Source organism: Pinus tabuliformis, chromosome 6 (assembly GCF_031772625.1).
Source record: "Pinus tabuliformis cultivar Carrire ecotype Pingquan chromosome 6, CPIR1, whole genome shotgun sequence".
Lineage (NCBI taxonomy): Eukaryota > Viridiplantae > Streptophyta > Pinopsida > Pinales > Pinaceae > Pinus > Pinus tabuliformis.
Window position 1 is genome coordinate 834,511,870 of NC_142292.1, and position 72,089 is coordinate 834,583,958.

The 72,089-nt window shown below is 37.2% G+C and overlaps 1 pseudogene; it reads right to left on the reverse strand.

Moving 5' to 3' along the window:
* Positions 1-25,513: 25,513 nt before the first annotated feature.
* LOC149261452 (ras-related protein Rab7 pseudogene) lies at positions 25,514-25,981 on the reverse strand (annotated as a pseudogene).
* Positions 25,982-72,089: the final 46,108 nt, after the last annotated feature.

A 72,089-nucleotide genomic window follows, 5' to 3' on the forward strand; every position in this document is an offset into this window, starting at 1 on the left:
TTAGCACCAACCCTGCCTACATCAGCTTCAACAACTGCCAGTATTTATATGTCATTCCACATTTTTGGAGGTAAAACTTGAGGTAAAATTGCATAGTTTTCTAATTTATTATAAATTTAGGAGAATCTAATGAAAATCCATTTTGAGCATTATTTACCATCCTTCATTTCTACCACTTCCCATTTTTCAGCAGCATATCATTTCCGAGTATGGGGGAGTGTTCCTTCATTTTTTTCTTATCACCACGCCATTTATATTCTTTATCATCCATTGCTATTCTTATTCACTCTCAACACCTCCCTTATTCCATGTTGTTTTACACCAAGCATAGAATTCAACAGCTGGTAGCAACCACCTCTATTTGTTTTCTAGCATCGCATGAGGACATGCTAATTTTTCAGAGAGGGGGAGGAATTGCTATGCATGATGGATATTTTCTACTTTCTTCCTTATTTAAGGCATACAATTTCATTTTTTGATTTCCACATATTTTTAAAACTATGAACCCAATTCTTGTAATTTTTGGAAAACACATACCTATCATTAATACAAACCCACACAATTTCAAGAAATAGTGGTTCATAAAATTTCGGAAATCATGCACTCTCACCTACAGCCATTTTGTTTATATCTCATGATCCATGCATCAAAACAATCTGATTTTTGGATCATAAAGGCATTCATATATTATAAATTTACTTGCCAAATTTCAACAAAAGCTGGTTTGTAGTTTTTGAGAAAATGGTTCATGAAGTTTGCTGTTACATATATCATATTTTGTTGCAACTTCAAATATACATATAATTGAATGTCAATGTAAAAATTGTTATGCCTTCATCAAGATTACTAAAATTGAATATTCATTAATTAAGGAAGCATTCATTTATTCTCAAATTTTTATTGCTTGGTTAACACATGGTTTTTGTCTTTGGGTTGCATGAGGACATGCAATATATTCAGTTTTCGTTGCATGAGGACATGCAACATATTGAGTGTGGGGGTGTGTAGAGTCGTTAATATGCCATTATTATTGTCACTTGTGAACGTTTATTCTACCCATTTCTACCATTCTTCATCATGTCATTTATTATAATTTATCATTTAAATCCATTTTATTAATTATTTATGCTCTCATGAATAAATATTATTTATTCTCCTTTATTTCTAATAATTTGATTATTATGCATTATTTTACCAATGATATTGCTAATAAGTTGGTTATAACATTATTCACCATTTTTAGCCTCCAAGGTAACTTCCAGATTGAAGATTTGATTTTTAAATCTGCCAACTCAAAAATTCGCTGGTTTAAGGAGTGACAGTTTTGCGGTTGAGATTCTGAGCAAATGAAGACGAATTTGGAAAATCCGGAACATGGGTTTTGTCCAGAACGGGCCGAATTGTCTTCGTGAAGAACAGATTGCCCAAATTCGGCTTGTACTAAGAGAAACGCAGGGTTCTTTGAGCACAGTTTTCTCTGATTTGCAGTTGCGGCCGTCCTCCAAATCTCAGCTGCAAAGCCAAATTCGCCTTGTTCTTGTTGATCAAATGGTTAGAGGCAAACCAATTTTGTAATAGGAATTATGTTTTACTTATCCTTATTGTAACTTCTCTCTGATCTCTCTCTATTTAAATGGAAACAGAGATCAGAGATGAAGAGGATTGGAGGGAGACGTGATGATGGATTTGGGGAATGAGAATTGATGGACAACGATGGTGGATTATTCATGCTGTAATTCTTAAGCTTCTGCTGTTGTAATAATTCCACATTTGGCTGATTAATAAATGATTTGGGAGTGCTGTTCATTTTTATCATTCTGAAGTAACCCCGTAGCGTCCGCTGGCGGCTAAGGGCCCAGCCTCCGGTGGAGTACGCTGCTGCTGCTGCTGTATATTATCTTTTTGGTTTATGCGTGGTTTGTATTATCAGCTTGAATTGGTAATCTGGTGTGATTTATTATCTTATATTGCAGTTCTGTTATATTTCATATATCGCTCTTTGCAACAAGAAAGTCGTAATGTGCATTCTGATCTTATAACGTATTGCTATCTCTTTAAAGTCGTTAATGTAACATTAATGTTCTCTACAGAATGATTTAATTGCGGAGTAATCAAGCTGCAACCTTCTTAAGCTGGTATTATTGTATTTGTCCATGGTTTATACTTCATACGATTGCTGTTCAATTGACATTGTGGTTCAATTATGAATTGCAATCGTTACCCTTTCTAACTAGGATTAATACTTGCGTATCAGACTCAGATTACCATTTCTTAATATCGCTGTACACTGTGTGCATTATTTATTTTAGTACCGTAGGCTGTTCCATATTTCATTTCCAATTAGTTTCCATTCTATTTCCTTTTGTTGTCTGATTTATTTGATTTGGCTTGGTTGTTGTTTGCTTTCATTAAAACAGAGTTTGCTGTTCAGATTCCTTTAATTCTAGTTTGCTGATTCCATTCACGGCCGTCCCATTTTAGACTTGCTGTTCCATTTATTTTCTGTTGTCCATTTACTTGTACTTATTGCTTTGGTGTGAGAGAAGGTCTAAAGCTGTAGTGAGTCAGCAAGTCGCTGCTTAGCTCCCAGATCTTTGGTCCATGCTCTAATTTCCATTCCATTTACTTGCATTTACTGTTTTAGTGTGGGAGGAGGATCAAGGCTATCGTGAGACACAACAGACGCTATTATGCTCCCAGATCCATGATCCATACTCTAATTCCTTTTCCTTCATCAATTTCTAGAGGAATGAGTTATTGCTACTGTATCCTTGATTGGTGGTTATTTGAATGAATGATTTAGTTTCTTGCTGTTCAAATTAGATTTTGTTTCCAGCTCTCATTTACTTTTGCATTTTAAGCACTATACTGCAAAACATTACTCTTAAGTAAATAGCCGCCTCAGACAGAGTACACTCTTGAAATAAAAAGTCGTCCCTGGGTTGATAATTAATGTGAGGTAATTAGGAGTTCACAAGACACCTTTTTATCGCTCCACAAAGGAAACTAGGGTTTTTGCAGCAACAAGGCCGAAATTCTCAAGGAGAAAGGAAAGGGTCGAAGTTGAAAGAATATTGGCCAATTTTATCTCTCATAAGGAATAGAAGAAGAAGCAGGCTAAGAGAAGGAAGGAAGAAGCTCTAAGAAACCCTAATTTAATCACACGTGCAAAGCTGCAACTAGTGTTGGGGGGCAAAAATTTTAGGCTTGCAGTGAGGACTTAAAATCTTTAGTTGGGGGTCGAAGTTGTGCTACTGGAAGAGATTTGACTTGGTTTGACTTGAATAGAAGAAGCACATCATCAAGAAGGTCCGAATTGGTCTTAGAAGGGTATTGGTCTTGGCCTAAAGGTCTTGGAATTTGTCTTTTAAAGAATCTATAAGAAGAGCAAAGGTTTGTGGGTTTTCTTCTCAAGAGGAGAGGTTTTGGCCCTGGCTTGCAACTTACATCTTATGTCCTTGTGTACTATTTTTATTCATGTTTTAGTAGTTGTTTGATGATAATAACAACATAATAATAAAAAGAAAAGGTTAATAATCAAGAAAAATTAAAAGTACATCACAAGCAATTATCAAGTATAAGAGAAATCACCTCTTTTGTAGCCCTATTGATTTCTCAATAACAATAAGATTTGGTATTGCATGTAGCTTTTGGATTTTTCCCATGAACGATTCCACCATATTACTTTCTTTAAAAGGATGAGAAAGAGAGCAAAAGGGGGCATACTTTTTCATTCAATCTACTACCATAATGACACTCTTTCCTTCATATTTGGATAAACCTATAATAAAATCCATTGGAAGTTTTTCCCAATGCTGGCTTGGTATGACTAAAGCCTGAAGGAGCCCTAGGGTCTTAATAGTCTCTCCTTTATTTTGTTGGCGTACCACACGTTCTGCCACAAATTTTTTCACATCTTCTTTAATACTTTCCCAAAAAAAAAATCTTTCTTTATCCTATGGTATTTATTCAAGAACCCTGAATTTCATCCTATGGGAGAAGTGTGTAATTTCAATAGGACCTTCTCTTTGAGTTGATAATTATTACACAAGTATAAGTAATCTTGATAGCATAACAAGTCATTTTCTATCTAAATTTTTATATTACATCAAGGTCCTCCTATAGTTGTTGAATGATCTTCCATATCTTCTCATCATGTTGCGATTAAATCCTTCCTTCTTTCTCCTAATCATATTGTGGAATGAAAATAGAAAATAGAAAACCATTTGTGTCTTCCTCTTTCCTTGAGAATGCATCTGCCACAATATTATATTTTCCCTTTTTGTAGGTATTTTCATAGTTATAACCCAACATCTTTGTGACCCATTTTTGTTTCTCTTCTGAAGATTGAATTTTCTCCAAGAAGCACTTCAAAATATCATGATCTATTTTTACTTTGAAGTGTCTTACTGTTAAGTATGGATGCCATTTCTTAACTGCATGTAGCATGGCTAACATTTTCTTTTCATAGATGGGTTTGAGTAAGTTCTTTCCCTTAATTTCACTACTTTCAATGGAAAGGGGCCTTTCTTATTGCATCAAAACTAACCAATGCCATGGTATGAGGCATCACATTCCATAATGGATATTTTTATGAAGTTAGGTATCGCCAAGATGGGAGTTGTACACATAGCTTCTTTAAGTTCTTCAAATGCTTTGGTTGGTTCTCTAGTCTAAGAAAATGCTTCCTTATTCAACAATTTTGTTAGAGGTGTTGCTATTTGACCATAATTCTTGGAAAATTTGCGGTAATATCTTGTCAAGCCTAAGAATCGTCTAAGTTTCTTCAAGGTATTGGGGATTGGCCATTACCTCATAGCTTTGATTTTATTAGGATCCACCTTGACACAATCATATGATACAACATGACCCAAATATTCTAATTTTTGAATCCCAAAGACACACTTGGAAGGATTTTCATATATGTGTTGCTCTTCCAATAGTGTCAAGACCACGCCAACATGTTGTATGTGATCTTCCAAAGATTTGTTATAAATTAGTATGTCATAAAAAATTATTAGCACAAATTTTCTAAGGGTGGGTTTGAAAATATAATTCATCAAATTTTGAAATGTTGAAGGTGCATTTGTAAGTCTAAATGGCATAACCAAAAACTCATAATGACGTTCATGTGTTCTAAAGGTTGTTTTGGGAATGTCTTCTTGCCTCATTCTAATTTGATGATATCCAAAATGAAGATCCAACTTAGTAAAGAAAATTGTTCTGTGTAATTCATCTAATAATTCATCAATGACATGAATAGGAAATTTATCTTTGATTGTCATTTTATTGAGTTGTCTGTAGCCTAGACACATAATCCACAAACCATAATTTTTTATAACCATCACCACTCGTGAAGAGAAATCTCTCTAGATAAAATGAATGATGCCATCCTCTAACATTTCTTGAACCATACACTCAATCTCACTCTTTTGTGCATGGGGATATCTGTAAGGCCTAACATTAGGTGGTACACTTCCAGGATGCAAATGAATAACATGTACATGATCTCAGACATGTGGAAGACCCTTGGGCATTTCTCCAAATTCCTTAGAATGATTGTTGAAATTTTTTTGAAGAGCCACTCGAGTAGAGGATATAGATTTTTGAACATCTAATGAAAAGATTTGTGCAACTACATCTTTTTGTCCCTTTTTTAGCAATTTTGTCATGTTATTAAAGCTTATCACTTTACTAGGTTTCCCTTAGATACCTCTAAGATCAATTTCTTTTCCTTCTAAGAGAAATGTTATGAAAATATCTTGGAAATTAAGGGACATCGTTCCTAATGATTGTAACCATTGGACCCCTAATATAATATCAACGAAACCCATTTGGATTTCAATCATGGGAATAACCAATAAATACTCCCCCATATCCAGGTTGATATTATTTCACTTCCTTGAACAATTTATGGTACCTCCATCTACAATTATCACTTGAAATTATGATGTTGGATATACAAACCAATTAAGAATTTTTTCCAATTTGTAATTGATCAAGTTATGGGTATGTTGTAGCTGCTACAACCCCCTCCAAATTTTTTCCTACATTCAAATTTTCGAGCCTCCTATTAATTAAATGAACTATTATTTTGAGTTATTAAAGTCATCCATGGTATTACTTTTCTAAATGTTCAAGTGTTCTTCTATAAATCCTAATTGTCGTTTTCCATGAATTCACGAGTCTAAATGTCGTTCCCTTCACATAAGCACTTTTCAAGGTAAGAATTACACACTTCTTAGTGATAGTGAAGCACAGTTTCTACTAACAATAATTGTGCACTTCCTTCCAACAATGAGTGCACACTTTGTGGGAACAAGCTAACACATGCCTTGATGATTGCGCAGTCTCTAACCATAGTGATTGCACAATAACTAACCATAATGATTGTGCAATCTCTAGCAATAGTCAGTGCAAAATGCCTAATGACACCTAATGTCCAATTCTTGTGGGAAGTGAATGTGCACTTTCCTAAATTATCTCTGTCACAAGTGGCAACTGAACTTATCCTCGACTCCTAGTTTCCTGTCATGTGTGAGTGCACTCATAAACCCTACCCATAATTGCATGTTCTCTCTTTATATAAGGAGCCCAACCTAGAGCTCATTCTCATATTCAACATTTTATTTGAGCTCGACACATTCTTGGAGCACAAGGAGCTTTATTGGTTACAAGTGCGCCAATTTATGGGTAAGTTTCTCAACTGCCACTTTTGTTTGCTTTAACTTTCACATGTGTCACTTTTTCTTTTGCATTTGCCATTTTTGCCTGCTTTTTCCATGGAAAGTGTCATTTTTTCTTATTTTAGCTCTTGCATGTGTTGTTTCTCTTTTGCATAGGTCATTTCTAGTGTCTCTTCATGTTCCATGACCTTTCATATTCCAGTTATGATTTCTTTTGTATATATGAATGCATGCATGGTTCTTTTCCTTATTTTTGTCTAACACTTGGTCATTTTCAAGATGATATTTGCCTCCATCTCCTCAATTGTGCATTTCTCTCTTCCAAGAAGAAATCCCTCATATATTACTCACTGTTGATCTGACATGTGCACACCAAGGGGACTTCGCTCTCATTAACTAGGCATTGTGCATTCCTAGTCATCACCGTTGGCCTCCTTACTCACCGTAGTTTGCCACTGTGCCCAACCTGGCCCTCTATTGTACACCTCACACTTCTAGTCAGTAGCATGCAACCCTTTATCATCTATTGATATGACCCGCACAATAGGAGAATACCTCCCTTCCTCAACTGTGCATTGCACAGTTCCATGGCTTAAGGCTCAAGCCTTTGCCTATTTATAATATGATATGTGCAATACCCAAGCCTCTCTTCCTTTACATTGCACATAGTGCACTTCTATTGACCAGTAGAGCCACCTTGCGTCAACCTTGCACTCATGTGATCAGAAATTTCACAACCCTTCCTCATAATGACTGTCTTTTGCATTAGTAGAATAAGAGATTTTGGGAACTGATTTTGTTTTCCATGAGTGAATTTACACTTGAAAATGCTTCCAATCCAGAACTTATTAGTCTCTCATCTTCCACTAACATGATTCCTCCAGTCACAAGACAAGCACCAACTAAGAAGGCTATTGAAAGCTGTATCGAAGGTGTCATGGAAAGTTCTAAACCAAGAGTACCTATTATGTCAGATACCAAATGTTTCATTGACAAGTCCACCACTATCACATGGAAAATGATAAACAAGGCTTCATTGAGAAATATTTCTCGGAAGATTTGAAAGATAGAGAAGTTTACATTAACATCAAGAGATATAGTATCCACAAAGTTGCTTGCAGATACTTGGTACTACCATGTATAGAAGCAATAGTATGGGTACTATAGGGTCTAGACTCCAAGAACATGATCCTCAATAGTGCAAGTGGGCAGGAACTTGTGACATTTCAACCACATGATATTCACACATACTACAGGTTGTCGAGACCTAAAGAGTATCTAAATTCAAATTTCTATGCAGTTTGGTCTCATTTAAATACAAAGGATGTGATTAAGACATGGTGGCAGGAAACAACTAAATTACGCCAAAAGCCAGAGGGAATCTATAGGACGAAGTCACTAAGCAAAGTCTACCAATACCTCATGACTATGTGTTGTAGACTGTATGGATGGGAAACCACCAATTTTTACGAAGAAGGATGGATTTACATGATCTAACTGGTTGTTACAGAAGGAAAGATCTTTAACTAGTCAAACATTTTAGCCCAACAACTATAGATAAATCCATCAAAGGTGAAAAAGATTACACAAAGCAGGAAACCTCGATTCTATATGTATGCATAACTGTTTGATGGAATATGTGCTAGAAATTAATTTCTAGGTCTGGAGTGGAAATTGACTCAACAACATCTCTCTGTCAACATGTATTGCAATCTACTTTTAGAAGTCATAAAATGGGAGTGTACGACAAATTGGCTGAGAACTTATTTGTCATTCTTTACCAAAATATCTTTGAAGTTGAGGCACCCTACATGAGTGACCAAGGAAAAGAAGTTGTTATCAAAGTTATATATTGGTTTTTCTTCTTCTCATGGCATAGATCCCAAAAGTTTCCAAACCTTTTTCTGAAGTATGTGACTGACAAAGTGGTCATGTAGGAGTTTGGTTGCCAAATTTTCTCAGGATTGTTGCAATAGTTGCAAAAGAAGAAGTCACCTTGGAAAATCTTCTCTCTGAAATTGGGGTCTTATGAGCTAAAGAGTCTGAAGGTAGTAGAAGCAGAGCTTACAGAACTTAATCACCTCAGATTTGGAGAAATGATCTTTCATCAATATGACCCTAGGGGAGTGTGCAAGCAACACTATGCAAAGTTGCATTTCGCCTAGCCATATGTTTCAAATTCTTGGGAAGATGAGGAGAAGATTAAGAATTGGTATAACACTTCCTGAGCATATAGACCAGGTGATGTGCAGGTGATGAAGCGGGCCCTTCTCATACAACTCATGTATTATATATTGATCTAGAAGGGACTCAACAAGAAGTTGTCGCTCAAGTTGATGTTTGATGAAATAGAAGATAAGGTATGATCCTAAATAGGAAATGAGAAATAAACTAAAACCATTTCTAATACCAAGGGTGCAATTGAAGCTGAAATGAAAATAAAGGAATGGCAAGAAGCAAGGAGGAAGAAGAGAATAAACAAGAAGAAGATCACAAGCAGCAGGAGGAATGCAAACAAAAGGAAGACTAGGAAAGGAAGAAGTGGGAAGATATGTCGAAGAAGAAGGAAGAATCGAAGAAAATATGAGAAGAGGAAGCAAAAAAGAAGTAACAAGAAGAAGTATTGAGAAAGAAAAGGGAAGAAGAAGAATGACATAAGTTACTAGAAAAGGAAGAAAACAAAAGGAAACAGGAGGAAGAGTTTGCAAGAAAGTTAGAGGAAGATCTACAGGCACAATATGAAAAAGAGTAATATGAGGGGATGACTAGGTGATGTACATCAATTCGACTGCAAAAAAACCAAGCATCCAGCCCACACCTCCTCTAATTAATGGTCATCTCCTATTCAACGAAATGGGAATACATCATCCACTTGATGATAGTGTCATGGATATTTCTAACTTTACCTTTGATGAGTTAAAGAATAATATTGTAAAGGAAAGAAGAAGGTACTTTCCCAATGAACCTGATCATCCTATTTCCATTAACATAGAGAAGGATATTTTGATAGACACCAGAAAGAATCTTAAGGAAATAACTTCATCCAGTATATCCTTTACAAAAATAATAGAAAATAATATAGATTTATTAATGAAAAGGAATAAACTATTAGAGAAAGAGTTGGTTACTGCAAAGTGACAAATTAATCTTATCACAGTTGAGAACCAAAGAATGTCTTTCACTAGTGCTAGTAGAGAGGGATTGAAGGAAAAAATACTTGAAGAACTCGAGCCACTGGAAGACACCATGAAGAAAATGTATGAGGAGATGATCAATCTACATGTGGAAGTGGTTCTCTTGCATTAAATGTGGAAAGGATCGCAAGAGATGGCGAGGGTACCTAAGACAACTTATGCAACCATAAATGCGATCTAGGAGTGGGGCAACAAGTAATTGAATGTACTTGCAGCGTTGATTAGGAAAGGAAGGCATGATGTTAAAATGGATAGGGTAGAAATTAGAATGTTTATACAAGTATATGAGCAGCTCAATACTTTTATAACCAACGCCATATCAACATATTCATGATTGTACCATGGATTGGATGCCTTGGTGAGAATGTACAAGATACCTTTTGTCAGTGCATTCACGGAAGTGAAAAGTAAGGATGCAATAAGGAAGGAGATAGAGGATTTATTGAGAAATATCATATAGGAGACCACATAATATGAGTTTGAAGTGACAAATGTGTTTTTATGCAATATGTAGATGAGACAACTAAGATACATATGAAGTTAATTATGTTATGGAACAACATACAAACATGCTCCAAGACTATATATCTAGATGCGTTGGAGGGTAAAATCAGATATAATCCAGATTTGTCACTAAAGGTTGAGCATATAGTAGAAGGGTATAAATCTTGGTACCAACATCTTACTATGAAGCTACATGTAATAGTCGTCGAGTTACAATTTCCTTAATTTTAAACATGATGTATTATTTTGTATCATGGCTATAGCCACAATTTTGTTATATGTAATTTTTTTATTTTGAAAGTAATAAGAAAATGTAAAATGTGTTAAGTGGAATTCCAAGAGTCACATTAGGAATGTGAAGAGTCATTGGGTAACCCAAAGGTCTAAGAGGAGCTCAAAATGCATATGGAATCTCAAGAGTCATGAGGGAGATCAAGAGTCATAAGGGGATGTGAAAGGTCACCTCACTTGTCATAAATACACCCTCATAACTCAAGCAAAGGGTTTGGACTTTTAGATTATTGACCTTGGCTTATCTAGCTTAGCATAGGAGAGAATATAATTCTTTGGAGGAGAAAGTGGTAGCTTCACATTCCACTATTGGGGCTAATGTTGCATAATTGTAATTTTGTACTTGTAACTATCACTTAATATCTTGAAGCTCTTAGATTTGACGTACTTTCATGTATGTATCATGGATGTTCTAAGAATATTCTTTTAATGTTTTCGGGTATATGTTTGTATTCATACATACTAAATAAAATGAAATATTTCATTAGATTTGGTATATATCTTGTTGAATGTGTGTTGTTATTTTCCTTTATGATCATTGTTACCTTGTGAACTATTTTTCAGGTTAATAACAATTCTCTCTATGCATGTGTGCATCTTTATTAGGATAATACTATTACTTTTATTCTAAGGGCTCACTCTCTCTTTTCTTATTCGTGAAAGAACTTTGTATGCATTGCAATTAGTGTTCCACAGATCTAACTCACTTGATTATCTCAAATTTATGTGCATACTCTCTTGTGTTGTCAATTGAAACCATGGCTAATCTTTAAGATCAACATGTTACATAATGGTGGTCGGGCCAAATTCCCAGATGGGGCTCCTACTTCAAACGATGTGAGGTCTAGTGGGGACTTAATATCAGGGACAACCCCTATATGTTGGTAGTTTCCAACACTGTCAATAAGGTAATACGTAAATCAATCAATGTTGTTACCCTTTGCCTTTTGATATATGCTTCTATCTTGAGGGTTCATGGAGTACTGATGTCGGTCAATGCATGACAAGAGATTGTTGGAATAGTCTCTTCTAGCTCTAGATCTTATGAAGTTTCCACTTCTTAATCTTCTTCATCTGCACAGTATACGTAGAATAATTTCTTCTCACTACATTTATTACCATTACTATACTTTCTGCCACAGTTGAAACATAATCCCTTTGATCGTTTTCATCCATTTGCTAAGGAGTCTACCTTGTCGGTTTATGAAAGGGAGAAAGATTTTCTCTATAGTTATTAGTGACCATTTTTTTAGTGGCCATATTTTTACTTTCAACTTTCCTTTCCCGACTAAAATCATGCTCTATAGATTTAGGTTCAATGAGACGCACCTCATGTTGGATTCTTTCATTTAAAGTTCCAATAAATAGGTCTAACAATTTATTCTATGAAATATTCTTTACTCTAGGACTCAAATTTTGGAATTGTTAAATACACTTTGTAATTGTACCATTTTGTCAAAGATGTACCAATTGACTAAATAATATTTTGTTCTTAATATCCCCATAGTGTGCTATCAATTCCTCTATAAAAATGGACCAAGATATAATAGAATTCTTTTTTCTTTCACAAAACCATTAATACTATACATGTTGGTCTTATTCTAAAAACATGGATGTAATATTTTCCTTTTGTAAGGACGCCAATTGGTGTAGATAAAAGTATTGCTGCATCTGAAATATCCATGTTACAGGATCATTACCATCAAGTTTCCTCATACCAATATTCATAATGTAGTAGTTCCTCGATGCTTACTTGAAGCCCTGATGATGTGGATCTTGGATTGAAAATTCATGATTATGGTTTTGTGATTCAAAATTTGAGCTCTCTAATTGTTATAGCAGACTCCTTATGAGGTTGATTCTCATCAACATGCTTCTCCTTACGTTCATGATTTCCTTGGATCTCCACATACCTTTTAGGAAGCATCTCCAAGAGAATATTTTCCATGGAAATCATGAAGTTTTGTATTTCTTCCTTATTTTCATTCATATTCCTTTCTATTCCTTCCTTATTTTCATTCATCTTCTTTTCCATTTCTCTTTTAATATTTTCTTGAGAACATGAGAAATCCACATTTTTTAGCTTACTACCATCCATTTCATTAATTTTCTTCTCTAATTGAGATAACTTAAATTCTAAGTTTTCAATTTCTTCATGAGTCCAAGATGGGCCTTCAGTAGATTTACTTAGTGTAGTAGATTTCATTGTAGGAATGTTGGAAAATAATAATAGCCCACCTCTCTATTACAACAAAAAAAGGGGATATTCTAATGAACAATTAGGTGTTAAGAATTGTCATTGACGTCAATCTATTTCTAACCCTAACCCTAATATATAAGTCCTCAAACCCTAACTCTTCATGAAACCCTAAACCTAATCCATAAATCCTTAAACCTAACTATTCATGAAACCCTAGTTATATAAAAATTCTTAAATCCCTATTTCTTAATTTATTCATATATAAATTATTCCTCATTCCTCATTAAAATTATTCGTCATTAAAATTATATTATTATTATTATCTTTCTTACGTTTTTTACATACTTTTCACTAATCCTACTGTCAGCTACTCCCATTAATGTTAGCTCCTTCGCTCAATGATGTCTCCACTCATATGTACATATAAAAAAGAGATTCAACACATGTAATTATACAACGAAAAACATGACATATATTCCAGAAAGAGACCGAAAGGGTTCACAACTCATGAACCTAGGCAGATAGAAGTTTGAAGAAAATCTGAAGATAAAAAGGACACCAATGAGGAAAAGATTCGTTGACTTGTTGAATTTGGCTTAGTCTTGTTAGGGTCCTATAATTTTTTATAGGATAATTTGATTATATCTGATCATTTTTTTGTTTTTTTGACAAGATCTGTTAATTTTATATTTCCAAAAAGAAAGGGAGGGGCTAGCTCCTATTACATTCAAGAGTGTCTAGAGTCAAGCCATAAGAGGAGATTGGGAACGTAGTCCTTGAGGCTTGTAGGCTTGATTCCCAAAATTCTAAAAGAGCTTAAAACTTTTCTGGCATATTGCCTTACAAACTGAAATAGTAACAAGATAAACTTACATGACATATTACTTAGAGACTTTTAGAGAACTTAATAGCTGATTAGTATTGATTTACAGAGTGTTCTTGTTGAGACCTCTGCTTGTTGCCCTGATATGTTGAGTTTTCTCCCTCCTGGCTTAGAGTGGTGTTTTTGAGGAATGTAACAGCCTCCTCCAGATGTACACATTTGTTTTTGAGGGCAATAATTTCAGCTTTTTGGTTCTCAAACTGCCTCTTTTGATAGCTGATCTCCATCTTCATCTCAGATCTAAGGTCTTGGATTGTTTCTTTAAGTTTGCTAATCATGAATTTATTTGCTTTGCAAGTGGTGCAACTATCATTCTGGGCAGCTTTCTCCACTGGGTTGAACTCCATTTATGTAGTATGGTTCTCTGTGATATTGTATTGCTTCCTGAAGTTCCTGTTTGTGCTTAGCCTTAATCGATTTTCACTTCCCTTGAACAAATGACTCCACTTCTGCTTTTTGTTGTCTGGATGATTTATTTTCCTTCTTTGAGTTGTTGACAGGGACTGTATTAAGACACCAATGCAGAGCTTGATTGAACTGCAATCTTGTTGAAGAATTGAGATGAGGACAACGTATTCGAAAAATCTCTCACCCTCAATATACTTACAGCATAGAGGATGTGTATTCAGTAGTTTAGTTAGGGAAATGTCAGTAGTATGAACGCATAAGGAAGAGGACTCTTTGCACTGGTAATTTGAAAGAGACTCGATGAGGGAAATGTCTAGGATTATTATATGGGTTATGCAACCAGAGGACCGATGATGAAGGTGTGAAACAAAGGCTACAAGATTATCATTGACAGGGTTGCGTATGGGTAAGGATAAGGAGGGCTCGTAATTTAAAGAAGGAAGGCGAGTGAGATTATGATCATAAAAAATATGGTTTGTGCATATCTGCAAGGGAATATGTGGCTTAACCTTCTTGAACTTCAGGCTAAGACTGAGCCTTGATTTTCTCAGGATTTTTTGATAGAAGTCAGAATACCTCCATGCTATTTTAGTTGTTGGTATCTCTGTGCAGTGATTTGCTATGGTCCTTCGAATCTGCCTCTTGTTGATCTTTTGATTTGTTTGGAGAAATGTGTATTTTTTCATGATCATTGATTGGACAGTAACTATGGGATCGAATTATGATAAACCTCCTCATTTTCTCTTATTTCTCCTTCCATTCTGGTAACTGCCATGTTAGCATAATGATCAGCTGTGCTGTTGTTCTCTTGCAAGATGTGTTTGAATGTGACATTGCCTAAACTTACCAGATTGTTCCTGATTCGTTTGAGAATCCTGTTCATGGCTACATTTGATGGATTTCTGTTGCTAACCATTGCTTCAATTATGATTGCAGAATCCCCCAAGATTATTGAGTCTTTGATCGCTTTTTTTTTAAAGTATCATAGAACCAAATAAAAAACTGTAAGCCTTTTCCCTATTATTTGAAGTTTACCCCAAATCCCATTCATAGGAGATAAACATTTTCCCCTAGGGATCGTTTATGTTTCCTCCAGCACCTGCTTTTCCCAGATTATTTTTAGAGGCCCCGTCGAAGAACATGCAAAATCTATTTTGATCTCCTTTCCAAGTTGTAAACTCTTCGTCATTTAATTTGATTTTCCAATTCTGTGCTGGAGGTATTGTTTAGTCAATTTAACGTCTTAAATTTCTCTACATAAATTATCAATCCGGGTATCGTAAACTGATGAAGTGTGGTGCACTATATGTGCTTAGTTAACCTTTCTCTTACTTCGTTGTTTTATAGTTTATGTTCAACTCTTCCTAAAACTCTGCTTCAAACACATGTGCTGTGTAAAGCACGATTAAGAAGTAGTCAGAAATAAGTCCAAAAAGTAGTCAAGCTCTAAGGTGACAAGTAAGAAAAACCACTTTAAAGACCAGTTATAATGTTCAACTCTTCCTAAAACTCTGCTTCAAACACGTGCTGTGTAAAGCACGATTAGGAAGTAGTTAGAAATAAGTCTAGAAAGTAATCAAACTTTTAAACTTGCAAAGAAAGAGCTTGAAAGAAATAACTTGAAATGAAACTAAAAGCAAAGAACTTGAAATGACTTGAAAGTAAATGACCACTTCCAATGGCACTAGACACCATTCATGCTGCTGCAAATAAAAGAAAAGAAAGTCACTTTTAAAACCAAAGATAAAGATTATCTCTCTCTAACTCGATGCTTCTAAGCACATGTACTGTGTAAAGCACGGATAGAAAGTAGCTTAAGTTGAATTAGAAAAGTGAGAAAAATCTGCTTTAAAGACTAATGATAATATTTTGCTCTTTCTAATTCTCTACTTCAGCCATATGTACTATGCAAAGTATGATTAGAAAGTAGTGAAAGATTAGTCTAAGAAGCACTTAAAACCAAAAATCTACTTTAAAGACTAGTAATAATATTTTGCTCTTTCTAACTCTCTACTTCAGCCATATGTACTATGCAAAGTATGGTTAGAAAGTAGTGAAAGAACAGTCTGAAAAGCACTCAAAGCCAGCTGCAAGTTAGTGATATTTTGATCTTAAAATATAACAATTTATGATGAAGATCATTTATGTGTTAGCAGCTCTTTGAGAAATAAAATTAAAAATCAGCTATAAAAACAAAGGCAGCAGCTTGAACCTGTCAACTTCAAATACCATTAGTTTGTAAAGCAAATACATAAACATAAAAACAAATCCCGGGAGAAAATAAAATGCAATAATTCAAACTGTACAAGGCAGGGGCCCCCTTCTACCTATGAAATCAAAGCATACTTAAAATTGCATGAATGAAAATCTAATCTACCTTACATTCTACAAAGCAATATTTACAAAATGAAATCTAATCTACTTACATCCTAATATGCTCCATGACATCTACTTCACATCTCCTTCCATGTTGAGAACATCAAAGCTTTATTCAATTTCTTCAAAAGTGCAAAGTACAACAAAGCTCTCCAAAGAGAGACTAAAAAGAGACTAAAAAGACTAAAAAAAGACTAACTAATGAAGGAGAGAGATCTCCTATTTATACAAAAAGATGAGAGCCATCTCATTAATGATAATCCATGAATCTCTCCCTCTACCTCTAGAGTCCTAATCAAAATAGGAACTGATAAGACACATGTCTTTTCGAGTTACAATACAATTAGGAGATGTGACACATATCCTCATGATCCCATGATTCTTTCCAACCAAATTCGAATTTGGCCTTAGAGTGCCACATAAGGGTCTTCTAGAAGTCTCCTTTCAACCTACACATGTCAACAAACTCAACCCATTTGTTAGGTATAAGCATATGCACATTATTTTCTAATGTTTAACCACAAATTCACCTAAAAGGCTTAGAAATAATAAATATTGGAAAAACATAAAGGTAACCCAATGATAATGAAAGTGGGATGAATGTGGTGACATAGTAGTGAAATGGAGGTGAAATGGAGGTGATATAATGGACATAATAGCGAAAGTGTAATGCAAATGAATGACATTTTCAAGACTCAACAGGTATATCCCTGAGATTTTTATTTCCATTGTTTCTTATTGTTTCCTTGTTGATTCAGTCCCTTTCTTCTTGTTGTAAAAGACTATTGTCGATTACTGTTGTTCCCTTCATATTTAAAAATTTAGAGGTAAGTCCCCATGTTTTTGACAATATCTTCCCAATTTTTGGTGCCTGATATTTGAAGATGCTTTTGTTCCTTGAGAGCCATATTTTCCAACAAAAAACAGCTAGGAGGTAGTCCCAAAACCTTTTAATGGTTGCCTTGTTCTTTGTTGAGTAGGGATATGTTTTTTTCCATTCTATGAAGAATTCCATGAAAATTCTAGAGAAATTTAGATCAAATTCCAAAGGACTGGTTAGTTGCTTCCAACATTCTTTGGTGACAGTGCAGTCTAGAAAGAGGTGTTGTAGATTCTTCTTCCTTTAAACACATCAGACACCTTGACTGGCCAGAGAATCCTTTTCTTTTGAGATTTTTAGTAGTGAGTATTTTCACTTTTAGCAGGGTCAATGTGAAAATTTTGATTTTTGGGAGGCTTTTAATTTTCCATATAGACTTCCAAGGAGCCCAGTCTTGTTGATTTTGTTGTTGTTGTAGAGCTGTATATCCGGTCTTAACTGTATAGCTTCCTCCACTCGGGTCCCATACTATTGTGTCATCCTCCTCCATGCTCGTTGGTGCTGCTCCTTTGAGGTGGTGCAGAAGGCTATCCCATTGACTTTTTAGATTTGGAGGGATACCTGGAATATACCAGTCTTGCCAATTTCGATTTTCGCAACGAGAAATGGAGTGAAGAGATGTAATTCCTTTGTCCTTCATCCAATTTTGTATGTCTTCATGGCCTGAAAGAAGGTTTAAAGGCTCATTCCCCATTATTCTATCATCCCATACCTTGATATTTTTTCCATTACCTTGCATTTTTGAGATATATTTTCTGATTGTTAGTATCATTTTCTTCACAAGCTTCCAGACTTGCGTGCACGGTCTTATTGGAACATTTTCAGACAACATATTTGTTCTTGGATGGTTCATATATTTTGAGGCTAGAGTTTTTTTCCACCATCTATCCTTGTTAGTTATCATTCTCCAAATGATTTTAATCCCTAGAGCAGCATTCATCAAGCTGGGCAACCTTATAGATAAGCCTCCTTTATCATAAGGCAAAGTTACTTGCTCCCATTTTACCAAACTGAATTTTTTATTCTCTTGTTTCCCTCCTTGCCAGAGGAAACCTCTTATGATTAGTTCCATTTGCTTGTGTGCACTAGCTGGAGCCAAAATTGTAGCATATTGATATATTGGGAGCATCGTGAGCATAGCTTTAATTAGAATTACCTTGTCTGCCATGTTCAGCTACATCATTCCCCATTTTTGAATTCTCTCTTTCATTTTTTTAATTTGTTTACTCCACAATTTGGCCTTCAGATTTTATTTTGATATGGGTAGTCCAAGGTAGAAGAAATGGTTCCAGCTTTCTTGTATAGGGATCTCAAGAATCTGTGAGATTCTTTGCATGGTTCGAGAAGAGGTATTCCAACCATAAATTCTACACTTAGCATTGTTTAAAAGACCCCCAGAGACCTTCAAAAAATTATCCATGACTTTTTTAAATCTTTGAGAAATTATGCCTGAGGCACCTCCCAACAAGAGAGTACCATCAACAAACAAGGAGTAATTGATGCTTTTAATTCCTTTCGAGATTTGTAGGCCAGTTAAGATTCTTTCTCACCTTTTTTTTCCAGTGCTCTACTTAGAGTATCAACTATTATTATATACAGAAACAAAGAGAGAGGGCATTGATGAGCCTCATCATTGGGTAACTATATGGACCTTAATTCACCTCCTAGCTTAGTCAAATCAACTCTTCTCACAATTTATTACATGTTTTGACTATATTTTGTTTAATGAGATGGTTTAAAGTGAGATATTATGCTTGGTGGACTAATGTGCATTGAGTGTAGGTTTATGAGAGAAAATCAAGGAATTTTGGCAAGACTAAGGTCTGAAACTCGAATGGGACAAGGAAGAGAGATTGTAGGAGGTAAATCCTCCTCATTTACTCCTCCCTCATTCGAATATTTCTCCTTCAATCACACTAGCTCGGAGTAAAAGCAGCCAAGTCATGAAGATCAAAAGGCAATTGAGCAAGTGATAGTCAAAGAGTTAGTTCATCTCGAGTTTGGGAGCTAAGCCTCCCTAGATTTAAGGAATTCGTTGGGGACTTCAATTGTATAAATAAAGAGGCCTAGAGCCTCATTAGGATTCGAATTTTTGTTGTAAAAACACTAGTTATTTTCGAGCTCGAGACTTGTGGAAGGCATTGCTATGTAATTTTCTGTTTTGATAATGAGAATGAGATTTTTCTTGATCCAGTACTGAGTTAACTCAGAGGGATGAAGCTCTTGGGTTAGGGCCTAACCCTAGTAGCAAAGGCTCCTCTTCTTGTATCTGTATGCTTAGATTAGTTTCATAGATTCATGGTTAAATTGTCCTTAGAAGTATTTCATTGCAAGTAGTGTAGATGTGATTAGTTTGTTTATTAGTTTGCTTCCATTTGTGCTTTACTTTAACAGTAGGTTAGAAGGGATAAAAGGAGCATCAAAAAGCTGTTAGTAGGTGTCTTGGCCTCACCTCTTGCTTCAGGGATCATGATTTGAGGAAAGGACTCCTATGCAACCCCAAAAAGACAGATTTGTACTTTCTCATAGAATTTAGAGTTTACTGTACTTAAACTAGCGTTTGATCAGTTTGCAAGTGTAGGACTTAATTACCATTTCTTCCATTTTCAGTCTTACAGTAGATATCATCAATGATTCCATTTTATTCTACAATTTTCCTCGTGCATGAATTAGACAACGAGCTCATTAAACTCTGTTTTTCTAGCTTATTGGAATTTGTCTTGTTTACATGATTTTTAGGAAAATATCATTGTTTGATGCAGTGTAGATGTTTCACCAGTAGAGAGAGATATCATATCAATCAACCTCCTTCCAACTTCATTCATCCATGATCATTCCTCACTTCCACTAAGACCCTCACAAATTTCATCATTCTTCAAGGAAATTTCACCAAGAATGTTGAGAAAATCGAACCATCTCCCAACCTTGGTTTTGAGTTCTGAGTGATCCTAGGCATTTTCTCACTCCATTCCATCCACCAAGCACCTTCCCTAAGCCTTCCATCACCTTCAACACCCATCATTTTTCTCTCGAATGTATCCTGTAGAAATATAGGGAATCCTGTAGGTTTTTAGGACATCTTGTAGGCTTTCCTGTAGTGGCCTGTTTTGAGGCCAAATTGATGGAAAACCTCTAGGAATCCACATAAGGTCACCTAAAGGTCTCCCAAATCTTCCAACCATCCACCAACATCCCTAAGACATCTGCCACATCACCAAAATAAATTAGATTTCACACTTGTTTTTCCATAAAAAGAATAAAAAGAAAACATAGATTTATTTCAATCCTTTACATGCACAGTAGTGATGTTTAATTTTTTGAATTTACATGCTTAAGATAGTTGAATTTCATCCATGTTAATCTAGCATTATTTCTGAAACATAGTCTCTTAGTAGTTAGGTATGAAATGGTGTGTTTTAGCATTGGATTTCAGTCCTTTTCCTTACTGCAGTAGACAAGCTTTCTCTTAGAGTAGATTTATCTTTCTTTCATTAGTAGTCAAGATTCTTCTGAATCCATAGAAGTCTAGCTTGAAAAACCTAGTGCTCTCTCGCCAGCTGAACAATGACAAAAGGCAGAACCATCACTTTTACTTGTGTATACAACACTGTCACCTCCAAGTTTGTACGAACCTTGGGTTGATAAAGTAAAGTTGGTAGCCTCAGGAGTTGCAACATTCTTGTTGCAATACTGGTGCTCATCACTTTCTGGCGCTGTTGTCGGGGAGATGTTTGAGTAATATGTGATTACTGCTTTCTTTCTTCCATTTCTTGTTTCTTATATTCTGCTAGTAGTTTCATTTTTTCAAAAGTAATTTAGTTTGCTTCCTTTTCCATTCTGCAAGTAAGATTTCAATCAAGCATTTAATTTTTCATCCATTCAATAGTTTGCATTCAGTCTGCAATTACTTTCAAAGTTTGAGAAAACACAAAACACAACAAAAACATTGTTTTCATGCCTCGTAGGAATATGGATAACTTAGGCAAATATTTTCAAAATACCTCCACTGCTTCAAACATCCAACCTTCCCTCTTCTTCAATCGCTGTGAACTGGAGGAACCCTTAGGTGAGCAACCATAAATATTTGAAGAACCTATAGGGGAAGAAGAAGAAGAAGAGCCTGATCGATGACCAAAAGCAGAAGGGGAAGACAGTCGCTGTGGAGCTAGGGTTTTAAGGCGTCTGTAGGTGTTAAAATCCATGGAAGGGTGCAAAGGAGGGAGCTCCACTCCCTCCTATAGGTAGGCAGTGGATAGTCGAGGTAAGAAACCAATAGAGAGTGTTAGAGGTCCTTCAGGTGAAGGGATAAGGAACATGGAAGAGGAGCAAGAATTAAACAAGCCAAGGGAGAATAACAACAATAAAGAAAATGAGTAAGAAGACAAGGAACAGGGTGCGAAAAAAAAGCACAAAAGGGGCCATGTAAACCCAAAGCTGAGGTCACACCCAGAGTAGTCTTAAATGATCTTGCTCTGTAGGCGCATAGGGACCACATGCGGAAATATGCTATCATTTGTAACTTCATGGGATTATGGCCCATTGAAAAGGCTTTACAGACATGGATTAAATACAACTGGAAACCAAAAGGAAGCATTGACCTACATCTTGGTTCAAAGGGTTTCCTCACTGTGGTCTTTACAAATATTGAGGATAAAGAAAGGGTGTTTGAAGGAGGGCCCTACTTCTATGCAGTAGCAGGCCTCTACATGCGACCATGGATGATGAATTTTGTCCCGGAGCGAGAAACTTTCACTTCGGTCTGTGTCTGGGTAAGACTCTGCTCTCTACCTCTTGATTACTGGCAAACAGAACCATTATCTGCCATAGGAAACAAATTAGGGGAAAGTACACTTCCTTCACACGAATATGTGTGGAGATGGATCTCTCTGAAGCCCTACCGGATGAGGTCATCTTGGAAGTATTTGATGAAGAATGGGTTCAAACAGTAGACTATGAACATATTCCTTTTAGATGTCGGAGGTGCCATGAGCATGGGCACCTATTTAGAGACCGCCCTATTAGTAAAATAGAGAAAAAAAGTAAAGCAACCACAATGAAAGATACTTAAGGCTTTCACAAAATGGTACATAGAGGAAAAGGGGGCAAGAGGGGGCCAAAGCAACATCAAACAGAAGGGAAACAGGCTAGTCTGAATAAGTTCCAAGTACTCGAAGAAGAAGAAGAGATAACAAAAGCAGAACAGGTAAGGGAAGGAAACCCAGTGGAGAAAGAGAAAGAAGAAGACAATGTTCAAACACAGGATATTAACAAACAGAAAGAGACTATAATGAGCGATGCAGAACTGGAGATGGACCAAGAAATGACCCAAAGTGAGATGGAAATGGAGGATCATGAATTGCAGGAGATTCTTGACAGGGAACACCTAGATCTGGAAGGGTTCTTGAAGCAGGGGACCATGGGTGGGGTAGACTCATTATCGCAAGAAGAGTTCAATAGAGTACAACAGCTATTCCTATGGAAAACTTAGGCTAAAGGGCTGGAAAGGCAAAGAGAAAATGAAAGGAAGGGCAACGAAGGTGTGAAAACTATGACAATCACACTTGGCTTAACACCTAGAAACCCAGGAAAGAAAAGAGGCAAGAAAAAGCAGAACGAGTTATTGATGGAATGTGGAGAGCTAATGATAGATTCAGGTAAGATGAAAGATCTGACCAACTACTCCTTTACGAATCTTTAATAATGAAGTTCACATCTTGGAATATTAGAGGTCTAGGTAGTAAAAGAAAACAAAGAATACTTAGTAATAGAATGAAACAAGAAGCTCCGGATATGATCTTTATCCAGGAAACTAAATGTTCCATTCAAAAAATAAAAGAAATTCACAACAAATGGCTCAATAGATTTGAGTTTCTAGAAGTCAAAGCAGATAACACAGCAGGGGGAATACTTACTCTTTGGAACCCCCAAAAGATTAGCATAATAGATGATGAGGCATCTAGAAATTATTTATTAGTGGTTATTCAGCCTGTGGGAGATAGGGATACCTATCTGGTCACGAATGTTTATCACCCTCAAATAATGGATGATAAACTTAGGTTTCTAAATTCTCTTATGGAGCTTAGAGACAGACATGTCGATGTACCATGGATCTTGGGTGGGGACTTCAATATGATCAAATCACTTTCAGAGAAAAAAGGGGGAACCAGAACTTTAAGCAGAGACTCTTCAGCATTTCAAACTTTTATAGATAATATGAAGCTTGTTGATACTGACATGAGTAATGGTCTCTTTACTTGGAACAATAAAAGAGGAGGAGAGTCTCAAGTAGCCTCCAAGTTAGACAAATTCATAATCTTAGAGGACCTTATGCTCACCAACAAGGAAATGATAGCGAGAATTCTCCCCTTTGGAGGCTTGGACCATTGGCCTATCCAACTTGAGGTTCAAGGAATTGGAACCCCCAAGAATAAACCTTTCAAATTTGAGAATATCTGGCTCACCCACCCAGATTTCACTAGCAACATTGCAAAATGGTGGACAGAAGATCTGCATATTCAGGGTACAAGAATGTTCTAGCTACACAAAAGACTTAAGCACATCAAGATCAGACTTAAAGATGGGAACAAGAATGAATTTGACAATATTTTTGCAGTGAAAAAAGATGTTGAAGATTAAATGTGGGAACTCAATCAAACCCTTATCACGGATGGCTTTGATAAAGTTAGAAACGATCAAGTCACCAAACACCATCATGACTGGGAGAATTTATGTAAACAAGAGGAGATATTTTGGAAACAAAAATCTAGAGTTCAATGGCTAAAAGAAGGGGAGCGTAACACTAGATTCTTCCACAAATCAACCATAGCGAATAGATCTCATAATAGGATCTGTTGGACACCTAATCCTAAATGGGTTAGTGTGGAAGCCGAATAGACAAAAGGAGTCCAAGAGACCTTGGGATGTGAAACCCAACGGTCACAACATGTACTATAAATGTAAATCATTTGTTAATAAAAATTATACTCTCATGTTTTATCCTTCAGATTATTCTTGCTGCCCATGTGTGTTTAACATGGTATCAAAGCGGGTTCCTTCCTGCCCTCTTGAAATTTAAATCACTAGTTTTGAGATGCAGTGATTATGGGCGTTTCTCTACTTTGTGCAGAACTGTCCCTTTGTCTGTGCTATCTACACTTTGAAAATAGAAACAATAAAAAAAATTGTTAGCCTGCATTACCTGGGTTTGTCCTATGCTCTATTGAAATGCGGAGGTTCTATTGATACGTTGATGGTTAGTCTGCACCTGCCTTACAAGTTTGTCGATGCAACACTATCTTTGAAATATCTACGTTATTTTCTCTCTACATTTAGACAAAGCGTTATTTGTTCTCTGCATTTTTTTCCTACTATGTGTCAGGCCTCTAAATGATGTCTCTGCCCACTCTTGTTGGCTACCAAATGCACTTGACAGTCCACAGTGAAATGCTTGTAGAAGACAACGTTCATTTTTATCATTAACCTGTCTGAGGGCGCTACTATATTCTGCATTGAATGTTACTTCTTTTGATGTCTAATGTCCTCTTGCTTATCATTGCAGACTTTTGGCATTACATTCAATCATAGTCTGATCACTGCGTTTTTCTTAAAATTCTGCGTACCAATAAAATTTCTCTATACCTTTCTGGCTCACCCACCATCCTGAAACCGTTAGACATTACATTCCAACGTTGAATATGTTACATTCCTCCAATTCTGATTACGTTGAATCATTGTTTGATTGCGGGAGCTGGAGATGAGCTCGAGTTACCGGTGCATAGTTATAACTCGATGGATCTAAGGCAGAGAGCATGAAGAATTCAGAGTGACCTTGCTTTTGATAGACATGTAATGGAGCAATTGTTCTCTTATCTGTGTGGATAATAGAGCTATAGGATGTGATTGCACATAATTTGAAGTGGTTGTGTGCATACAACAATGCGATATACCTATAGCAGAGCAATGACAGAGCGTATGGAGAGAGATAATTGACCTGCATATGGATCAAAGGAGGACAGAGACATAACTGTATTTATGCGCTAACAAGTGTCCTGCACGGGGTGCTATTGATTGTATTGTCTCACAAGAATAGAATCATCTGCGTTGAAGCACGCAGAAGTGGAGAGAGCGCACGACACACACAATGTTATATACGGCGAAGTTTTTATGACAGTGGCAGCTACGTATATACCTCTGTTGATTCAGAAACTCCTTGTGCCAATTTTCCAGGTTGTCAAATGACTTGAGCACATTTACATCATACACAAGTACACAGCAGTCCGCACCTCTGTAGAAAGCAACACCCAGGCTCTGGAATCTCTCCTGCCCAGCAGTGTCCCATATCTGTAATGTTACAAGTCTGTCATCAACCTGAAGTTCCTTTGACATAAAGTCCGCACCAATAGTCGCTTTGTACTAGCTACTAAATCTCTTATGTACATAGTGATTCACCAAAGAAGTTTTTTCCAACCCCGCTGTCACCGAGAATAATAACCTTGAACAGGGCGCGCTTTCGAAACGACATTTTTTATTTTCAAAGAATTGGGTCGGCGCAGCGGGATAAAATTGAGCAATAGGGACCTCCACATTTGCAGTGGCAGCTGCGTAGGCTGTTTATTTATTTGAGCTGTAAGTTAACGTTGTCTATGACATTAGTAAGCTGTCTATGGTATGGTATTTTTACTACGCTGTCTCCATCCCATGAATTTCATCTTCCATATTTCCTCCATCGAGAATCAACCTCTGAACATGCAAAGTGGTTAATGGTGTGTCTTCCCACGACGGTGTATTGGTAAAGTGCTGTGCTGATTCGAGCCCACAGTAGTAGCCGAGAGACGCTATTGGAGTACTGTATATACCTCTGTTGAATGTGCTATAAATTTTTGTATACACTATCCATTCAGAATGTTGTCACTTCAATGCGGAAAATCAGATTTGCCCCCCGATTTATGGCGTGACTTGAATTATCATTTCTAGACTATGCTGGCATACCTCGTTTTGTGACTGCTTTTCATCGTTGAGCCATTGGAATGGTCAAATGTTGCTACTTTTATTTAACCTACTGATTTTCTTCAAAAGCGAAGGCATTGGGGTTGAAAGAAATTTAGTTATGCACGTTTAATCATCAAAACAATAAAGCTAATGTTGATCATGAAAATGTTGAATAAAGTCCATGCATTCATCCCAAGAAGCACTGAATGAGAGATCTCATAGGAGATGCATGTACATTGTAAACACATTTTTGTAGACAAAATATTGAGCCTTCATGCTATCAAGAATTCTGCTTTTCCTTATTGATGGGGTCTGCCTTGAATACTGCTTGATATCATCTGTTTTGCGAAGAAAAGACATTTATTGTGAAGCAACACTGTGCATTTGGTTTCTTAACACTTTGCCCATTTGTTTGGTCGAATAATGGCGAAAATTCATGGCTTATTAGAGTTATTGAAAACTCTAATCAAGTCCACTGTTGACAGCACAATCAAAATTAACAAAGCCTCTCTTTTAGACATTCAAACATGTCTACAATATGCATAAGAAAAGATATAGTTTTTGCAGCTTGAATCTCAGCTTCAACAAGAAGAATGAAAACAAAGTAGTGATCATTTTGAACCTGTTTCTGTTTAGAAGATTGAAACAGGCTCCCATAAACAGCGAGACAATAATGTTACAGTTGGTTCAGATTTAGTACCCAATAAAGCAGCGGTTGTACATGCAAATGCAGAAACTTAGTCTGCACTTCCCAAGCCCATCATCAGAACTTGGGAACAGCTTGTCCACAACAAGCACATAACTGGTCTTGGATATGACAAGGACTTGTCCTTTCATATTCCTGACTACTCAAAGCCCATTCAGTTTCAGAGTGCTGGATTCATTCATGACAGTTCACCTGCTCCTCATGACAGTTCACCTCCAGCTGTTCCAGATTCTGCCCCTCTTCCACAGCAATAACAACAACAACATATTGTGAAATGCCAACACTATGACCGAGTTGGCCATTTGAAAGATCACTGTTTTGATCTTCATCCATGTAAGCATTGTCATAAAACCACCCATTCTTCACACAGATGCTTCATAAACAAACGTCCTGCAAGAACAAAGATTCATCTTGGATGGATTACTTCTTGGCAACGGGCATCAACAGCCAAGAAGATATTCCAAACACATGTTAGAACTTGTTCCAGAGTATTGAACAGTCTTTCAGTTGAGTTTTCTCCATCATCTCACCTTGTATCTGACAGGGGGGGAAATGATGGTCATCTACAAGCTTCAAAGCCACATCAAGTGAGTCTGAGCCACAACCTGCCACATCAGTTTCAGAGTTGTAGCCAGAAACAAAGATTCCCGTGAGCATGCCTCTAGTTGGTAATCTGGGACACTTCCTCTAGCAGAAGACTTTAGCTTCTTTCCAGTTTCGAAAGAATTCCAGGAAAAAAATTGGGGACACTTCCTCTAGCAGAAGACTTCATCTTCTTGCCAGTTTTGGAAGAGTTCCAGGAATTGCATTAAGCATTCTAGAGTTGTTGGTCATCTTTAAACCATCACAGGTTGAGACTTCCCTTTTCAGGTTGAAGTTCTCCCTTTTATGCGAGGTGAGACCTCCCTTTCATGGTTGAAGGTTTCCCTCTTCAAAACAATAGGAGCACTTCCTCTAGCAGAAGAATTTAGCTTCTTTCCAGTTTTGGAAGAGTTCCGGGAACTGCACTAAGAATTCCAGTGTTGGTGGTCATCCTTAAACCACCGCCCTTTATACCAACATTTCAGGGAGCACATTCAGCCTAGTGCTGCCATGCATTTTTGCACATTTTGTATTACAGCTCTCTTCTTGGACTCATACATAACCCTTCGGATTAAGGGGGGGAATGTTGGAAACCTAATCCTAAATGGGTTAGTGTGGAAGCTGAATAGGCAAAAGGAGTCCAAGGGACCTTGGGATGTGAAACCCAACGGTCACAACATGTACTATAAATGTGAATCATTTGTTAATAAAAATTGTACTCTCATGTTTTATCCTTCAGATTATTCTTACTGCCCATGTGTGTTTAACAGGATCTCTTCGATCAAGGACGAGGGAGGTCATCTTCTTAATTCCCATGAAGAGATAGAAGATGTGTTAGTTCAACACTTTCATGGGATAGCACAGGAAACCATTTCAGATAGAAAGCATTTTATCAGGGATTTAATAGGGCATATTCCTAGATTGGATACTAGAGAGGATAATTTCAATCTTAATAGGCCAGTGACAGAAGAGGAGGTTAGTGAGGTCATCAAAGAAATGCAGAATGGTAAAGCGCCAGGCCTTGATGGTTTTAATGTGGATTTCTTTAAAGCTTTTTGGAATATTGTTAAACAGGATATTCTGAATGTAGTGGAAGATTCCAGGTTGAATACAACTATTTTGAAGGTGCTCAATACTTCCTTCATCTCCCTAATCCCCAAACAGGACAATGCTCAGACTCTAGACAGGTTTAGACCCATAGCCTTGTGCAATGTGGTATATAAGATAATATCCAAGGTTGTTGCTAACAGACTCAAACCACTTCTTCCTACTCTAGTTTCTGTGGAGCAATATGGTTATGTTGAGGGCAGACAAATTGTCAATAACATCATTCAAGCACATGAGGTGGTGCACTCATTGACAAGAAACAGGAAGGTTGGTATGATTATGCAATTGGACCTAGCGAAAGATTACGATAAGTTGAATTGGACCTTTATTAGGAGGGTGCTTATTGCTTTTGGGTTTGATCATAACTGGGTAAGATGGGTCATGGCCCTGGTAACTTCTTCCAGCTTTTTAATTCTGGTTAATGGTTCTCCATCTAAGACTTTTACTCCTTGCAGAGGCCTCAGGCAAGGTGATATACTCTCTCCCTTTCTCTTCATCCTCATGATGGAAGGACTTGGTTGGTTTATCAAGCATGCGAAAGAAGCTGGTAATATCAAAGGCCTCCAACTTTCTGAGAATGGTTAGGCTTTGACCCATCAACAATTTGTCGATGATACTATGTTGCAGGGAATCCCCATTGTCAAAGAAGCACTAGCGTACAAACATATCCCGTCTGACTTTTCCTTGGCTACAGGTATGGAAGTTAATCTCTCCAAATCTAAGATTTTTTTCTTTAATACCAACATTGCTATTAAGAGAAATATCTCCAGAATTCTAGGATTTCAAAGGGATGTCCTTCCCTCCAAATAATTGGAATTTCCTCTAACTAATAAACATTTACACAAGAGCATTTGGGAGCCGGTGATTAATAAGATGCAGGATAAAATCAGGAAATGGACCATTAGATCTTTAAACTTGGCTGGTCTGTTAGTGCTTACAAAAGCTGTTCTCCAATCAATCCCCATCTTTATGCTATCAGCCCTTCCAGCTCCAAAAGGAGTTTTGCAACATTTTAGAACCATTCAAAGAGACTTTCTTTGCGGTAAGGGGGAGGAAAGAAAGAAATGGGCCTTGATAGCCTGGGAGAATATTTTCAAACCTAAAAATCATGGGTGTCTTGGATTGGATGATCCGAAAACACTAAGTAAAGTTTTAGGGGTGAAATTATGGTGGCGTTGGGTAAAAGACCCAAAGGCACAGTGGGCTAGTATCTAGAAAGAAAAATATGCCAGCAATTTGTAGAATAATGATCGCATAAGGATGTCTGGCATCATAAAGGGCTCACACATCTAGAATAAGGCCTGGGGGAATAGAGGATTAGTACAAAAAAACAGCTTTTGGGAAATCAGAGATGGTGATTTTGTATTGTTTTGGGAGGATAGATGGCAACAAGAACCTACACTGTTAAGAGAGGACCTTCTGGACCTCAAGAAAGAAACAGATACCAAAGGGTTATTTAAGGTAAAATATTTTTGGGATCAAATCGATAGTGAAGGAAAATGGAGAACCTAGAAGAATATGGATCTCAGGGAAGACATCCCACTGAAAGCCAAAGCAAAGGCACTCCTGACAATGTTGGAACAAAGGAAAATATTAGTGACAGGGGGGCATGACCAACTTAGATGGGGCAAAAATAATGAAGGCACCTTCAATCTTAAGGAGGAAAAACGCTTACTCCTTGAGCTGGATTCCAATGTACTGGACAGGGTTTGGCAGAACATATGGAAACATCAAGGATGGATGAAAATTAAACTCTTCATGTGGTTGGCTCATCATAAGAAGATTCTGACTTGGGATAACATTCAGAAGAGGGGTGTTCTAGGTCCTTCCAGATGCTAGCTCTGTGAAGCCCAAGAGGAAACAATGGAGCACCTTCTCAATAATTTCATTTTCACCTCTTTGTTATGGGAGACTTTTGCCACTATTTTCCAGCAGACAAACAGGGACAAAGGAAGCATCATCAATACCCTAAACAATTGGAGACACAACTTCTCTGATTATGAATTTCTTGGTTCAGTCTGGGCTTTAATGCCAAGCTTCATAATATGGACTGTCTGGAAAGAAAGGAACAACATAATCTTTAAGAAAGAAAAAAGTTCCTCCCAATGCCTTTTTGAGCAAATCTTAAGACAACTTAAGGAGATGGTAAGTACCATAGTGCGAACTGCCCCTAAGAATCCACATTCAGAAGCTGAAACCCAGATACTTCTTAAGTTGGGTATGTAGGGGCTTATTCCACAGGGACTGGACAGGAAGGTATTGAAACTGGATGCTAAGCAGGATTATTGGCAACCTCCCCCTCATGGTTTTTGAAATACAACATTGATGGGGCTTCCAAAGATAACCCAGGTATTGCTGGCTTTGGAGGGGTGTTAAAGGATGAAAATGGCTATCTACTTTTCATTTTCCATTGCCATTTGGGAAGAGCCACTAACAATATGGCAGAATTAATGGCTCTTGAGCAATATTTAGAATTCATGAAGCAGGATAATCTCCAGAATATTATTGTCGAGGCTGATTCAGAGTTAATCATAAACGCGGTCAAGAGAATCAGCTATGGCACGGAACCGGAAAAAGTCTCAAATCAATGGAGGCTGCTCCAGGTCTTTCAAAGGATTCAGCTTCATCTCCGTTGTTTACATACCGTGAGGTTTAATCATGTGCGAAGGACAACCAATAAATTGGCAGACATCTTGGCCTCAAGGTGTGCTCTGATTCGTTGGTCTGAGATGCCCCAGAATAGATTAAAGGCGTAATGTCACGACCAGGTGGATGAGGATATAATGGTGTTTCGATACAAAGACACAGAGGTGGGGTCTAGTTGATTTGGATTCTTTATTAAGTGTTTTTCCGAAGTAAGAAAATTCTGGGGATGCAGGTCACTGTCGGCCTCCTCTACCCCCGACAGTACGAACACAGAAGTTTCAGGTGGGATTTGCTGGGTAGAAACTGTTCTTCAGATGGTCGGTCAGACAGATGGATTTTCACATTACACTGGTTCATGTGCCCGCGGAGATGGGATGATGCGTGGGTCCGAAATTCTGGCTTTCCCGGTAGCCTTAATACCCCCGTTTTCCTTTCTGCGGTAGAAATACCGCTCGTGGGGTGGTTTATCGTCCATAGCATGCCCTTCAAGCTGGAAGTAGTTTTGAGGAGTTGGGAGCGATTCCACTCACCAAGCAACACGTGGATTCCACTCACCAAGCAATACTGCCATCATCACGTGCTAATTATCGGTGCGTTAGGCTCGTGCGATATGCTCCTCAGCCGTAGGATCTTGAAATATGGATCTACGGTCAGGAACAAGCGAGCATGTTGGTGGGTCTTGGATGGTTATTGCGTGGTTAATCGTCGAGCTACTAGGTATTGCGGTTTTATCCTCCGCCGTTGGATCTGGCGGGGAGGATCGATGGTTAAGGAAAATGGTGATGATCCGAGGGAAGAATATCTTCCGGGCTTGTTTCACGCCATGGTGGGAATCAGTGGATTTCATGTAATCCACATGCTCGAGGGTTATCCCCCCATTCGGACCCGAATTCCTTTTAGTTTGGTACCTAATTCCTCTTTGGATCCGACACTAAATTTAAATTGTTTGAAGGTTTCCGGCTTTGTCTGTATTTTGTGGTTATTGTAATTTTTTGAGGGACTGTGGCTCAGTGTTTAAGCCTTTAGCTCGGTTCCCTCGGCTGTGAGCAGATTATTTTTTCGTTGGCCCACAACTCCTTTGGGACTGTTTTATTTTATGTTAGATGTTTTTAGATTTATTGACAAGAAGGTACAACTCTTGCTTCAGCAAAAGAAGAAGAAGAAGAAGAAGAGCCCATTCCTATTGAACCAAAGGCTAAAAATAGAAATGACAGAGGAAATAGGGAAAGAGTTAAGGGTGCCTTCCCCATCAAGGAAACCAATGGGGATACTAAGATGAAAAATATAAGCTCCTTTGCCCTTCCTCATTTCCATGGCCTCACCTCAGAAGATCCAGACACTTTCTTATTTGAGTTTGTTGTCATATGCCGAACCTATGACGACACCAATGATGAGAAAAATATGAAAGTATTTCCATCCACTCTCAAGGATGCAACTTTGTGCTGGTTCATGGGTTTACCTGGAGATAGCATCACAACTTGGGCTTAGATGTAGCAAGTATTCAACAACAAATATCGAGATTACTGTAGGTCTAAAGACACTAAAAAGGAAATTTTTAGGATGACCTTAGGCAATGATGAATCCCTAGAAGATTATGAAGAAAGATTCCAGCTTAGCTACAAGAGGTCCAAGTTTGCACTTGACCCCGAGTCACTAAAGTTAGTCCTTCTTAGAGGAGTAAGGGAAGATCTTATGGATACCCTAAACTTGCTAGCAGGAGGGGACATCTACCAGTTACCCTATGAGGATGTCAAGATTGTCTTTAGAAACCATTCTAAGGAAACTAGGAAAAAGGGTCGGGGTAGTCAACCTATGGTCAGTCCATCCTCTTCCAATTCATCCATAAAAGGTGAAAGTTAAAACATGATCGAGGATTTCAAGAGTGAGATGCTGCAAACCCTTGCCCTATAGATGGACACTATGCACATTAAGAGAAAACAAGAGGAATCCGAGAGAGACTTAGCCATTTTCTACCCTAGATGCACCAGGAGGCACCCTAGGAATGAATTTCCATTTAATTCTATTGAAATCTGCTCAATCTGTGAAGAAAACTACTCCACAGACAAGTGCCCTTCTTTACCTGGACTAAAATTTGTATATCAAGGAGCCGAAGGGGTAACTGAGCAGCTCTGCTACATAAACCAAAGAAGACCTCATGGGCCTAGGTCATACCAGCAGGGCATGCAAGGGTCATCCCATGCATATTACAACCCCAACCAGACCACATCCATACCCTCATGGGGGCCTCCTGCTCATCCTTCCTAGTCTACACCTCCTCCTTGGTCCTTTGCACCTCAGTATCATTCCTAGCCAGCCAACGAGTCATTCCAACCATATGCTCCGCCACAACCTCAGTGGAATGCATTGCCCTAGTGGTGGAGGACCCCATACAAAAATGCTCCAGATTTATTGCCTTCACTACCTGCTCAACCACATCTGTTACACTCTTCTCCACCTAAACAACCCCATATGCCTGCCCAGCCAAATCCTAACCTGAACAACAAACATGCACAACAAGTATACAATGGAGATACATCCTATCCAGCTTATGCTGTGGAAATTCAGGAAATCAACCTAGGATCTAGGAGAGTACTCCCAGACAACCAACATCTACCTCCACCTAGGGAGGTTGAGGAAGAAAGATAGGAAAGCATGCTTAAATTAAATCCACCTCCCTTTCCTGAGAGATTAACCCAACCACTCCAATGTACCCCAGAAGAGACTGAACTTCTTGGAGAATTGAAAAACCTATGTGTCAGAATTCCACTAGTCCAAGATATTAAATATGTACCTATTTACAACAAGTTGATTAAGGAGAAGTTATTCAAACATCTAGGGAGGCAAAGAAGAGATGCCCCTACCATTAATGTCATTGGACAGTTGTCCGACTTAATGCTGGGGAAGGTAATATGTTCGAAGTATTTGGACCCTGGAAGCCCTGTAGTAGATGTGCACATCAATGACACCATTTTCCCACACACTCTGATCAATCTTGGGGCTGTCATTAATGTGGTGACCAAGGACACCATGCTCAAGCTCAATCTCCAAGGTTCATTGAGAAAGACCACAACAGTTCTGCAACTTGCAGACCACTCTACAATGACCCATGAGGGCATTGTGGAGGATGTGATGGTATCCATTGACTCTTAGGAATACCCTGCATATTTCCTAGTTCTCTAGCCTAAGGCTAAGCTTACTGGTTACTCTCTCATCCTTGGGAGGCCCTGGTTAGCCACTGCTGATGCCTACATTAGCTGCAAGGCTGGAAATATGACCATAAAAAATGGGCATATGTCCAAGAAGTTAGTCCTATACCCTCTTGCTCAACCATCTCTAGAACATGACTTACCTTTGTGGTTGGAAGAGGAGGAATAAGAGGAAGTTTATTCCGCCCAACTCTATACCTTAGAAACAACCATGGGAGGGGGACAACAGGATGAAGATGATTTGATTGAACACATACTCCAAAGTCCAAATCCTAGTACCTTGTCCTTAGAAGAAGTAGTAAAGGAAACCCAAAACAACCATAAAATTGATCTATGCTTAGCTGATTCCAACCGTAATCGTGTCAAAACCATAGAATTCAGCCTCGAGAGAGCTTTGAAAATCAACCCATCTCTTTCTGTTCACCAAGAAGAAAAGTTGTGTAACTTGCTAAAGGAACATCTGGATGCCTTTGCTTGGAGTTACAAAGAAATCAAGGGAGCACAACCCTCAGTGTGTACCCACCACATTTATATCAAAGAAGGTTGCAAGCCAATCCGACAACCCCAAAGGAGGATGAATCCAACTCTTAAAGATATAGTCAAAGAAGAACTACAAAAGTTGCTAGATGCAGGATTCATTTACCCTATCTCAGACAATGATTGGGTCTCTCCTTTGGTGTTGGTTCCAAAGAAAAATGGTAAGTGGAGGATTTGTGTCAATTACATGGAGTTAAAAAAAGCCACAAATAAGGACCAGTTCCCTCTACCTTTCATCGACCAAGTGCTAGATGGCCTGGTAGGGAAAAAGTTTTTCTCTTTCCTAGATGGATTGAACAGGCACAATCAAATCCAGATCAGCCCGGAAGACCAGGATAAGACCACCTTCACTTGTCCTTGGGGTACTTTTTCCTATAGGGTCCTTCCTCTTGGCCTATGCAATGCTCTTGCCACTTTCCATAGAGTAGTCCTGAGTATCTTTGCCAAGTTAGTCCATGATGCGGTAGAGATTTATATGGATGATTTTACACCTTATGGATGTGATTTCCAAGAGGCTCTGTCCAACTTAGGTAAGGTGTTGCACAAATGCATTGAAATGAACCTGTCTCTCAGTCCCGAAAAATGTGAATTCTTGATGACTGCAGGGACTGTGCTAGGTCATTCAATATCCCAGCAAGGACTACAGGTGGACCCAAACAAAATAGCTATCATCCAAAGGGTCCCACCTCCACAAAAGTAGAGAGATGTCAAAAGTTTCCTAGGGTTAGCTAGATACTACCAAAGGTTTATAAAAGACTTCAGCAAGTTGGCTTCTCCTTTATTTGGGTTTTTGGCCAAAGAATTTGAGTTTGTATGGTCAAAAAGCTATCAAGAGGCCCTAGACACCCTGAAGGACAAGTTAACCAATGCACCGACTCTCAGAGGCCCAAATTGGGCCCTTCCTTTTCATATAAATGCTGATGCCTCACACAAAGCCATAGGAGCAGCCCTAGGCCAGATAGATGAAAAATTTCCTTATGCCATTTACTTTATCAATAAGAATCTGTCAAAGGTCGAACTGAGCTACACATTGACCGAAAAGGATCTCCTGGCTGTTGTGCATTCATTGAACAAATTTAGGAATTATATTACAGGCTATCAAAAATTTGTACATACTAACCATGCTACAATCAAATATTTAATGAATAAACCTGACGTGAATGCCCGGATTATTAAATGGTTACTTTTATTATAAAAGTTTGATCTAACTATTATTGATAAGCCTAGTAAGGAAAATGTTGTTGTAGATTTTTTGTCTAGATTAACTTTGCCTGCAGGTGAGGAGGGAATGGTTGATGATCAGTTACTAGATGAGCACCTATTCGCCATTTCAGTTCTCTCTCCATGGTTTTCTGACATAAAAAACTATTTGGTATCTACACAGTTCCCACCGAATTTGTCCTCCAAAGAGAAAAGAAAGATTGTGAGGAAGAGTGCTCCCTTCACTTGGATTAGGGGCAACCTCTTCAAACTAGCTCGGATCAAATTTTGATAAGGTGTGTTAGGGAGGAGGAATTCTTTGACATCCTTCTGACCTATCATGATGGGCCTTGTGGAGGTCACTTTGCAACAAAGAGGACACCATTTAAAGTGTTACAAGCTGGTTATTATTGGCCCACTCTTCATCAGGATGTGAAAAGATATACTAGTCAGTGTGATCGGTGCCAAAGGATGGGAAAGCCTACTCCAAGAGATGAAATGCCTCTGCAACCTCAAGTGAATTTCGAGCCATTTGATAAGTGGGGCATGGACTTCATTGGACCTATTGACCCTCCTTCCAAGAAAAAACAATATATCATTGTATGCACTGACTATCTGACTAAGTGGGCTGAAACCAAGGCAATCAAGGCAGCAACAAAGGAGAAGGTGGCTGAGTTCTTAAGGGAGAATGTATTTTACAAATTTGGGTACCCTAGAGAACTGGTCATTGATCAAGGTAGCCAGTTTACCTCCAACATGATTGAAGACTTGCTAAGCCAGCACAAGATCAAGCATAGAACCTCCACTCCCTATCACCGACAAGATAATGGGCAAGTGGAGGTGACTAACAGAGTGCTGGAGGGCATCTTGACGAAAGTGGTTAGCACCAGTAGGAAAGATTGGGCAGATAGACTAGTTGAGGCCACCTAGGCATATAATACCACCTGGAAGACCACCACTAGATTCACACCCTATGAGTTGGTCTATGGGAAAAAGGCCATGTTGTCGATTGAGTTTGTGTATAATACATTGAGAATGGCAGCTCAACTAGATCTAGATCTTAGTAGTGTAAAAAAAGAGAGATTGCTCCAGTTGAATGGTTTAGATGAGTTCAGAATGCAGGCCCTCCTACACACATAGGTAACTTAAATTCAGAGGAAGATCAGGCATGATAAGAACATCAAGGATAAGAAATTTCAATAAGGTGATTGAGATTTGTTATATGACTCGAGACATAAAGACTTTAAAGGCAAGTTAAGGACAAGATGGTTAGGACATTATGTTATAGAGAGATGTCATGATAATGGTTCATTGCAGACCAGAACCATATATGCAGAGGCCATTCCTTTACTTGTTAATGGGAATAGATTGAAAGTTTACGAAAGGCCATTTTCAAAACAAGAGTTCATTGATGGTATCAATAAAATGATGATGGTGGTGGAGCAAGCATCAACTCCTGCCTCATCAAGTCACTGATAAAAAGAAAAAGAAAAATAAAAAATAAGGAGACTTAAGTGAAAACCTCCATGAGGCGCCTGAGTCCCACTATTGGGTTGAAAACCTCTTGGGGCAGCCCAATGGTGTCAAAAAAATAAGAGAAATAAAAATATCTCTAGGTGAAAGCCTCTCTTGAGGCGCCTAGGGCTAGCAGCTAGGATGAAAACTTCTTGGAGGCAGACTAGTTGTTTAAAAAAAAAAAAGAGAAAAGAAAAATCATGAAAAATTGTTTGCAAGTCAGCAGGAGGATGATCAGAGATAAAAGGAGAATAAAAAAGGACCTATTCCACTCGTATTTTTATTTATCCATCCATTATCCTTCATCATTACACCATTCCTTTCATTTTTTCACTCATTTTCCTCAGTTTGCAAGGGTACTATGTTTTCTATAGGATTCCTTGTAAACCTCCTGAAAACCTACAGGATGATCCTGTAGGAATTATAGTGGCTTGGGAACCCTAAAGGAAGTAATGCTATGGAAAGGAAATGACTTGCCCATGTAAAAAAATAAAATCCCTACATCACCACTTCATTACCATACCTCTCTCCACCTTGATCACCCCTGCTTTCATCATTAAAAAATCAGTTTTCAAAAAATACAGTCTTCAAGAAAAAACATAGAGAAAAAATGAGACATAAAGTAAATGGGAACAAAACGTGAGGGTTATTTCTCATCATTCACACACCCCTAGACCTCCTCTCTATACATGTTCATCATCCTCAAGTCCCAACAGTAGCAATGATTGAAATTTTTGAGGGAGAAGAAACTACACGACATCTTGTAGGAAATCCTGTAGTAGCTTATCCCACAGAATAAAAATCATAAGCTGCAGCAAGTTTCCAGCATGGAGATCCAAGGGAGGAAGAAGCTCTAGAGTAGCAGCAGCACCATCATCCTCAACACCAAGTACCTGCACATCAAGCAAATCATCAAAGGACAATATATATATATATATATATATATATATATATATATATATATATATATATATATATATATATATATATATATATATATAAAGGAGAGATCACATGCAGCCAACATACAACAAAAACCTCATTTCTTCAACAAATTGTAGCAAGGTATTGTTACCATAGGTAAGTAACTTGCTTCACTCTCTCATTTTCATAATGTAATCAAAAGATGTAAATGTTGTGAGCAAGTTGGTTTATAAGAGAAAGATGGCCAGTTAACTTGGCCACCTTCATTCAATCAACAAAGATAAAACAATTAGTCCTCACACACGTGGCAACACTCAAGTCAAATAAAAGGAGGATGAGGTCGAAAGAAGTTAAAGGCTACGGATGCCCAAAGTGGGAGTTGATTACAAGGTGAGGGGAATGATGATGTGGTAGTGGGGACCAATGGTCCAAAAATAGAAATTCGTACCTCGGTTGCTAGCACACCACCTCACTCAACTCGACCACAAGATGAAATAAACGTTGACCCCCATGCACTCATGCATTCATCTTCTTGGGGCTCACTCTAGCAAAGTCACTCTCATCCCCAAGCAACCTACAGGAGAGGAAAACTTCATTTTTTTCCTGCATAGGACTTCCTACAGGATCCTACAGGATCACACAAGAATCCTATAGGATACAATCAGGCAATCTACAGGATTGGCAGAGAGAAATTTCAGAGGGGGAAACATAGGGGTTGGCTACATCAAGAACTATGAGGAGGTAGGCTCTACATTTCCTCCCATTTTTCCAAGTAAAAAGAACATAAAAATCTCCTAGTTTGATTGAAATTGATAGTTGTATAAGGGAATTGTATCCACAGAAATTTCAGTCCCATTTCCTCCTTCATTAAAATTTTGTATCATACATCTCTACTCCTCAAATTCACTAGACAAAATGACAGGGGGGTTTAATAGAAGGGAGCCCATTAACATTGTAAGGATTCACTAACACCATCTTGTGCTATAAATATTCACAAGGCATAATTGGATGGGGTACTCTGAGAAATTGAGGGGGTATGATGATGAAGTGGCCTGATATTTTGCTCTCTCCCTCATTCCATTGACCAGAACCCATGCCATTGTTGTGGTGATAGGCCTCTCCATAGAGCTCACCCCTGAACTCATAAGAAGAATTACCACACTTCCCTTAGGAGTGCCTTGGAGAAAGGAAGACAAGGGAAATAGCCAAATTGCCAAAAAGAAATTCTTTCTAGAGGGAGAGTAGCCCATTGAAGACAAAAATGGATTGAGGAGAGCAAGCCTACTATGCCCCTAGAATGAGGTAAGCTACCATCTTATAAAATACATATCATGTGAAGGTAGGTATAGCATGGTATATGGATATCACTTTAGGCTTCTTGAAGAATTGAGGTATGGAGCAGAAGCACCTCCTCACCACAAGCTTAGCATACCATACTTCCTTCTGCAATCACTGATAGATACAAGCATGAAGGTGTAGAAAGGAAACTACTAATAACTATCCCACCATGGGTTAATTAGAATCATCATAGAAGATGCCCTCTAAAACCTTAGAATTCCTATCACTTGGGAAATTTTCAGAGACATGCTGACAAAGGAGGATATCGAGGCCCTCACATTTGATAGAAGCCCTACTATTAGTGAAAAGGATGAAGAAGAGACTGACACAAGTGAAGAAGAAGCAGAGATGGATGAAGAGGAAATAGATGAGGAGGAAGAGAAAGAGAAGATAAGTGATGAAGAAACATGGGAATATGTCAAGGTGGAAAATGATAAACAATATGAGGATCTAGAGGGAGAAGAAGAGGAGAAGGACAAAGGTGAAAAGGGCGATGGAAAAGAGGAGGCAGAGGATAAGGAGTAGTCACCCAGGGTGTCTCCATAACCCACCGAGAAAGAGGCAGCAACTACCCTCACTGCCCTTAGCACCCCTATCAAACAAAAAGGCAAAAGACAGAGGAAAACCCCCTTATACTTCAGAATAGGAAAAAGTACAAGGATAAGGCAGGGAAACCCTCAAAATCCAACCAAGGTTCCCATTGTTATTGAGGACTCACCTAACCAGCATGAGAAGATAGCTTCTCTTACAAAAAATCAGGGAGAAGGGTCCTCAACACAAACCTTCCCTAAGTCTCCTATCACTTATGAGAGAAGACCTATGACTAGATCTACCTCATCCAAAGGAAAAGATATCCTACAGGATACACAATAAGACCTATAGGAAGCAGAGGCTGTTGAGATTGCAACAAGATGATGGAGCTTAGTGAAAAGAGTCGCCTTCACTAAGTGGGCCCGCAGGCTATTTTTGGCGCAAGTCTATTTTTAGACTATGTCTATTTTTAGACATATGGATCATGTCTATGTTTATGGATGATTGATCAAGTTGGAAAAAATAGATGGACTTCTATTTTTGATGAAAGTGTGAGTGATCACAGTGTGAGTGATCAAAGTCTATTTTTAGACTGGCTGTCAAAAATAGAAAAGTCAAATATTATTATCTCACAATAATATTTGGACTATAAACTTGATCTTATTCTCTTGGAGCACTTCAGTTTGAGCTACAGAGGTGGCACATGCAGCTGTCAGAAGGAAATACGCTTTTCTTATGAGTCAGTTGAGTTGTTGCATGCATGACTTCAGTTAGAACTCAACCAGTTGAGTTTGGTGGAGTTGATTGTGGAGTTGATGGAGTTGTGTTCAGTTTAGCTTTGTTAAATTGGTTGTATTTAGTCTAACTGGCAAATAGACTAGAGATGAGTTGAGTGAATTAGTTATTAATTAATTCACAAGTTATTAACTCATAATACAACTAATGAATACATCAGTTAACTCAGTTGCATGTCAGTGCATGTTCAGTTCAACAGGGACAAGTGGTAGAGAATCAGATTGCTATCAGTTGTGACTATAGTTGTGCATCGGATCTTGCACAATCAAGGGATTGAGTATGCCAATGAGTTTGCTCACGTATTTGGCCCACATTTTAGCCTTTGCTCACGTCCACAAAGAGTGAGTGACTATTTTGCAGGTGAAAAACGAGTTTGGGAAGCTATTCTCATCAGTTCTTGAGCAGGTATTGAGCAGTGGAGGCAGGCAAGCAGTGGAAGAGATTTGGAGATCAGATCTGAGCTGTATTGTGTGTAAGAGAGGTGGAGATACTTGTGAGAAGTATTATGTTGTGTAATGTTACATGACTCAATCATTAATATACAGATAGTTGGGGTTTTTAGCGCGATGCTTTCCCCGTGATACATACTGTGTTAATGTGCGAATGCTTTTGATGTTTTATTGTTATTGATGCTGCTATATTGATGATCAACGTAGAGGAGCTTATGTATTGTGTATGTTTTCCGCAATAGTACATGATCAGGATAATCTCCATTGAATATGTGTTAAATTATTCAAAATTTCTACATGGTATCAGAGCTAGATAATTGTAGAAAAAGTTTCTACATGGTATCAGAGCTGCTTGATTTGTAGAAGAGATTTTTACAGGATATCAAGCGAGGATTGATCATCAGATCTACTATTCAGGAAGTGTTTACATTCTATTTCTTTAGGCAGAGTCTGTAATTGGGTCAGGTAGCCTCTGGATTCATCCTTCCTTTGGAAGGTGAAATATCCGGTAAAAGCCCATACAGTCAATCTTTGTACGAGAAATATTGTGTTCTCACGAATTCTAGATCGGAAGCAGTTGAGTTGGAGTTGGTGGAAATTCGAATTTGCAGCAGTGTTGTTGAAAATGTCTTTCAACGGATTGCAAATGTTATTCCAAAGCAAGAGCGACCTCGCGCTCAAGGATAAACTCAGTAACAATAAAGGTGAGAATGGATCTTCATCAAAGGTATCTGATGAAGAGAATTGCGCTTTGGCTGCCAAAGCAAAGAAAGGGAAGAACAAGAAAGCTTCTCATTCTGGTGCGAAAGGCAAGAAGCAGGACATGTCCAAGGTGAAGTGTTTTCACTGTCACCAACATGGACACTATGCCACAAATTGTCTGCAGAAGAAGAAGAAAAAGCAAGCTGCTGGATCTGCAGGGGGAGAGGCCTTAGCTTCTCAGTTTGAGCTTGATTTTTCATTGATCGCATGCTTGGTTTCAAGTGTGATGGGATCAGTGTGGTTCTTGGACAGTGGTGCGTCTTTTCACATGACGGGAGATAGAGATTTGTTCTCTGATCTGGAGGACAAAGATCTTGGAGTGCACATCGAGATGGGTGATGATGGTAGATACAGTGCGACCGGTATCGGTACCATTTACTTTGAGAGGGATTCTGGTAAACCCTTTGTATTGAAGGAAGTCATGCATGTTCCAGGATTGAAGAAGAATCTCGTCTCAGTGGCGATGTTAGAAGACAAGGGGTATGATGTTGTTTTCAGCGAGGGAAAGGCCTTCCTGCGCAGCAAGACAACTGGTGAGACCTAGAAGATAGGGGTTCGAGTGAGGAACCTTTATCAGTTGCATGTAGATGGATGCGCAGCAATGGCAGGCAAGGCAGAAGGATTGGTGAGCTGGGATGATGGCGAGTTGTGGCACAGGAGATTGGGTCACCTTCACCATGGAGCCTTGAAGATACTGCAGCAGATCACTACAGGGCTTCCTAAAGGCACACTTGCGCAGTCAGATCAGTGCAAGGGGTGTACTTTGGGGAAGTTTGTGAAAGCCACCTTTCACGAGAAGGATAGTCGCGCCACAACGATCCTTGAGAGAATTCACACAGACGTGTGTGGACCTTTCTCAGTTGCTTCAACAGCAAAACACAGGTATTATGTGATTTTTGTTGATGATTTCTCTCGTAAGTGCTGGATCTTCTTCATGCAGAAGAAGAGCGAGACATATTCAAAGTTCTGTGAATTCAAAGCACTGGTCGAGAAGGAGTCGGGGAAGAAGGTGAAGGCTCTTAGGAGCGATAATGGTGGTGAATACATCTCGGACGAGTTCAAGGATTTCTGCAAGGCAGAAGGGATTCGTAGAGAGCTCATAGCTCCCCATAACCCACAGCAGAACGGGGTAGCTGAGCGGAAGAACAGAACGATTGTGGGTGCTGCATGGACAATGTTGCATGATCAGGGCCTACCCCTTCACTTGTGGGCGGAAGCATGCAATACAGCAGTTTATGTGCAGAACCGTTGTCCTCATAGGATACTTGGCATGAGTACACCTGAGGAGACTTATTCTGGTAAGAAGCCTGATCTTTCTCATTTGAGGATTTTTGGTGCTAACGTTTACATGCATGTGACGAAGGATTCCAGAAAGAAGTTGGAGCCGATTGCAGAGGTTGGGATATTTGTGGGGTACACTGATACGCCCTACAACTATCGTGTGTATTTGCCAGACAGTGGTAAAACTGTTGTGCGACGGGATATAAAATTTCAGGAGGAGAAAGCCATGAAGTGTTCGCTTGAGAGGGAGCTACACTTGCATGCAGATGAGGAGCTATTAGTTCCTAAGGATGAGCTTCAGGACGTGGATCAGCCACAGGACGAGGTTCATGGAGTGGAAGAGACCACTCATGCAGCGCCAACCATCAGAGGGCGAAAGCGCTTGACAGAAGCTGAGCGACTGGCTCAAGATGCAGAGAAAGTTGTAGGACCACCTACAGCCCAACGCAGGCAGAGACAGTCACCTAATCGGTACACTGGATACATGGCTCTTATGAGCAAGTGTGTTGTGACTGAGCCATCCTCTTTCGAGGAAGCTGTGGAGGATCCCGCATGGGTAGACGCCATGGTGGAAGAGTATGATTCTATTGTCAGAAACAGTGCATGGGAGATTGTTCCTAGACTGGAAGGGAAATCAGTGGTGGGTTCGAGATGGATCTACAAGGTCAAGCAGGCAGCTGACGGGAGTGTGGAGAAGTACAAGGCAAGATTTGTTGCCCGAGGCTTTTCACAGATTGAGGGGATCGATTATGAGGAGACCTTTGCACCTGTCGCAAGGTATTCTTCCATACGGACGATTCTTGCTCTCTCAGCGCAGATGGGATGGCACATTCATCAGATGGATGTGAAGACTGTGTTCCTCAACGGAGTCATTGAGGTGGAGGTGTACATTGAGCAACCCGAAGGCTTTGAAGTCTTCAGCAGCGAGTCGCATGTGTGCAGGCTCAAGAGAGCGCTGTATGGGTTGAAGCAAGCACCACGTGCTTGGTACACACAGATAGACAGCTATTTCACAGGACTTGGATTCTCCAAGAGCGAGGTGGATCCGAACCTATACCAGATTGTGGTGGAGGGTAAGTTGCTTATCATTGTACTGTATGTTGATGATTTGATTCTAACGGGTGATGAGCTGTTGATACTGTCATGCAAGAAGGATCTTGCTACAGAGTTTGAGATGAAGGATTTGGGCCTCCTTCACTATTTCCTAGGATTGGAAATATGGCAACGCAGTGGTGGACTGTTTGTTTCTCAGGGCAAGTATGCTCGGGAGATATTGGAGAAGTTCAACATGCATGGCTGCAAGCCTGTTGATACTCCTCTTCCTGGAGGTTGGAGGAAGGAGGATGCCACTTCGGGAGAAGAAGTGGATGCCACTGTTTATCGACAGTTGGTGGGGTCGCTGATGTATTTGGTCAATACACGCCCTGATATATGCTATGCAGTTAACCAGCTTTCACAAGCTATGGTTAAGCCTACCAAGCTCTTCTGGAAGGCGGGCAAGCATGTATTGCGCTACTTGAGAGGCACATCAGGATATGGTTTGTGGTACAGACAGGAGGATGAGGTGAAGCTATGTGGCTTCACGGATGCAGATTGGGTAGGGAGCCCAACAGACAGAAAGAGCACATCAGGAGGGGTCTTCAGTATCGGTTCGACAACAGTTTCTTGGTACAGCAGGAAGCAGAGATCCGTGGCACTCAGTTCAGCAGAGGCCGAGTATATGGCAGCAAGTTTGGCTGCATGCGAGGCTATATGGATGAGGAAGATCCTGGTTGGTTTGTTCGGTTCTCATTTGGATCCTACTGTGATTTACTGTGATAACCAGAGTTGCATTAAACTCTCGGCTAATCCTGTATTTCATGATAGATCTAAACATATTGACATCAAGTACCATCATATCAGAGATTGTGTGCAGCAGAGGATCATGTTACTTTAGTACATTCCAACGGAGGATCAGGATGCTAATATTCTGACGAAGGCTCTCACTAGGAGCAAATTCGAGTACCACCGAGGCAGGATAGGGGTTGTTGATAATCCATATCTTGTCGAGAGGGAGTGTTGAGATTGCAACAAGATGATGGAGCTTAGTGAAAAGAGTCGCCTTCACTAAGTGGGCCCGCAGGCTATTTTTGGCGCAAGTCTATTTTTAGACATATGGATCATGTCTATGTTTATGGATGATTAATCAAGTTGGGAAAAATAGATGGAATTCTATTTTTTATGAAAGTGTGAGTGATCACAGTGTGAGTGATCAAAGTCTATTTTTAGACTGGCTGTCAAAAATAGAAAAGTCAAATATTATTATCTCACAATAATATTTGGACTATAAACTTGATCTTATTCTCTTGGAGCACTTCAGTTTGAGCTACAGAGGTGGCACATGCAGCTGTCAGAAGGAAATACGCTTTTCTTATGAGTCAGTTGAGTTGTTGCATGCATGACTTCAGTTAGAACTCAATCAGTTGAGTTTGGTGGAGTTGATTGTGGAGTTGATGGAGTTGTGTTCAGTTTAGCTTTGTTAAACTGGTTGTATTTAGTCTAACTGGAAAATAGACTAGAGATGAGTTGAGTGAATTAGTTATTAATTAATTCACAAGTTATTAACTCATAATACAACTAATGAATACATCAGTTAACTCAGTTGCATGTCAGTGCATGTTCAGTTCAACAGGGATAAGTGGTAGAGAATCAGATTGCTATCAGTTGTGACTATAGTTGTGCATCAGATCTTGCACAATCAAGGGATTGAGTATGCCAATGAGTTTGCTCACGTATTTGGCCCACATTTTAGCCTTTGCTCACGTCCACAAAGAGTGAGTGACTATTTTGCAGGTGAAAAACGAGTTTGGGAAGCTATTCTCATCAGTTCTTGAGCAGGTATTGAGCAGTGGAGGCAGGCAAGCAGTGGAAGAGATTTGGAGATCAGATCTGAGCTGTATTGTGTGTAAGAGAGGTGGAGATACTTGTGAGAAGTATTATGCTGTGTAATGTTACATGACTCAATCATTAATATACAGATAGTTGGGGTTTTTAGCGCGATGCTTTCCCCGTGATACATACTGTGTTAATGTGTGAATGCTCTTGATGTTTTATTTTTATTGATGCTGCTATATTGATGATCAACGTAGAGGAGCTTATGTATTGTGTATGTTTTCCGCAATAGTACATGATCAGGATAATCTCCATTGAATATGTGTTAAATTATTCAAAATTTCTACAGAGGCAATCCTATAGGAAACTCTGCTAAACCTATAGGAAACTCAAAAATTGGATAAGGCAGCAAGTATGCAGAAAGAAACAAAGAGAGAGGACCCAGAGCTAAGGGAACCTAGTCCTCAATGTTGAAAATAGCAACAAGAAATGATAAAAATATAATCTAGTATATTCCAATTTTAGTTCGTCCTTGAATTAAAATTCGAATTTAGTCTCACCAGCTGCTTGGAATTAATTAATTAATTCATTATGGATTAATTAGTTGGAGAAATTCAAGTTAGAAGTCTTTCTGAAGTCATGCAACAGTTATCCCTTAAATTAAGGAGATTATCTCTTAATTAAGGAGATAGATTGAGTTATATTTGAGTTGTAATTAGTTAACTCAGTTTACTGAGTTAAAGTCGAGTTAAATTAGTTCCAAACTGCTTGAGGAACTAATTGTGAGTTATCAGTCAGTTGATGCATGCATGAACTCAACCAGTGTACTCCAGATAACTGAAGATTCCCTCATCAAAAACTCATGCATGTATATTCTGAGAAAGACCCAATTGAGCTAAATGTCAAGGACAATGTACTACCAGTTGCATGTTTTCTCCTATAAAGGAAACTCATGCATGCAGTAAAGGTAAGGTTCCTTGAGGATTGCGCAGTTCTAACAGTGTGTGAGAGCAGTGTTCCACTGGGTGAAGGAGATCATCCCAGAGGAACTGTGCAAAGAAATAGGAGCTTGGAGGGTAGAGAGGAAGGATTGTGAGAAGCTTTGATTGCCTATAAGCATCCAGGAGGATTGTCATGAGAGTTGGCTATCTGTGAGAGCTAAGGCTTCGTATAATTATGATGTATTTCCACTTTGTATGATAATACAGATAGTGGGTTTTTCAGCTGAGGCTTTCCCCTGAGTATTTTCTATGTTTCATGTGCATTGATTCTTCCTCTTCTAGTTATATGTGTTCATCTCTGATTAAGATCAATCTTTAAGTTTCCACAAGTTTGATAGTAGAAGTAGATTATAGTATTTTGCTTTGGTATATTTCATTATTGAGTTAATCTACAATTTGATTTTCTACATAGATCTCAGAGGTATATTTGTAGAGAATTTGCAGGAAATTCTACACTCAACCTAACCTTTACTCCTACTACATATTTATTGAAGGGGGCAGGGTCATTACACAAAATTTTTCCATCCCATTATTTTTTGAGCTTGAGAAAGAAAGAGCCAGAACACATAGATGGATGCAGATTGCCAAGTCCAAGGGAGTGGAGGACATTGGTGACATGGAGGAAAAGCTCAAAGAGATGGGTAAAGAACTAAGTATCTTGAGGGATGGAGAGGCCATAATGAAGGCTCAGTTGGAGGAAAAAAATGCATGGTTGAAAGGACAACTGCAAGGAAGAGAGAATCATTTGGAATCCATGGCTAGTCTATCTTTGGAAGAAATCCAGTGCAGGATTCCAGCTAAGTCCTATACATTATACCTTAAGGAACTGTGGCTGCAATTCCAAATCAAGACCCTAGCACAGAGAGACACTATGCCATTCCAGGATTACAGACAGTTCATTGATCTCTATGATCAAAGTACATTGGAGGATAGGGCTAAGATTTCTAAGTTCTACTTCCATAACATGGCCTTGAAAGATCTGAATGTATGGGTACCTAATGCAAAGCTAGGGGATTTACAATTGATGGCTTTGGCAACATGGATGAACCATGAGGAAGCAAGGGATGCAGGAATGAAGATGATATTTGCAAGGGAATAAACAGAGCCTCTCATGATAAGAGCTGAGAAGTCTAATCCAATGGCTGTCATCAGCACATACAATTTAATTGCAAATGATCCTCAACTTGCACCCAGGTATCTTGCTGCCCAAGAGAAAGAAATTACACATTTTGAGTATATGTTTAGACTATTAGGGGATGACAGCATGAAAGCTTGCCAAAGGATATGGAATACTTTTCCATACAGTTTGAAAATCAGAGCGTACCATTATCCTCAAAGGATGAGAGAAGAACTAAACATGACACCCATGTACAAACAAACCATCCAAAGGCTCAAAGTCAATTGAATTGGCTTGAGACTCAGTCCACCACAGCTCTTGAGGATGTTAGAAGGAAGGAAGGAAGAGGAAGAAAGAAAGTAGTTGGAGGAGGTAGAAAGGAAGGCAGGATTCTATGCACAAGAAGAAGAAACCACAACAGAAGCATGGGATGTCAGGGAGGCCACTAGAGCTATGAAAGACATGGATATTGATTGAGTTGCTTAGAGGATGAGAAACACTTTTAGTAGGGGGGTGATGATGAGCCTCATCATTGGGTAACTATATGGACCTTAATTCACCTCCTAGCTTAGTCAAATCGACTCTTCTCACAATTTATTACATGTATTGATTATATTTTGTTTAATGAGATGAGTTAAAGTGAGCTATTATTCCTAGTGGACTAATGTGCATTGAATGCAGGTTTGTGAGAGAAAATCAAGGAATTTTGGCAAGACTAAGGTCTGAAAATTGAATGGGACAGGGAAGAGAGATTGTAGGAGGTAAATCATCCTCATTTACTCCTCCCTCATTCAAATATTCCTCCATCAATCACACCAGATCGAAGTACAAGCAGCCAAGTCATGAAGATCAAAAGGCAACTGAGCAAGTGGTAGTCAAAGAGTTATTTCATCTCGAGTTTGGGAGCTGAGATTCCCTAGATTTAAGGAATTCGTTGGGGACTTCATTTGTATAAATAAAGAGGCCTAGATCCTCATTAGGGTTCGAATTTTTGTTGTAAAAACACTAGTTATTTTTGAGCTCCAAACTTATGGAAGGAATTGCTATGTAATTTTCTATTTTGATAATGAGAATGAGCTTTTTATTGATCCAGTACTGAGTTAACTCAGAGGGCTTAAGCTCTTGGGTTAGGGCCAAACCCTAGCATCAAAGGCTCTTCTTCTTGTATTTGTATGCTTAGATTAGTTTCATAGGTTCATGGTTAAATTGTCCTTAGAAGTATTTCATTGCAAGTAGTGTAGATGTGATTAGTTTGTTTATTAGTTTGCTTCCATTTGTGCTTTACTTCAATAGTAGGTTAGAAGGGATAAAAGGAGCATCAAAAAGCTGTCAGTAGGTGTCTTGGCCTCACCTCTTCCTTCAGGGATCATGATTTGAGGAAAGGACCCTTATGCAGCCCCAAAAAGACAAATTTCTATTTTCTCATAGAATTTAGAGTTTACTGTACCTGAACCATCATTTGATGAGTTTGCAAGTGTAGGAATTAATTACCATTTCTTCCATTTTCAGTCTTACAGTAGATATCATCAATGGTTCCATTTTATTCTACAATTTTCCTCATGCATTAATTAGACAACGAGCTCATTAAATTCTATTTTTCTAGCTTATTGGAATTTGTCTTGTTTACATGATTTTTAGGAAAATATCATTGTTTGATGCAGTGCAGGTGTTTCACAAGTAGAGAGAGATATCATATCAATCAACCTCCTTCCAACTTCATTCATCCATGATCATTCCTCACTTCCACTAAGACCCTCACAAATTTCATCATTCTTCAAGGAAATTTCACCAAGAATGTTGAGAAAATCCAACCATCTGCCAACCTAGGTTTTGAGTTCTGAGTGATCCTAGGCATTTTCTCACTCCATTCCATCCACCAAGCACCTTCCCTAAGCCTTCCATCACCTTCAGCACCCATCATTTTTCTCTCGAATGTATCTTGTAGAAATATAGGGAATCCTGTAGGTTTTTAGGACATCTTGTAGGCTTTCTTGTAGTGGCCTGTTTTGAGGCCAAATTGCTGGAAAACCTCTAGGACTCCACATAAGGTCACCTAAATGTCTCCCAAATCTTCCAACCATCCACCAACATCCCTAAGACATCTGCCACATCACCAAAATAAATTAGATTTCAAACTTGTTTTTCCATAAAAAGAAAAAACAGATTTATTTCAGTCCTTTACACGCACAATAGTGATGTTTGATGTTTTGAATTTACATGCTTAAGATAGTTGAATTTCATCCATGTTAATCTAGCATTCTTTATGAAACATAGTCTCTTAGCAATTAGGTAGGAAATGGTGTGTTTTAGCATTGGATTTCAGTCTTTTTCCTTACTGCAGTAGACAAGCTTTCTCTTAGAGTAGATTTATCTTTCTTTCATCAGTAGTCAAGCTTCTTCTGAATCCATAGAAGTCTGGATTAAAAACCTTAGTGGCCTCTCGCCAGATGAACAGTGACAAAAGGCAGAACCATCACTTTTACTCGTTTATACAACACTGTCACCTCCAAGTTTGTATGAACCCCAGGTTGATAAAGTAAAGCTGGTAACCCCAAGAGTTGCAGTATTCTTGCTGCAATATTGGTGCTCATTAGGCATCCCTTCCTCAATCCTTTGGAGATTACGAAGAAGTCACTGGATCTTCCATTTATTAGCAGTGCTATCCATGGATCAATGATACAAGCCTTAATGACCTCGATAATTTCTTTTGAGAACCCGAATTTCTTTAGGACAACCATGAGGTATGGGAGGCTTACCCTATCAAAAGCATTGGCCATGTCTAATTTTATAATAATTCATTTTTCTTTTCTCAGCATGCTTGAGTGAATAGCTTCCTGGACCACTATTACATTATCAATGATCTTCCTGTTTGGGACAAAACCTCGGTTTTCGGAAAATTATCTCCGGGAGAACTTTCTTTATTCTATTGGCTATAATATTTGTTACTATCTTGTAGGAAGAATTGCATAAGGAGATTGGCCGAAATCTACTGAAAGTGGAAGGGTTAGCTTCCTTTGGTATTAATGCCAGATAGGAAGATTTTGTGTTGCCTCCCATTTTTTTGTTTTTGAACACATTCCTTACCATTCTTAATAAGTCCTTTTTTATTGTTTGCCAGTGTTGCCTATAGAAGGCTATTGTGAAGCCATCTGGGCCTGGTGCCTTATCCGGGTGAAGGCTCCATACTACTGCCTCTACTTCTTGTTCTGAAATTTCTTTCATTATTTCTGCATTTTGTCCTTCACTTATCTTGTTTAGAGTATGCTACAGAAAATTATCATGGTCTACTACTTCTCCATTTGTTGTTAGGAGGTTTTTAAAGTGCTTGTGTGCCTCTTTTTTTAGTTCGTCCACTCCCTTAATTTCTTGTCCGTCTATTGGGATTTTGTCAATTTGATTTCTTTCTCTTCTCATTTTCATGGAGTTGTGAAAAAATGTTGTGTTTTTAGCCCTTGTTTTCAGCCATAGGCTTCTCGACTTTAATCTCACCTCTTCTTCTTCTTTTCAATTTTCTCTTTTTCCCAAAAAAGTTCCTTTTCTTGTAGATGATCCTGTTTATCCTCCTCCTTGTTTTCCTTTGCTTCTTGTAAATTATCCATCATTTTTATCAGATCTGCCCTTATTTTTTTATTTTTCTTTTCATTTTCTCTTGCCCATATTTTCACTTCCTTTCTCAAAATTTTTAGCTTGGTTTCCCACACGAAGTAAGGCAAGCCTATGACCTTCTGTGACCATACTTCTGAGATTAATTTTATGAAATATTAATTGCTGTTCCATATTGGACAATATTTAAATGGTAATGGCCCTTGGTTGTCCATCATTCCCAAAGTGGTTGCAACCGGCTTGTGGTTAGATGTCGTGGTATGTATAATTTTTGATCTTGCTGAATTAAAACTTGAGATGATGTTTTCTTGTACCAATATTTAGTCCAATATTTCTTTTATATTACTTTTTCCGACCCTTTTGTTATTCCACGTGTACTTTCCATTACTTGGAGGGATATCAATTAGCTTGTTTTGTTACATGATTGTTTCAAGAGCTTCCCTAGATGGGTCTGTGTGGTAGGTCCCTCCAAATTTCTCCTCTATATTTAGGACCAGATTGAGGTCCCTACCCAAAATTACTTTTTTGTTTTGTGTTTCATTTAAAGTTTCTTGAACCATGTTCCAACATTTCTCTTTTTCCTCGTAATGGTTGGGAGCGTATATGTTGATAAAACAATATTGCTCCTTAGTGTTTGTTTCCTTTAAATCTATTCGGATCCAATATTGTTCCTTTTTTTGCTGAAGCATTTCCCATTTTCCTTTCTTCCATAGTGTACAAATTCCTCCTGAGGCCCCTATGGCTTGTTGAGTTGTTCCTTCATAATTTTTAAAGTTTTTTATCATTTTTTTCTTAATTTTTTAATTTTAATTTTAATTTTAATTAATTAATTAATTTATTTGATTTATTTATTTTTATTTTTTTAATTTTAATTTTAATTTTTAATTTAATTTAATTTAATTTTTATTTATTTATTTATTTTTCCTGATTCCTGGCAGCTTGTTTTGGTCTCCTAAAGCATGAATATATATGGGTTTTCCTTTGCTAGAATATCTCTTGCTGCATTCACTTTAAAGGGTGTTCCCAGACCATGACAATTCCAGGAGACCACAATCATTACTTGTTTGTTTGGTGAGATGAGGGACCTTTCCCTCTTTGCTGATTTTGATTTTTCTCATTATTCTCGAAACTTTTCCCAAAGAAAGAATCCATGGGTTGTTGCGTTCCTAAGGCCATCTCTTTAGCTACCACTTCATCTCTAAGCTCCTTGTTGGATTTTCTTCCTGCTTTCTTTTGGTGTTCAAGGGTTTGGAGGGATTCCTTGGATTGATTTCTAGTTAGTATTATATCCAATGATGGAGGAGGCGGAGTGTGGTGGATAATAGGGATTGAAGGTGTTAGTAAATGGGAGGAGGAAGGGAGATGAGGTGAGGAGGGAGGAGAGAGGGGAGCTGAAGGCTCTTCCAAGGGGCCAAAAGGGTTGGTATTAGCAAGGGAGGAGGGGTTATCTGCAATGGGAGAGGATGGAGAAGGTTCTGAGGGAGCCTGAGGTTAGTTTGAAGGGGGATGGTCTATTTGTTTGACAATTTTTTCCTTTTGACTTGTTCCCATTTGGATTCAGGATCTTCTAAATTTTCATTTTCTTGTTTTTTTGGACATCTATTTACAAAATGACCGTATTCATGACATACCTTGCACTTGAAGGGAATCTTTTCATAGTCCAGCTGTTGTATATGCGTCCATTGGTCTACTTTGATATTTACTGCCTCTAGAAGACCTTTCCCTAGATCCACTTCAACACAGATCCTCACACATGCATGTATGTTCTCTTTTGGTTCACATCTGTCAATGTATTTCTCCACAACATTCTCGATAGCTTTCACTGATTCATCTCCCCAACAGTGAAGAGGGAGATGAGGTAGTCTAACCTAGACCGACACAACACTGGGAACATCCAATTCAGGATCAAAATCAGGGGTCCATTTGTTTAAATATAATCCTCGCATATCCATGAAGTATGGGCCATTCATGAAGATTAAATCACAGTCTTCCTTTGTTTCAAAATGGAAGGAATAATACCCTCTTCCGCAGAATCTTATGGATATTTTTCTAGTTGTTGAAGAAGTCTAGTTTCTTTCGACCCATTTTTGAACAAATTTGGGGGATGGCCATAGACCTGTAAACTGACCAACCAGTCCTCATTCTGCTAGAGACAGTGATGCATGACGAGCAAGAGTCGGAGGGAGGGATATCTCAGGAATATCATCAATTTTCTTCACAAACTTGTTTATTGACGGCCTGGTTTTAGGAGGTACAATGGAAAATATTAGAGATACAAAGGCATTTACAGATTCTTCATGTTCCTGTTGACGATTTGTGGATGGATCTCCATCTTCTAGAGGATTTGTATACTCCATTAAAGCTACAGGAGGCCACAGGAAGGGAGTTGGGAACCACGTACGCACGAGGGCTAGGTTGCGCGCATTCAATAGTTGCAACGAAGATAGCACTGTCCTCAATTCTTAACACTTGATTATAGCTAATCATTATTATGTTTGAGATGTTGTAAATAATATTTCCTTTTGCAAAAAAAAATGCCAAAGCAACACCAAGTACTAATATTTAGGGAGATTTTTGCATATAAATGTTTGGATAATATCATACTGCACGTATTTTCATTAGAAAGAGCTCAGAAGCAGATTTCCAACAATATATCATGCACTCAAATCCAATTCCTGGATCAAAGGCAAGAGCAAGTTGAAGTCTGCACCAGAAAGCAAAGAAGAAGGCATAAGTGAGAAATCATTTATTTTGAAGTATTAAAATAAATTCAAAAAATAAATGAATAATCAAAACTCTAAAAAACATGAAAAATTCGTTTATTCATTATATGTCGCCCAAAATCCAAAAGTCAAAACCTATGGCCCATCTTGCACTCATGCATTAATTCTCCCCAATGTTAAAGGCATCGAGATGTGTGCATATTATAATCCACATTTAACCAAAGGGGGCTCCAAAAGTGGTTTTCATTTTTACTGGCCTTTACAGTTGTCGCCCTCACATTTTTTCTCCCCCTAAACTGCTTACTACCCACCCCCTTTGAAATCCATTAATTGTATTGGTTTGACTTCTATAAATATGGCAGGAATGGAATTTCATGCCATTATGAAATCAATGTTGTGTGGATTGGAAGCTAAATGAAAGAGATCAAACAAAGCAAATGTTGTGTGGATGGAAGGCTGAATTAAAGAGATCAAGCCAGAAACACGTTTTTTCGCACCCCCTCCCCCTAAACCTCTTACTACCTACCCCCTCTGAAATCCATCCCTAAACCTCTTACTACCTACCCCCTTGAAATCCATTAATTGTATTGGTTTGACTTTTATAAATATGGGGGATGAGAGGTTGAATGAAAGAGATCAACCAAGAAATGCATTTTTTCGCATCCCCTCCCCCTAAATGGCTTACTATCCACCCCCCTCTGAAATCCATTAATTGTATTGGTTTGACTTTTATAAATATGGTGGGAATGAAATTTCATGGGAAACCAATGTTGTGGGGATGGGAGGCTGAATGAAAGAGATCTTGCCAAACCAATGCTGTGCAGATGGGAGGCTGAATGAAAGAGATCAAGCGAAACTAGATTTTAGAGGAAATTCAGGATGGAAGGCTAAGTGGGTGAAATGAAATGACAGTCAAAGGAGTAAAATAATTTTACAAGAAAAAGAAATTCATGGGTGCAGGAAAATAAATTCATGAGAGAAAATAAAAAGAAAATTTTGCAATCATATGTTCATGAAAGTAATGCACAAGTGATAAAAAAGTAGGGAGCTTCATGTAAACTAGTTTTACACTTAAGAGGACAAGTAAAATAATTTTACAACTACAGGAGAAAGAAATTAAGCTATAGGAAAACGAAATTCATGGGTGCAGGAAAATAAATTAATGAGAGAAAATAAAAGGGAAATTTTGCAATCATATTTCATGAAAGTAATGCGCAAGTGAGAAAAAATAGGGAGCTTCATGTAAACGAGTTTTACACCTAAGAGGACAGGTAAAAATGAGATGTTATGAGTTTTTACAGGGATAAATTTCAAAATAGAAATGTTTTACCAGCCATGGATTTACAAAAAACAACACATGGTTTTGGAAATCCATCCAAAGATTTACAGGAGTAAAAGGAAATTTCGAGGGGAAGGTAAAACAGGTCATGGTTTTTGAAAACAACACATGGGTTTCAACATCCATGGGAAGAGAAACAATACATAAATTTAGAAAACAACACATGGATTTTTGAAACAGTGTATGGAGTCGAAAAGATGATGGATTTATCATTCTAATAAATACTTTGAACTATGAATTATGAATTTCATTTAAATATTGGAAATATTAATTTAAATATATTATTTAAATCCAAATATCTTGTGACAAAAAAAATTATTTAAAAGAAGATGGATAAGGAAATGCGCAATCATTCATCACATCTCCATAAAGACATCAACAACCTACTGCATATATTCAACACCACACTGCCACCAAGACAAATAAAATTGCTCATTCAAAGGCCTAGTCACCACCGAAATGCCCAGAAACAACAAATTTCCAGCAGTCAGTAAACCAATTCCAGATTTGAATGCACAATACTTGCAGGCGGTTCAAAGTTATGCCCAGAAACAACAGATTTCCAGTAGTCAGTAAACCAATTCCAGATTTGAATGCACAATACTTGCAGGCGCTTCAAAGTCTCTAGCAGGAAAATTAGAGATATTATCTTATCTTTAGTTTATTATGCAGGATTTTCCAGAAATAACCACAGTCAGCAACAATTCACTTTAAAGTCTGAACAGAAGATCAGAAATAGTATAGACTTCCTATTACTTAGTTATATTTTGGGAAATATCTACATGTTTTTGGTAGATATTGTTTGTAATAATTTTTACTCAGATTTTTCCAAAGATTATTAGAGAATATTTTGTAAATCAATTCTTTTTTTTGGGATTTGGTATTAGTTTAGCAGAGTATAGACTTCCTATTACTTAGTTATATTTTGGGAAATATCTACATGTTTTTGGTAGATATTGTTTGTAATAATTTTTATTTAAATTTTTCCAAAGATTATTAGAGAATATTTTGTAAATCAATTCCTTTTTTGGGATTTGATATTAGTTTAGCAGAAGATCTCAGGATATTTTGTAAATTAATTTATAAATACTTCATCTTCAGAAGTATCAAGGGTTGGTTTTTGAACAAAAGAACACTATTGTATATTATTGAAGCATCAACAGATTTACCAGTAATACAAAAAGCTCTTTCAAAGTCAAGTTGTTGGTGAAGTGCCTCTATCTTTCTATGTGTTTATATTTCTCTGTTTATTACACATATTTGTTTCCAAATCTGAATTATTCAATAGATAAGGGCAGAATTTGTTTAAATCTACACTCCGCATCCGAATACGAATAATTTAAATGTTTTTTTCCGATCTCTAAATATAAAATTCAGGTAACAATGCATTATATCTAAATTGAATCTTAATTTGTTCTTCCTTCCCCATTTCACAGACTTTGAAGAATCCATTCAGTTTGGCTACTGTGCCCTGTGAGATCTATTTGTAGACACTGCAGTTGATCCGTACTTTATGTAACATACTCCATAGCCCAATGGTAATCTAGTTATCAACCAACCATTCAAATTCAAATCAAACCTCAAACTTCATAACTAGCCTAATATTCAATCCAAAAAAGTTAAATCTTACAGAGAGAGCACTCTCTGAAGTTGGTAGGGCTATATCCCAGCTTCCAAATTTGGTTTGTGGTTACCTTTGTGATTTCCTTCTGCAACCTCAGAAAATTATAGAGTGCTAATAGGTCTCACTTGCAGTGATTGATTGTGCAAACCTATGATCATTTTTTAGATCTATCATTCTACTTAGACCAAAGATGCGGTGACACTTTTTTCCTCTATACATACCTGTAACCTTCCATTGTTTTTAAATTCATCATTATCTCTATCTACTCAACCAATGATGTGGTGATGCTATGATCTTGGACCTGAAAACGCAATTTGGTGGACTTGTATGGGTGAATACATCACAGACAATTAATTGGAGGAATACGATTTTTGTGGAACACAATCAATGTTAGTTTGGCTGACCAGATACCATTCATTTCAGGCATCGAGTAAAGACTAGCAGATAGGATTGTTGTTGATTTTAAGGTAGTAACAGTTTGAAGTCAAAATTATGAAGGTCTTATTTGAATTAGACTCAAGACTATTAAAACTTCATATCACAGTCATATTGTTTGAAGGTGGATCATAGTCAACATTAGCATTATTGTCAAGTACTTGCAGTTTTGAACCTCATAATTTCCATGCAGTGATCCACACCTATAGCTACATATTATTTCTCATCTCCTAATGAAATTATGGGAAGTGAAGATGACTATAGAAGCATGACAAAGGCATGTAATGCATAGTGAAGAACTTGAAGCATTGAATAGTGAAGAAAGCAACCATTGAAGAAATTATGTATTTTGTCAATCAAGTTGAAGCATCAAGGATTGGAATCCTCAAGGTAGGAGCCTTGGAATAATTTATTTTCAGGTCAGAGCCTAACCTCTTGATTAAAGGATTGGAGCCTTAAAAACACTTGAGAATAAGGATTGGTGTCCTTAGGGTTGGAGCCTTAAAAAAATATTTTTACAAGTTGGAGCTTGTAACCATTGTAAGAGGATTGGTGTCCTCATCTCTTTTAAATAAAGTTCTTTCTATTTAATTCTGGTTCTAATCATGAAAAATCTTAACTGGAATTAATAATAACAATTGAATGAAATACTGATTCACCCCCTCCTCAGTATTTAAACAATTGGTATCAAATCCATCTTCTTCATAATCAACCTAACAAAAAGAAGGATTCCTAGTCACAATGACCAGTAAAGATGCAGGAAAAATCCCTCAATTTTATGGAACAAAATTTTCTTTTTGGAAAGTGCAGATGAAGTTTTATTTGATGTTTCTTGGACCAGAGGTATGGCAATCAGTCCTACATGGTTATAAAGTTCCACCTTCCCCACCAAAAGATCAAGCGGAGGAAAAGTTTATATAGCAAATGCCAAAGCTCTAAATTCCATAACAAGTGGAATTTCTGATTCAGAATTTACAAAAGTTATGAACTATGAATTTGCTAAGGAAATGTGGGACAAGATTGTTTCCATCCATGATGGAGACACCAAGGTAAAGAAGGAAAAACTCCAAACTCATAAAAGACAATTTGAGAGCCTTAAAATGAATGATGAAGAAGACATTGCAGCCTATTTTCTCCGAGTGGATGAAGTTGTCAACTCACTCAAGGGTCTAGGTGAAAACATTGAAGAAAGTACAATTATCTAAAAGGCTTTGAGATCACTTCCATAATGTTTTGATTCCAAAGTCAGTTCCATAGAAGAAATAAAGGATTTGGATACCCTAACAATGGATGAACTTCATGGGATCGTCATTGCATACGAAATGAGAAAAGGAATCTCAAACCCCAAGGAAGTTGCATTCAAGGCTTCAAAAACATCAAGAAGAGGGAAAAGTTGTAATTGTAGCAGTGATGATTCTGATACTAAAACAAGACTAGCACAATTTGTGAAGAAACTAAGGAAAGGGTCCAAACTCAAAGGTAAGTATCCTCTCATTTGTTTTAAGTGTGGTAGAATAGGACATTATGTTGCAAAGTGTCCTTTCAAGCATGACAATGATGATGAAGATGAATACAAAAAGAATATATTCAAGAAGAAAGGGTCAAATAAAAATAATTTCTTCTCTAAACAAGATGACTTTGATGAAGATGAATTCAAGATAACAAAGAAAAGTTCAACTAAAAATACCTTCCTTCTCAAAAGGGATAGTGATGAGCTTGATGAAGAAGATGACTATGTTGGAAGCAGTGAAGTATTATTTATGACATTTAAAAATGATGATGAATCCGAAGGGGAATAAGAAGGAAATATGGATGAGTTACTAATTAGTGTGGTTGAAGAAAATGAAAAATTAAGGAAGAAGGTCATTTCTCTCAACACTGAAAAGGAAGAATCAAAAAGGAAGGAAGGGATTTTGAAAAAAACTAAAAGAAAGAGAAGAATTGTGTGAGAAACTTGAAGCTGAATTTCTCTCACTAAAGAAATAATTGAATCAAGTTAATAAGAGTTTGAAAAGTTCTTAAACTCTTGATATTATCCTAAATACTCAAATACCTCAACATGATAAGACTGGACCTGGTTTCAAAGGCGAGTCATCAAATTCAAAGGAGAATGCCAATGGAGAAATTCAAAAAGGCTATGTTGAGATCCTTTGCAATTATCAAGAAGAAGAGAATTTGTTTCACTTAGAGTGAAGATCCACCTACAACAATCCAAGGAATCTATGTACAAGAATTAATACTACATCAATCCAAGGCTATCCAAATATGTATCAAACTATCTTCCTTGGTTATCGTTTCTACTATAAAATTTTTGGTCATCAAGGTAATCATTGCAAGGCTTATAAGGATAATAGCTCAAGAAGATATAAGATCAATGATCAAAATAAGTTTCTTGGTTCAAAGAAAAAGGTCAAATCAAGACATATAATGCATTTGATCCTTTGTCTAAGTATGGTCTAGAATGTTCCAAATCCAATAATTTATATCATGATGCACAAAATTATCCACTTATGTCAAAAAGGAAAGAATTGAAAAAAGGGGAATCCACTACAGATAACTGTGGTCTAGCTTTATGTGCACAAAGTGATGAAAATCAATGGTTTGTAGATACTCGATGTTCAAGACATATGACAGGTGAATAAAAGTAGTTTATCTCATTAAATAAAAAGGATGGAAATGTATCCTTTGGAAGTGGATATACTAACATTGTTGGGAAAGGGATAGTGGTTCTTGTTAATGGAAAAGTCAAAGCACAAAATGCACTATTAGTAGAAGGGCTCAAGCACAGTCTTCTGAGCGTTAGCCAAATTTGTGACCAAGGACATAATGTTATTTCCAGTACTAAATATTGTCAGATAAGAAAATCCTCTTCAGGAGAACTTTTGGGAAAAGGAGTAAGAACACCAAATAATGTATATATTTTCAGTAAAATTTTGGAAGAAAAATGCTAAAGATGATTACCATAGGAAGATGTTGGACCACCTCCATAATAACGGGAGTTATAGGAAACTCGACAAGGATCCCTCTTACCCCCAAAATATATGGTCTGCCAAAGATTCATAAGGAAGGGGCTCCTATGAGACCCATTGTCAACACGATAGGAGGGCCAAATTATGTTCTTGTGAAATATTTAGCCCAGAAGCTTAAGCCCCTTGTTGGCCATACGGAATCCTTCGTCAAGGACTCTGCTTTGTTTGTTAATGAGTTAAAGAGTTTCAAGCTTGATCCAGATGATAATCTTGTGAGCTTCCATGTGGTATCTCTCTACACTAATATCCCTATCAACGAGGCCATTGAAGTCATAAAGCGCATCACAGATCCTGATACAGCTTATTTAGTTGGTATTTGTCTTACTTTTAATTTCTTTTCATTCGATGGGGAATTCTATGAGAAAACTTGTGGTGTTGCCATGGGTTCCCCTCTCCCCTGTGGTAGCTAATCTATTCATGGAGGATTTTGAATTAAAGGCCTTAGATTCTTCTCGTCTTCTACCTAATATGTGGAAGACGTTTGTGGATGACACTTGTGTCATCTGGTCCCATGGTAAAGAAAAGTTGGAACTATTTTTCTTCCATCTTAACAATCAATCTAGTTATATAAAGTTCAACATGGAATTTGAATGTAATGGTAGTCTGCGCTTCCTTGACATCCTCCTCTCGAGGAATGATGATGGCTCTTTCTCTCATTAGGTATTTCGTAAGAAAACTCATACAGAACAATATCTTCATGCTAATTCTCATCATTTCCCAGCTCAAAATCTTGGTGTTCTCAACACCTTAGCAACTAGTGCTTTAAGAGTTTCTGATGAGAACCATCCCAATGAAGAGAAAGAACATCTCCTAATTGTTTTCTTTAATAATGGGTATAGTAGACACTAATGTACTAAGGCTTTCCTCAGAGCTGAAGAAGGTCCTAGTGCTAAGAAAGATACCAAGGATCGATTTTCTAGCGTTCATCTTCCTTTTATCCAAGGGACCAATGACAGGATTGCGAGGATCCTAAGGAAGCATAAGGTGGCTTCAACCTTTAGGCCTTTAAATACCATATGGAGCTCCCTTAAATCTTTAAAATATCTAGTGGACCCCAAGAATATGAAGGATGTTTATGTTATCCCATGTTCTTGTGGGACTCCCTACATTGGTGATATTGGTCGCTCGATTAATCAAAGGATTCGTGAGCATGCTACTGACATCAAGCATTGCAGGACCCGCCCCTGTGCTTTGGTGGAGCATGCAGATAATTCTAAGCATCACATCTACATTGAGGAAGCCCAAGTCGTTGCTAGGGTTAGTCATTTCCATCATCGTAAATTGAGGGAGGCCCTGGAAATTGAAAAAAGACCCAATAATTTGAAAAGAGATGATGGTTGGAATATTAGTAGAAGTTGGATCTCTGTCCTGTCCTCCTAGTTTTTTAGGCTTCTTTTTGCGATTTATTTGTTTGTTTGTTTATCTATGTAGGTATTGGTGTCCTTTTTATAGTATTTGTTGTTGATTTATTCTTCATTAGAGTTTATTTTCTTGATCCTTTGTGTTTTTTTATGTATTTTATCATCATATTCGTTCTTAACTCCTTTTAGTTTTTTTGTTATTTGTTTAATGGGTCTAAGCACCATATTTTATTGTTGACCCCGTTTTATTTATCGATTACTTTTCTTTGGATATATATATGGTTTTTTTTTTTTTTAGTTATCTATATATATATATATATATATATTTCTTTTGACTTGTGTATATTTTTATTTTATTTTATTTATTTTTCCATTAATTATTTTTAATTTAGTTTATTTTATTTCCATTAATTATTTATTAAATAATCTTGTCTCAATTAGGGTCTTGACTCGTTTTTATAATTTTTGACTCCCCTCTTTTAAAGTTTGACTTTGATATATATATATATATATATATATATATATATATTTCAAATATTATTTCTCAAAAACTAGTTGTTTAATATAGCGGTTACTTATTAATATTTGTTTTTAATAAAGTAATAAAGTAATATCATTATTTAAATATTATTTTTTGAAAACTAGTAATATTTGGTTTTAATAAATTAATTTAAATACTATTTTTCAAAAACTAGCCGTTTAATATAGTTGTTACCTATTAATATTTTTAATAAATTAATGAAATAATATCATTATTTAAATATTTTTTCAAAAACTAGCCGCTTAATATAACCGTTACTGAATAATATTTGCTTTCAATATATTAATAAATTAATTCATAATTTAAATATTATTGTTCAAATATAACTGTTACTTGAAATTATGTCTCTACATTGCTCTCTATTTAAGCCTTTGCCATGGTCTGCCTCTTCATTTGGTCCTGATGATGAACCACACTTGTTGCTTCGAAATGCGTCGACCAAAAATTTCTCTTATGTGATTTCTACCAAAATACTTTGCTTAATTTGGTTTAAATCAACAAAACAAATGCAGTAAGAGACATTCCAAAAATTCTAAAACCCAAACAAGTTGTTTGTGGCCCATGTAAACATGGAAAACAAACTGCGACTTGCTTCAAGACCAAGGAATTCTCAACATCAAAGCATTTGGAAATCATACATGCAAATTTATATGGACCAACCAGAACTCACAACTCTACAAGGTGAAAAGTAATTTGCTCTATTTATAGATGACTATACTAGAATGATGTGGGTATTTTTTATAAAATTTAAATTAGAAGCACTTGAATGTTTTAATAATTTCAAAGCTCTTTTGGAAAATGAAAAAGAATAAAAAATCAAGTGTCTTAGAACAGACAGAGGAGGAGAATTTACCTCAAAAGAATTCTATGAATTCTATGAAATACATGGAATCAAAAGAGAACTTTCTGTTGTTAGAACTCCTCAAAAAAATGGAGTAGATGAAAGTAGAAACAAAATTGTACAAGAAATGACAAGAACAATGTTGCTTGCAGCCGTTTTGCAGGCCAAATTTGAGAAAGAAGTAGTTGGAGAAGCAATGTATACATTAAATAGAGCTCAACTCCAAAAAATAATGATAAGACTCCATAGGAATTATGGAAAGGAAGACATGCTTCAATAAAATATTTTAGAATTTTTGGAAGTAAATTCTTTTTGAAGATCAATGATAACTCACCAGGCAAGTTTGATTCTCATGTTGATGAAGGAATATTCCTTGGATATTCTACAAGGATCAAAGCATACAAATGCTACAATAATCGATTGTGGAAGGTGGTAGAAATTATTGATGTAAAGATTGACAAAGCACTTCCAGAAAAGGAAATTGAAATCCTTGAAGAAGATCCCATTCTTGGAGAATATGAAGAAGATACTACAAAGGAAGAAAAGGATTAGGAAAGTAAAATATAACCATCTTAAACTCCATCAAAAGTAAAAATTCACTCAAAAACATCATTTGGAAGAAAAAATTATTGGTGATGTAGATGATGGAATACAAACCCGAACAAGGATGACAAAGACACCAAAAAATGGTGATGCTACCCTACTATCTATGGTAAACACAGAAAACTTTTCCCAAGTTAGTAAGGACCCTCATTGGATAAAAGTTATAGAAGAAGAAATGTATCAAATCGAAAAGAATGAAACATGGGAACTAGTACCTTGTCTAAAGTATAAAAATATTATTGGAACCAAGTGGGTGTTCAAAAAAAAAAATGGATGAAGATGGACAAATCATTAGAAATAAGGTAAGGCTAGTATGCAAAGGATACTCACAAATTGAATGAATTGACTTTGAGGAAACTTTTTCCCTTGTGGCTCGATTGGAAACTATAATAATGCTTTTAGATTTTCTTGTTCAAAAGGTTTCAAATATTATCAAATGGACGTGAAATTAACATTTATAAATGGTGATATAAAGGAAGGAGTTTACATGGAGCAATGAGAAGGTTTCGATCTAGCAGAAGGAAAATATTTTGTTTGCAAATTAAAAAAGGCGTTATATGGATTAAAAAAAGCTCCTAGAGCTTGGCACACAAGATTATATCATTATCTACAACAACAAGGATTCAAAAAGGGGGTGGCTAGGAGTATTCTCTACAAGAAGATAGACAAGGAAAGACTACTACTAACCCTTGTATATGTTGATGCTTTGATTTTAGCTAGCAATAATGATGAGATGAGTCATGAATTTCATCAAAACATCTCTAAGGAATTTGAAATGTCTATGATTGGTGAATTATCTTATTTCCATGGACTACAGGTAACTCAAACTAAAGCATGCATGTTCATATCCCAAACTAAATATCTTAGAGATAAGCTTAAAAGATGTGGGATCGAAGAATGTGCTATTATGAGCACTCCAATGACTATAGATTGTAAATTAAGAAAATATGATGAACCCCCTTCGGTAGACGCAACTCTTTACAGATTAATAATTGAAGCTCTTATATACTTAACTACTTCACAACTCGATATTATGCAAGCAGTAAGAATGGTGGCAAGATTTCAGCCAACTCCTAAGGAATCCCATTTGATGGTTGTAAAATGAATTCTCATATATTTGAAATGTACTTCTAATTTAGGCCTATGGTATCCCAAAAGCACAACCCTTACTTTGACAACATACATCGATGTTGATTGGGCTAGAAGCATAGATGACTAAAAAAGTACTAGTGGAATGCATTCTTCATGGGAAATTGTCTTGTATCTTGGCTCAACAAAAAGCAATCATCCATATCTTTGTCCACAACTGAAGCCGAATACATAGCTACTGCATATTGTTGTACACAAATATTGTGGATGAAGGAAGCTCTGAAAGATGTCAACATAGAAACCAATCAACCAATCACTATCTATTATGACAACACTAGCGCTATTAATCTTTCAAAGAATCTGGGGATGCATTCAAAGACAAAACATATGCCAATCAAATACCATTTCCTTCAAGAACAAGTTGCAGAACAAAATGTCATATTGGAATATTTCAATACAAAGGAACAAATTGCAGATATTTTTAAAAACCCTCTACCATGAGAAGCTTTTGAATATCTTCCTCAAAAGATGGGGGTCATTTCTCTTGCATCACATTAAGACAACGCATTGATAGGGGGAGGAGCACCATGACAGGGGGAGAAGCATAATATGAAGAAGTTTCCATTGATGTCAAAGGGGGAGAGAACATCAAAAGAGGAAGAGTATTGCCATCAATGACAAAGGAGGATATTGTTAAGAATTGTCATTGACGTTAATCTATTTCTAAACCTAACCCTAATCCATAAGTCCTCAAACCCTAACTATTCATGAAACCTAGCTATATAAAATTCTTAAATCCTTATTTCCTAATTTATTCATATATAATTATTCCTCATTCCTCATTAGAATTATATTATTATTACCCCGTTTATTTATTTTTCCATACTTTTCACTAATCCTACTATCGGTTACACCCATTAATGTCGGCCCCTCCGCTTGGGGATGTCTCCACTCATCAAGCCCATATAAAAAGATATTCAACGCGTGGAATGATACAACAAGAAATGTGACATACATTCCAGAAAGAGATCGAAAGGGTTCACCACTCATGAACCTAGGTAGGAAAAAGTTCGAAGAAAATCGAAAGATAAAAAGGACACCACTAAGGAAAAGATTCGTTGACCTATTGAATTAGGCTCGGTCTCACTTGCAGTGATTTGTTGTGCAAACTTGTGATCGTTTTTCATATCTATCATTCTATTCGGACTAGAGATGCGGTGACACTTTTTTCCTCTACACATACCTGTAACTTTCCATTGTTTTCAAATTCATCATTATCTCTGTCTACTGAACCAATGATGCGGTGATGCTTTGACCTTAGACCTGAAAATTCAGTCTAGTGGACTTGTACGGGAGAATAAATCGTAAACAGTTAATTGATGGAATATGATTTGTGTGGAACACAGTTAATGTTGGTTCAGCTGACCAGATACCGTTCATTTTAGGAATCGAGTAAATACTACCACATAGGATTGTTGTTGATTTTAAGGAAGTAACAGTTTGAAGTCAAAATTCTGATTGTCTTATTTGAAGCAAACTCAAGACTATTAAAACTTCATATCATAGTCACATTTTTTGAAGGTGGATCATAGTCAATATTAGCATTATTGTTAATTACTTGTAGTCTTTAACCTCATAATTTCCATGTAGTGATGCACACCCATAGCTACATATTATTGCTCATCTCCTAGAGGATGTTTGTGAAGTCAAGATGACTACCGAAACATGACAAAGGCCTGTAATGCATAGTGACGAACTTGAAGCATTGAATAGTGAATAAAGAAAGCATTGAACTAAGTCTTTGTTTTGTCAATCAAGTTGAAGCATCAAGGATTGGAGTCCTCAAGGTAGGAGCCTTGGAACAATTTATTTTCAAGTAGGAGCCTGACCTCTTGATTAAATAATTGGAGTCCTTAGGGTTGGAGCCCTAAAACCACTTGAGAACAAGGATTGGTGTCCTTAGGGTTAGATCCCTAAAATATTGTTTTTACAAGTTGGAACTTGTAACCATTGTAAGAGGATTAGTGTCCTCAAATATTTTTAATAAACTTCTTTATGTTTACTTTCTAGTTCTAATTGTGAAAAATATTAACTGACATTAATAATAACAATTGAATGAAATAACAATTCACCCCCTCTCTCAGTATTTCAACATGATTTCACTAGTAATTTTGTACCTTAATTTGAAGAAAATCCAAATGGTTAAAGCTTTATTGATATATATCTAGGACTTGAGGCCTTCTAGATCTAAAAATATGCTCTGTAATACTCTGATATGTAGTTTCTGCAACTCCACATATGTGAGCTAAATTTGATGTGCCAACTAAAATTTATGATAACTTTCCCAAAACTTTTTGATTTTTTTTTTCTTATCCCTGCAAGCAAACTTGTATAACATGCTATGCGTCTAATTCTAGAACTTTTACCTAATGTAGTTCAATGTGTCTCCTGGAATTCTTAAATATTTCACAATTTGAAAGTTTCCAAACAAGAAGATAGAGCAAAAATACAAAGTTGACCTTTCTTAAAATTTATTTCATGACTTTTCAAAAACCCTAACTTCCATAGGGTATAACTTCAATAGTATAGAAAAAAAATTGTGAAAATGAGACTAGATATTCCCTAGTATTTTTCCTTAATTTGGTCCAAGTTTCACTTTATGAAGCCTTTCAGAAAAAAATTATAGCATAAATGTGAAACTAACCTGTTTGACACTTATTTTTGGAGCATACAAAAACCATAACTTCCTTGGAGAATATCTATAAAAAATATAGCAAACCAATATCTATAAATTGGACCAGATATTCACCATGGTCTCGCCTCAACGTGGTCCAAGTTTCAAAGATTGAAGTCTCAAAAAAAAATTGATAGCCAAAATTATGAACTAACCAGTTCGAGACAAAATTTAGGAGAGGTTGGGGGGAGAGCGAGATGGATGTACGAGGGAAAAATTCATGGGGTAGAGAGAGAGGGATATACACAAGAGACACAAAAGGGAGAGAGAGAGGGATACACACAAGAGACACAGAAGGGAGAGAGAGAGATAAGAGGTAGACATATGGGGCAAAGAGATATGGGGGAGGGGGAAAGAGATAAAGAGAAGGGGGAAGGAAGAGAAATATAGAGAGAGAGTGGGCAAAGAGTGGGAGAGAGATGGGGCTGATGGAATGTGTCCCTTTGGAAGGTAATAATATCTAATGTTATGTAAAAGAGGTATATCACATATTCATCATGGAGTAAAATACTCTTGTAATAATTTATTATATTATGAGGTGAAATTAAATTTATCCCACATATATTATTGGAATGTAATTCCTCCATATCACTTGGTATATAATAGGGGTGAGGGAAACCCATGAAAATCATGATCAAATATCAAAGTATAATCTTTGTAAAAGGTTGAAGCATTTGTGGAGGTGCTCGTTATGTAAGATTGGAGATTTTTGAAGATAATAAAGACACTATTACCTTCCCATGGATGTTTCCCAAATGGTATTTTACAATGTATATTTGGGGTGCTCTTTCTTTTGTCTCTTGTCTCTTTTATTATATTGGTTAAACGTTGTTATATGAATAAGAGGTCAGATTAGTAAGGTTCTATATTTTTTTATATTATTATATTTTTATCCATGTTCTCAATATTTTAACATGTTATTCAATCTAGTTACTATTTTCTACCTCCTTTAATAATTTTTTTATGTAACAACATTTTCTTTAGTTATTTTTAGCACTTCTAATTTTGATGTTTTCCCATCAAATCTAGTAGCCAAGAAGGTTTCTCTTTTAGATTTGGGAATTTTCTCTACAATTTTTTTTTAGTTTTGTTTTAATGAATTTATCGTTAGCTTTAGAACAATGAAATTGACTAGGATTAACTATTGGTTCACTAAAATTGGCTTTGTTTTTCCCATTTTTGAATTAGTTTTGCTAACCTAGCGTTGGTAAATTTTTTTTTTTTGTAAACTTAATTTTTTTGGGCATTTTTTAGGTTGGGTGTTTACCATGCCTATTTTTTTATCGAGCCTAATTATTCTTCTTAAGGTAATATATTTTTCTATAGGTGTTCATTTTCAGTGAATTTTTTTTAGAATCTTTTTTTCGTGATCTAGTTGTCAGGCCATTTGATTTCATTTTCCGTGCAATATACGAACCAATACAAAATTTGTACATCCATTTTGCTACACAGTTTATTTTGGGGGAAGGAGAGAGTGTGTTAAAGTGAGAGAGAAGGAAAGTAGGAGAGGTTGGGGGGAGCGAGAGATGGATGTAGGAGGGAAAAATTCATGGGGTAGAGAGAGAGGGATATACACAAGAGACACAAAAGGGAGAGAAAGAGGGATACACACAAGAGACACAAAAGGGAGAGAGAGAGATAAGAGGTAGACATATGGGGCAAAGAGATATGGGGGAGGGGGAAAGAGATAAAGAGAAGGGGGAAGGAAGAGAAATATAGAGAGAGAGTGGGCAAAGAGTGGGAGAGAGATGGGGCTGATGGAATGTGTCCCTTTGGAAGGTAATAATATCTAATGTTATGTAAAAGAGGTATATCACATATTCATCATGGAGTAAAATAATCTTGTAATAATTTATTATATTATGAGGTGAAATTAAATTTATCCCACATATATTATTGGAATGTAATTCCTCCATATCACTTGGTATATAATAGGGGTGAGGGAAACCCATGAAAATCATGATCAAATATCAAAGTATAATCTTTGTAAAAGGTTAAAGCATTTGTGGAGGTGCTCGTTATGTAAGATTGGAGATTTTTGAAGATAATAAAGACACTATTACCTTCCCATGGATGTTTCCCAAATGGTATTTTACAATGTATATTTGGGGTGCTCTTTCTTTTGTCTATTATCTCTTTTATTATATTGGTTAAACGTTGTTATATGAATAAGAGGTTAGATTAGTAAGGTTCTATATTTTTTTTATATTATTATATTTTTATCCATGTTCTCAATATTTTAACATGTTATTCAATCTAGTTACTATTTTCTACCTCCTTTAATAATTATTTTATGTAACAACATTTTCTTTAGTTATTTTTAGCACTTCTAATTTTGATGTTCTCCCATCAAATCTAGTAGCCAAGAAGGTTTCTCTTTTAGATTTGGGAATTTTATCTACAATTTTTTTTTTGTTTTAATGAATTCATCGTTAGCTTTAGAACAATGAAATCGACTAGGATTAACTATTGGTTCACTAAAATTGGCTTTGTTTTTCCCATTTTTGAATTAGTTTTGCTAACCTAGCGTTGGTAATTTTTTTTTTTTTTTTATAAACTTAATTTTTTTGGGCATTTTTTAGGTTGGGTGTTTACCATGCCTATTTTTTTATCGAGCCTAATTATTCTTCTTAAGGTAATATATTTTCCTATAGGTGTTCATTTTCAGTGAATTTTTTTTAGAATCTTTTTTTCGTGATCTAGTTGTCAGGCCATTTGATTTCATTTTCCGTGCACTATACGAACCTATACAAAATTTGTACATCCATTTTGCTACACAGTTTATTTTGGGGGAAGGAGAGAGTGTGTTAAAGTGAGAAAGGAGGAAAGTAGGAGAGGTTGGGGGGAGAGAGAGATGGATGTAGGAGGGAAAAATTCATGGGGTAGAGAGAGAGGGATATACACAAGAGACACCAAAGGGAGAGAGAGAGGGATACACACAAGAGACACAGAAGGGAGAGAGAGAGATAAGAGGTAGACATATGGGGCAAAGAGATATGGGGGAGGGGGAAAGAGATAAAGAGAAGGGGGAAGGAAGAGAAATATAGAGAGAGAGTGGGCAAAGAGTGGGAGAGAGATGGGGCTGATGGAATGTGTCCCTTTGGAAGGTAATAATATCTAATGTTATGTAAAAGAGGTATATCACATATTCATCATGGAGTAAAATACTCTTGTAATAATTTATTATAT